Source organism: Passer montanus, unplaced genomic scaffold, assembly GCF_014805655.1.
Source record: "Passer montanus isolate IOZ18808 unplaced genomic scaffold, ASM1480565v1 scaffold68, whole genome shotgun sequence".
NCBI classification, from domain to species: Eukaryota; Metazoa; Chordata; class Aves; order Passeriformes; family Passeridae; genus Passer; species Passer montanus.
This window is the reverse complement of record NW_024371926.1, coordinates 1,018,600-1,069,154: the sequence shown is the minus strand read 5'-3', so window position 1 is coordinate 1,069,154 and position 50,555 is coordinate 1,018,600. Positions and strand designations below refer to the sequence as shown.

General features: G+C 51.7%; 3 protein-coding genes across 3 annotated transcripts; 2 read left to right on the top strand and 1 right to left on the bottom strand.

The window, feature by feature from the left end:
• Positions 1 to 385: 385 nt before the first annotated feature.
• On the top strand, positions 386 to 30,684 carry EPHA10 (EPH receptor A10). The gene is made up of 17 exons (XM_039729252.1): positions 386 to 431; positions 1,413 to 1,477; positions 2,675 to 3,344; positions 10,195 to 10,350; positions 11,468 to 11,809; positions 17,063 to 17,187; positions 19,178 to 19,340; positions 20,409 to 20,517; positions 20,608 to 20,663; positions 22,039 to 22,164; positions 23,870 to 24,055; positions 25,823 to 25,884; positions 25,971 to 26,174; positions 26,758 to 26,907; positions 27,054 to 27,262; positions 27,347 to 27,511; positions 28,163 to 30,684. Exons 3-17 carry the CDS (start codon positions 2,741 to 2,743, stop codon positions 28,275 to 28,277), a joined length of 2,772 nt encoding a protein of 923 aa, XP_039585186.1. The 5' UTR covers positions 386 to 431; positions 1,413 to 1,477; positions 2,675 to 2,740; the 3' UTR covers positions 28,278 to 30,684.
• A 9,029-nt stretch (positions 30,685 to 39,713) lies between these two features.
• Positions 39,714 to 43,586, bottom strand: CDCA8 (cell division cycle associated 8). The gene is made up of 10 exons (XM_039729172.1): positions 43,393 to 43,586; positions 43,168 to 43,296; positions 42,872 to 42,912; positions 42,307 to 42,382; positions 41,846 to 41,976; positions 41,524 to 41,597; positions 41,117 to 41,215; positions 40,836 to 40,962; positions 40,225 to 40,311; positions 39,714 to 39,906 (listed from the first exon to the last, which is right to left on the bottom strand). Exons 1-10 carry the CDS (start codon positions 43,472 to 43,474, stop codon positions 39,853 to 39,855), a joined length of 900 nt encoding a protein of 299 aa, XP_039585106.1. The 5' UTR covers positions 43,475 to 43,586; the 3' UTR covers positions 39,714 to 39,852.
• CUNH1orf109 (chromosome unknown C1orf109 homolog) lies at positions 43,553 to 45,449 on the top strand. Its single transcript, XM_039729077.1, has 4 exons — positions 43,553 to 43,684; positions 43,717 to 43,910; positions 44,146 to 44,267; positions 44,618 to 45,449. Exons 1-4 carry the CDS (start codon positions 43,553 to 43,555, stop codon positions 44,683 to 44,685), a joined length of 516 nt encoding a protein of 171 aa, XP_039585011.1. The 3' UTR covers positions 44,686 to 45,449.
• The last annotated feature ends 5,106 nt before the right edge of the window (positions 45,450 to 50,555 follow it).

The following is a 50,555-nucleotide window of genomic DNA, read 5'->3' as shown; positions in this document are numbered from 1 at the left end:
GGCAGGACAGAGGGCTCGACAAAACCGACATTCCCGGGCACGGCAACAGCCAGTGCAGGGATGAGACTGCCCCGATCTGTCCAGTGCCCTGAGGGCATGAGGGGGCAAAGCGCTGCTGACTGACAGCATCTCGCCACCAGCGAGGGCTGCCCGTGCCCTGGGCAGCAGTTCCAGCAGCACAAAGCTCAGCTCGGCCCCGCGCTCCCTCAGGAGCCCGCCCGAGCCGAGCCCGAGCCCTCAGCGGGGCCGCCCTCCCTCAGCCGGCTCCACAGTGCCCACCCCCCGCCCTTGCCACGCCCATTCCCACCCCGCCTCCGCCGCCCATTGGCCGCGCGGGCGGAGGCCGACGGCGCTGCCGCTGCCGCCGCTGCCGCTGCCGCTGCTGCTGCCGCTGCTGCTGCCGCTGCTGCCCCGCGCCGCCGCCGAGCAGGGTGAGCCGGGCGGGGCGGCCGCGCCTCCCGGTTCTTCGCCGCGCCCGACCGCGCCGTGTCCCCGGTGCTCCGTGTCCCCCGTGCCCGGTTGCCTCCGAGCGTGGTGTGGCCGCGTCGTCCCCGGCTTTGGTTGCCCGCGGCGGGTCGGGCTGCGCGTTGCGGTACCGGGCTCGGCTCGGCGGCGGGGTCGCCGGACGGGTTGTGGCGCGGATGTAGCGCCGCTCCCCGGGGCGCGGGGATCTGCCGGAGGAGCGGGAGAGGACGGACGGGTCAGCGCGGGGTGTCCCGGTCCCCGCCATCACCGGAGGCACGAGCAGCGCGCTGGCAGTCCCGTGACACGGGCACGGCTCGAGCCCTGGGGTCCGTGTTCGCGGGGACTGCGCTGCCACGGACGGAGCCCGCTGGTCCCGGAGGCGACAGGAGTGTCTCGGAGCATCCCGGAGCGGTGGTCAGGGCTGTGCCCGCCGGGGATGCGCCCTTCGCTCCCGGTTCCCGGTGTCTGAGCCCGAGGCTCAGCCTGCCGGCCGGGGCTGTGGCTGCTGGCTGGCTGTGGAAGGATCGTGAAGCTGTGAACTGAGGGAAATAGCTCTTCCTGTCAAAGACAGAATTGGCTGTTCTGTGGGAAAAGGTGTCGTTTGCCAGGGAAATCCCTCTTTCAAAGCAGCTGCTGGTACCTTTCTGTACCGGCATCCGCACGCTGTGGGCAGTGATTGCTGCCTGCGGTGTCCCTGGGGTTGCACAGTCCTCAGGGCATTGATCAGGCACCTGCGAGGTTGTTCTGGGTGTGCAGTGACAGCTTTGTGGCGCTCGGTGCTCGCACGGTGATGCCATGGCTGGGGGAGCTGCTCCCGTGCCCTGGGACATGGCACAGCCTGGCACTCATCTTCCCCATGCATGGACACCGTGGGGTTTACCAGCATATTTTTTTTTACCAGCATTTCCTGTGTCAGTGCTTTTCCTAACACGCTGCCTTCCCTGCAGTTGTCCTGCTGGACTCAAAGGAATCGCAGGCGGAGCTGGGCTGGACCTCGCACCCCTCGAACGGGGTAAGCACGGGGCTGGGGCTGTCCCTCTGTGCCTCTGGAGAGCGTGAAAGGCTCTGTCAGCTTCGTGGTGCTCAGCAGCATTGTGAGAGCTCTGCTTACACAGAGCTGGGTGGGGCTGGCAGCCACGGGACCTCCTCAAGCAAGGTCGGTGGGTAGCTTGGCATGATCAGAACCCCTGGGAGCAGAGCGAGGGGTGAGGTTCCTCCTGAAAAGGGATTTTGCACCACTAAAACAAGCCAATAAAGGCTTTGTGTTGTGGTTCCCACACCAGCATGAGCACCAAGGGTCAGTCACGCCCTTAGAATCCGAGGGCTGTGGCTGGGGGGGACACTGGGAGCTGTGCCATGTAATGTTTGTTTCATCAGCCCCTGGCTTTGCTGCTGGTGTTGGGCTAAAGGCTACTTTCAGTAGGCTTGGAGTTGTGCTCCTTGCAGCTTTGGGTTAATTTTCCCAAATGGAAACAAAGCATTCAGTGGGAAGAGTGATAGGTCCTGGAGTCATCCGCGTGGCACGGCTGTTTGTTTGCAGAAGAAACTCTGTTCTGGGTATGTTTTGACTGTTTTGCATAAATTTACCCCCAGAAAGAATTGCTTTGGGAAATTGCCAGGTCGTCATTCAGGCTGTGAGGGTTGAATCATCATTTCACCAATCAGAATCTCTGCTGATAGCTTTGGGTGAACACTGTTTCACTTGCTGTCCTGTTGTAGCTAAAACTTCTCCTGGCAGAGAAGCTGCTGCTGTTCATGAAGGCATTTGATGTCCTTGTGTGATGGTGTCACTGGTGTCACATCTCCTTAGAGATGGATTTCTTGGAAACCTTGGATTTCTCTGGGTGGCCCAACCCCATCCAGCATTACACTGTGTGGATGCACCTTCCCAGGGACAGACAATCTGAGGAGTGTGTGGGGGATGAAGGCTCTGGCTCCTCAGCAGACGATGTGTCCTGAATCAGGCTTTGTTTTACAAGACCTGCTGCCAGTGCTGCCTTTCTGGTTGCGTTTTCACAACTGCACCTCTGTAGAGAGCTCAGCTGTTGGGTGGCCCAGGAGCAGGGTTATGCAGCTGGTGGGTTTGGTGGGCTGAGGACTTCCAGTGCCTGCAGTAAATGGATGTGGTGGGGGGCTTGTGGCAGTGACATTGATGCTGGCTGGCGTGTCTCTGCCGGGCCAGCTCCCGAGCTTTGTGTTCTGTCCCCAGTGGGAAGAGATCAGCGGCGTGGATGAAACCTACAGGCCGATACGCACGTACCAGGTCTGCAACGTCATGGAGCCCAACCAGAACAACTGGCTGCAGACGGGCTGGATCGCCAGGCGCGACGGCCAGAGGATCTTCATTGAGCTGAAGTTCACCCTGCGGGACTGCAACAGCATCCCCGGCGTGACGAGCAGCTGCAAGGAGACTTTCAACCTGTACTACGTGGAGTCTGACGCCGACCTGGGCCGCAGCGTCCGTGAGGGCAAGCACACCAAGATCGACACCATCGCTGCCGACGAGAGCTTCACGCAGGGAGACCTGGGCGAGCGCAAGATGAAGCTGAACACTGAGCTCCGGGAGATTGGGCACCTGAGCAAGAGAGGCTTCCACCTGGGCTTCCAGGACGTGGGCGCCTGCGTGGCGCTGGTCTCCGTGCGGGTTTATTACAAGAAGTGTCTGAGCACCGTGCAGAACTTGGCCACGTTCCCGGACACGGTGGCAGAGACGGCCTTTGTGACGCTGGTGGAGGTTAAGGGCACTTGTGTTGCCCATGCTGAGGTGGACGTGGATAACCCCCCTCGGATGCACTGCAGCGCAGAGGGAGAGTGGCTGGTGCCCGTAGGGAAATGCATGTGCAGCCCTGGCTTTGAGGAGAAGGACGGGGCATGCAGAGGTAAACGTGGCCATTGGTGTCCTGGCAGGTTTTGTCTGTCAGTCCATGATGCATGTGCAGCCCTGGCTTTGAGGAGAAGGACGGGGCATGCAGAGGTAAACGTGGCCGTTGGTGTCCTGGCACCAATGTCTGTCAGTCCATGCTGCTGCTCTCTGCTGCCAGAGGACAGTTTGGGCAAGCAGAATTGTCTTTTGCAGCGGTATGTTTGTTTGGGTGATGGCAGGTCCCCAGTGAAGCACCAGAGGTTTGTTTGGAGGGTGGCACTTGGAGGGCATGGGGCTGCTCTGCAGCCTGGTGCTGGTTGGGCAGATGTGTCAGAGCTCTGGGTGCTGTCAGGCATTTCCCACAGCTTTATCTGTAATGTTAAAATTACTCTAGAACATTAATATCCCTATTGATACGCTTTGGACGCGGTTTAGTAATTTGGTTACTTTACAGCTCACAAGGTTATGTTTAAGGGCAGCTGCAAAAATGGATTTACCCTCTGCCTTAACAAGGCATCCCACTAATGAACCTGAGGCTGTGACCACTTCCACCTTCCTTTCAAAGGCAGGTGAGAGCCAGGTGTGGGATGCTGGCTGTCATGCTCTTCCTTGGGGTGTGGAGCCTCTGAATGGAGAGAGTTGCTGGGCTAATGCCACGCCTGGGCACCTTCTTGCCAGCTGGGACCTGGGAAAGGAGGTGAATTCTTCAGTAAAATACATCTGAAAAGACCTTTTGCTACCCATACCTGGTGTCCAGGTGATACCTTGGATGTCTCCCTTTTCACCTCAACAACAGACTGAGAGGAAAACAGCTGAATAAGTCCCAGGCAGGTGGAGTTGCCCTGCACTGGAGGCACGTGGTGCAGTAGGAGAGTGAGCTCTCTGCCCTTCAGCAGCACCTCCAGGCTTTTCACTGTGCTGATGGTGCTGCCTTCCTCCTCCAGGTGGTGGGATGCCCTTCCCACTGCTCTGGGCAGTGGCTTCTCCTTAAGAAGACCTTATTAAAGCTATCAAATTGAAATCTCAGTGCTGTTGATTGCTTCAGTGGCTGCATGGCAGCTTGCCATGCTTTCCACATCTGTTTGGAGTGGGGATTTACATAGTGAGTCCCAGAAGGCTTTTGCTAATGTTTCAGGTTTCTTGTTGAGTTTAAATAATTCATATTCTCTGAGGAAAAATATTTGAAGTAATTTAATGGACATAATTAAGTTTCTCTCCCCTCTCACAGAAAGCAGGTCATTAGTCATTCTCTGTGGAGCAGCGTCTGATGTCTGGTCAAATATCAGAAAATAGTTTTTAAGGGTTGAAAGTTTTGGGGTTGTTTGCAGCCCTGCATTAGCATAGTGCTAAGTGAATAGCTTTGAAAGATTTCTGATGAAAGCTGCCAGGGCTGTGGAAATTCTTCAATGAGGACAAAAGCCCTCGGGCTGGAGGCAGGTGGATGCTTTGGCAGTTTGGTGGCACAACACACCTGGCTCCACCACCATCATCCCATGGAGGTGGCTTTGGAGGGCTCAGAGGGTGTGGATCCTGCTGCCCACAAATCTTCCTGGCCACAGTCTCTGTTGCAGCTCTTGTGGGCCTGAGAGGTCTGGGTGTGGGCTAGGGCTGGTGGGGGCTCTGCTGGTGCCTGTGGGGTGGCATGGGAGCCAGGGGGTGCTTGAGGGTGGTGCTGGCAGCAGTGGAGGAAGCAGGAGATGAACTGGTGAAGGTATTTAACCTTGGTAGCAGAGCTGGTGTCCCTGTAACCCTGATTTAATTACTGAAAGCATCCTGTACCAAGAGAAGGTTTGTGTCCTCGCTCTGAAATTAGGAGAGATGACACAAAGGCCAATAGGACTTCTGACTCTGCTAATTCTGGCTGCAGGAAAGCTGAGTCTTTCCATGTCCATCCTCCTGTCCTGCACCACTGCTCCAGCCCTCCTGACAAGTTTGCATGTTTCTGATGCATTGTTTTGGTGTTTGGTGGAGTGCAGCCATCTCTGGGGTGGGACTGCACGACTTTAGTGTCTGTTTAACACCCACTCACAAAGAAGAGGAGAGTTTGTCACTGAAAATACACTCAGACTTGTCTTGTCTGATGTATCTCTGTAGCCAGCTGCTGCTCTGTGCTTACTCTGACCATAAAACCCATTCCCAGAAGATGCATGGCAGGCAATTGGGCAGTCCTGTGCTCTGTGGATGATTCCTTGCCCATCCCTGTTTTGTTTTCACTTGTCTTCTCAGCTTTGATGTCTTTTTGCCATTAATTTTGTCAGGTGAGAGCTGTAGCCCCTTTGTGCTGGTTGTTTTGATGTGTAGCAATAGTTTTTGTGTAAATGAAGCCGTGATGTGGGGGAACTGCCTGACATTTTCATTCAAAGTTGTCTCCTTCTGCTTCCTCTCTTCTATCCAATCCCTGGTAATATCTGCAAGGAGAATTTCAACAAAGCTCAAGGTTAATATTTACCAGCCAGATTTGCTGCAAATAAGACAACTTAAACCAGACATTGCATTAATATGATGGAGGCCAGTTACCAAAAATAGCTGCCAGCCACTCTTCTTTGACACAAACGTAAATTTGTGCTCTGGCAAAGTTTCCTCCTCAATTCATTTTCCTCCACTTCTGACAGCACTGGCAGGAGCCAGCTCTGCCTGCTGCTGTGTCCCATGCTCTGCTGCCCCTCACCAGCACCTGGAGCCCTGCTTGGCCTGGCCAGTGATGGTCTAATTAGTGTCCCTATCCCTTGTCTACATGGAAATGACGTCACTGGAAGCAGTTTTAGAGTTGAAATAGTTTCTAGTGCTTTGTCAGGATTTTTAAATGACCTTTTAAAGAGATGAGTGTTGCTCATCTCTTTAAAACCTCACACAGGAGGTGGCTTCAGTGACAGCCTTGTCCACAGGTGCTGTTTGAAATGGGGAATAACAGAAATTCCTCTTCCTTGTCTGCATCACTGGGTGGATTTTTGAGCAGCATGTTGAATTCAGCCTGCTATGGACAAGACACAAGGAAGATTTATTTGTATCTCTCTTAGGGAGAAAGCAGAGGTTTAGGGTGGGAGTGGGATGGGGGGTGAGTCAGATGCTTTTCTGTCCATTGGATATGTCCCACCACAGCACTGTGTCACTTCAGTGTCCTTAGGTGGAAAAGAAATAGTTCAATTGAAAGTTAGAGAAATTTAAAATAATAAATGACAATATTTTGTCATTTACTGCAAAGATACCTCCCGAAGCCTGAGGTCTGCTTTTCTGTTTAAATAGAAAAAAGATGGATCCAAATGTACAGCACTTGGAGCTTTTGATTTGTTTCATCTTTTATACATTAGCTTACAAACCTGTAAGTGCTCCTGGAGTGTACTTTGTCTGCTGACTGATGCTGGAGGATTATGCATACGTTTATTTTTCCTCCTGGGGCTCTGCAAGTTGCACAAAGCACCAGGTTTTGCTTTCATCACGGATGCAGCCACAGGCATCCCAGAGTCAGGCCCTGTGCTTGCTTCTGTGTGGAACTGGAGGAAATTCCAGAGGAATTCTGGAGCTGGGCACATTGAGGGGTGTTGTGAGGTGGGATCAGCTGGGTGTTGTTTGCTCCCACACATGGAGCAGCCATGTAAAATCTCTCTGCAGTAATGGCCAGGCTTGGAGGTATTCATCACTTGGGATTGCACATTGTTGCACTGCTGCTCACAGTGTGTCTGAAATAATTATGGCTTTGGAAGTGGTGACAGATCCAGACACAAATCGCTCCGTGACATTTCATTTCAGAGCAAGCTACTCTGACAATTACAAGCATCACAAGTTGTTTGCAGAATTCCTGCGAGGTTGAGGTCATGGATATCTGGCTGCTGGGTGAACGTGTTGGATGGGCTGTTGAAATCCAGCTGAGGGGGTTTGTGTGAGCTGAAGTGCTCAGCAGGGCACTGGAGAGGCTGCTCAGCCAGTCCTTCACCAGGGACTGTGGGGTGGGTGCATTAGGGAGCTGAGAGAGACAGCAGTGAATTGCACTTGGCTCAGCAGATGTGCCTGCTTCAGTGTGTCCTTGAGGAACATTCTGGCATAAATAGCAAGGAGGTTCTGTCAGCCCTGGCTGGATTCATCCAATGCACTCTGTTAGGTATTTCAAGACTGTCTTTGTTCTGGGCTAAATCACTAAATTTAATTTCGGCTGTTAAGAGTTCGTTGTTGGGGATGCACAAGGATCTTGCCCTTGGACACAGGTTTTCATTTTAGTACTCCACAAATTATTTAACAAGGACAAAAATTACAGAGTAGCATTGTCTAGAGGTGTCAGAATTGCTGGCAATGTGTTGGACCACAGGCTGCTTGTTGAAAAACAGTTGTTAAAAACCTCCAAACTGTGTGGAAGGCAAGGTGCTTTTGGATTCTCTGGGGTGGTACAGCCCAACATTCCCATCCTGGCAGACATGGAACCGAGGTGAGAAGAGCCTGACTCAGTGCTTGCATTGATTGCCCCTCGTGCTGGCTTTGTCCCTCTCACACTGGCACAGAGATTGGACACGAGTGCTGTCCCTGCTCTCTGCCTGCAGTATTGATCACAGCTGGTGCAGCAAGGCAAGGTGAGATCTCAGACTCGGCGTGGAGAGGGCAGGAGCCTCTCTGCTACCCGAGGATGTTTTTCAGCAAGGCTCTTTGGCCACCTCAGTGCATCGCTGAAGCTCTGTCCTGTCAGTGATTTACACAGGGTGCCCTGTCTGGTTTGGGCAGCCTGTCCTTGTCCATGGGCACTGGCTGGCAGCGTCTGTCCCTCCTTGGGGCTGCTGCTCCCTCCTTCCCACTGTGCTGGCCTGAGGCACTTTGCCTCTGAAGCACTGCTGAAATGTTTGGAACATGATAAACAGTGACTTGACAATGGGATTTAGATGGATGGAGCAGGGCTGTGCCAGCCTGGTCCAGGGAGGGGTCAGCAGGAGCAAGAGCTCCTGTGAGAGATGCACTGTGAACACCGGGGATGACAGTGGTGAGACTGCAGGTTTGAGTGCTGCTCCAAGGGCTGGATGCAAGCCTGAGAGCTGGAGGGGCCCAGTGCTCCCAGTCTGCCCTTTACTGGGATTGTCAGGCTGCTGGGGTGCCTCAGCCTGTGCTGCTGTCCTGGTTCTTGCTGTGGCACCCCCAGTGCTGGCTGCCTGTCTCCCCAGCTGTGGCTTTCCTAAAGAGCATTTTTATGAATGCCTGCTTCAACAGAGAAAATTAACACGCATTAAAGCAGATGAACTTTGTCAGATACAATTCCATGACCAAAACTGGAAAGGAATTGATTTTGGAAGACAACGGAGTTGTAGTGTTAATTATAAATGCCTGTATAGGCATTTTGAGTGAGGCTGCAGCTGTTATTAATTCATGCTGGCACACTCAGTGCTGCTGCTGGTAGGACTTCACTGGGAAGGGAAATGGAAAGCTGTCCTGTGCCACTGGAGTAGGAAACCACGCATTTTCCAGATCTGCATCCTCAGTCACCCCTGCTTTCCCTGTGGCTTAGACTGGCAATGAGAGAGGACGTTGCTCTCTCCAAAAACACTGGCTCCTGCCTGAGGAGCTGTGTCAGGTGAGGGGCTGAGAGGAGCCTTTCCCAAGGTTACTTCATGCTGGGTTATCAGCCAGGCTGCCTCCCAGATGAGTGCAGCTCGCTGTGCTGCTGGTTTGGCAGGGTGCAGACAGTGTTACACAGAGGGGGGAATGTGCTCTCTCTGCCAGTGACAGAGACCAGGCTGCTTGAGGAGCTTCTGTGGTCAGTGGTGGAGCTGGAGAGAGGCATTTGATCCATCTGACCCATCTGACTGCTTCTCTTTGGCTCTGGGACAATGAATTATTGAATTTTATTGTTTAATAATTTACTTGTGGTAGCACCAGAGGACCAGGAACAGGATAGAAAGCAGCTTACAAAAAAAGAGAATTTCATTCTATAAATTGATGACCTGATCCCCCAAGAGCTGTCACATACCCACTGCAGAAATAAGCACTGTGAAACGACAGGGACACCTAAACCAGCTGGAGACCAAGAAAAACACTCGTAGGATGAGGTGGAAGAGGGTGGGAGTTTGTCTGAAAAAAGAAACAGAGACACACATATGATGCATCACGTGTGCTGGGCACTTTTGTTCTTCTCAAGGGCAAGTTTTGGACAGCCAAGGAAAAAAAAAAAATTAACAAGTAAAGCCCATGGCTCCTCGTGGGACACACTCACATGGGGTTGTGGTGCCTGCTCCTAGGACATGCAAACTGGGGCATTTTGTGCCATTATTAATGACAGACACTTCTGTAAACTTACTTCTGGCTGTTAGAAAACAGGGTGGACTATTCTGAAAGACACTTCTAATTGGAAATGTTCAGTTTCCTGCGATGAGATGTCAGGTTTGTGTGACAGGCACGTCTGAGGGATGGGGTCTGGGTTTAGTGCTTGGATCCCATCATGTTTGTAAACAGCATTGATTTTCCTGTCGTGTCTGATGCAGTGATGTTTCTGCCCTGTGTGGTGGTCAGTGCTGCCTAACTAAAGGAAAAAAGCACAATCTGTCTCCATTCTATGAATACACTACCAGTTCTGATTTGGTTTCTCAATTCTAAAGAGGGAACTGGAAGTTTCAGGAGTAATTTTAACATTTGCTATTTTTTCCTGGTTTATCTAGCACCCTAGATAGGGAATGACATTTACTATGAAAGTCAGTGCAGAGCTACAGAACCCAAATGGGTAAAACCAAGGGACATCCTTCTTGGTGCCAGGATCATGCAGGTGCTCAGGGAAAGCAGCTTAGAGGGTGGTGTCTGCTGGCCAGGGCAGCAAAGGAGGCTCCAGGGAAATGCAGTCACCAGACATGTCCCAATTTATCCTGTGCTGCTCTCCCCTTAACAGCCTCTCTCTCTTTCAGCTTGCCTTCCAGGGTTTTACAAGCCCTCCCTCCGTCTCCCTCTCTGTTCTCCATGCCCTGAGCACAGCTTCACACATGAGGAAGCCTCCACGTTCTGTTTGTGCCAGACAAATTACTCCAGGTCTCCTTCAGACCCACCATCTGCCTCCTGCACACGTAGGTCTCTGTCTGTCCAGCTCTCTGTCTGTCTGTCCAGCACTCTGTCTGTCCTGCCGTGCCCAGGGCTGTGCCTGCCTGCTCTGTGTGCTCCCCTCGGGGTCTGTGCAGTGAGGGGGGATGGAGGGGCTGTCCCTACAACCCAGACTGATCAGACAGACACATCAGGCAGACGTGCAGTCAGGCTCACAGACTCCCTGATAAACTGGGGCACAGTCATTTAGTGACTATAATTCACAGGTTTTAATTAAATGGCCTCCAGTTAATTGGACTGGACTCCAGCTGCTCTGGTGATGGATGCTGTCCAGCTGCCAGCACAGGGATGAGGAACCCTCTGTCTCTGCAGAGCATGGCTGGGCAGTGCCTGACCAGGAGTGGGCTCCAGGGGCCAGAGCTGCTCAGGGCTCCAGCCAGGGGCTCCTCATGCACACTGTGAGCTGTGGCTGGTGGTACACACACATCCCTGCAGCTGGGAGCCTCTGTCCCACTGTGTTGCACACACCAGTGCCTCTGTGTCCCCTCGTGCCATCCCTGGCTGTGGCTGTCCAGGACCTCCGTGTCCCCTTGTGCCACCCCTGTGGTTGTCCAGGACTGTGCCCTTGTGCTCTACCCCCAGCGCCTGCTCTGCTGCTCCCAGAGAGGATCTTTAAGTTTGTGATGTGTTGCTCTTTGAGCCAGGTCTTATGAGCTCTCAGAGAAACCCATCACACCTGAGATAGCTCAGCAACCCCAAACGACATAAAATTAGCAGGATGGTTTCTGAGGTAGTGTTGGAAACGTAAAGAGGTTTAATAAAAGGCAAGATAACAAAGCTCTTACAGAGAAAAACCGAGCCAGGTTTTGCAGGGGCAAAAGGTTCTTGCTCCTGCTAGAACACCCCACAAAAGTGATTATTTCCTTTGTTCTTTTCCTTTTTTAGTGAATTACGTAGGTGGGACCTCTTGGTCAGACAGCCACAGGTCTGAGGTGAAGTCCCAAAGGTCCTATGAGGTGTAGGGAGACAAACTGGCAGAGAAACTTGTATGCTTTTTCCCTTTTTAAACAAAGAATAATTTAATCACTCCGCCAACAGGAAGCACATCCCTACACCTGTGCACTGACGCTCTGTTCCTTCCAGGCCCACCCTCTGCCCCGAGGAACCTGGTGTACAGCCTGCGCCAGTCCTCCCTGGTGCTGGAGTGGAGCGCCCCGGCCGACGCGGGCGGCCGCAGCGACCTCACCTACAGCCTGTGGTGTGGCCGGTGCCCCGCGGCGCCAGCGGGGCGCTGCCAGCAGTGCGGCAGCAGCGTGGGCTTCGTGCCGCAGCAGACGGGGCTGGTGGGCCGCACGGTCACCCTGGTGAACCTGCTGCCTCACGCCAACTACACCATCCGCGTGCTGGCCCTCAACGGCGTCTCGGCCGTCAGCCCGCTGGCCGGCCAGCAGTACGCCGAGGTCAACGTGTCCACGGGCCCTGCAGGTACGTGGCACGCACGGGGACAGCTTGTTGTTTTCCCCGCCTGGGGCTGGTTTGCTCTGGTGGGTCAGCTTTGGGGTGTGGGGGTCACAATCCGCCAGGGCGAGTGGAGTTGTGGTGGTTCGTTTGCCGATCGCGAAAGTGCAAAAGACAAACAGCAGGGGTCTGTTGGTTTAATCGCAGAAAATGCGCCTTTATTGAGGGCCAACAGCAAATGCGATAGGGGGATCTAAAAGGAAATTGAGAGGAAATCAAAAAGGAAATAAAAGTTAGAAAGAAAAAGGGGGGAAGGGGAATGTAGCTACCAACGAGACGGAATCGTCATGATTCGTTTGCCGATCGCGAAAGTGCAAACGACAAACAGCAGGGGACTGTCTGTTTAATTGCAGCAAATGTGCATTTATTGAGGGCCAACAGCAAATGTGATAGGGGGATCTAAAAGGAAATTGAGAGGAAATCGAGAAGGAAAGAAAGAAAAAGAAGGAAGGATAGAAGGATAGAAAGAAAAAGGGGGGAAGGGGAATGTAACTACCAGTGAGACGGAATCCTCATGGTCCAGCCACAGAGATTTGCTGTCGTCTGCGGGGGTTCACCAAAGTGATCTCAAAAGTTACAGTTTATACAGTCTCAATCCAAAGTGAGTAGCATCTGGCCAAAAGGTTGGGAAGATTCATGGGCAATTGTGTTGAGACCCCTTGGTCTGTGAGGCAGAGCGAGCGTGCAAGGACAAGCCACTGCTTGTCAGAACTTGTGGGGCAGGTGCAGGCATGGAAGGACAAGCCACCATTTGTCAGAACCTGTTCAAAGCAGTGTTCTGTAAAGGCACAGCAAACAATCACTTGGCATGACATTCAGAAAACATCCACCTCAGCCAGGCCAGAGCTCCTGTCAGGGGTCTTCAGGACCCCCTCAAACCTTTGAACATAGTTTCTCATGGTTCTTCTTGTGATTAAACAATAATTATATCTAATTATTAAGTAATCTCCACATCTAACAATCATATCATTTATCATACACTGGTTACACAGGTGTAGTTTCACATGATCTAGCAAACTCAAGGCCTAACATTTCCCAGGGCCTACCTTTAACATTTTCCCAGGACCTACTAAGTCTAACTTTCTTTCTAACTCCCCAAATTTTCTATGATTTTAAAATCTTTTACTATCACCCCATTCCTGCTCGGTTTGTCCTGGGGGCACAGGCATATTTGTCCTGGGTGCTTTGCTGTGGCAGAGGGGCAGATGAAGGCTGGCCCATGGCACTCTCAGAGGGTTCCAGTTGATGCCTCTGGGATGCAAGGAGTGAGCGTGGTGACAGCCTGAGCTGTGAAGGGACAAGTCTGCTCTGTGATTTGGCTGCAGTTTGAATTTATAAATCATAGAACCCCCTTTGATGAAGCAGCACTTCCAGCCCATTCATCAAAAACCCCTCCTTAAAACAGATAATTCAAATGTTGGCTATCCTTCAGAAACAAAAAAAATTGATTTCCACTTTCTATCCTGTGCTGGTCTGTGACACAATTCTTACTGTAATTTTCCCCCTCCATTTCCAGTTTGGCATTTCCCTCAGGTAAGGAAGAGAGTGCCCATGCCTGTGGGCAGGTCCCTGACCAGAGGGGCTGGCTGAGGAGTCCCTCCTCAGCTGTTGTCTGTGCCAAAGGACAGTCAGGTCCCTCCTGTGCTGTTGGCTCTGCTGAAGGACAGTCGGCTCTGGCTTGTCGTGTCCTTGTCCATTCCTCTGCAGTTCCATTATTAATCTGTATGAAAACCCTTTCCCAAGCCACAGTTAATGGAGACAGATGATCCTCAGGTACCTCTTGGCAGGAAGTGGCCAACAATTTCATCTGAAGAGATTAAACTTTGATCTTGTTATAAATAATTTTCCCACCACTTGATCAAATGGTTTTTGTGCACGTTGCTGCTTTCTCTCCCCTCATTCCACAATCCCTGTGGCTCCACGGGGGGATGCTGGGCTGCAGACTGTTCCTCAGCAGAGGTGTCATTTCTCGTTAGGATCTTTGCTCTTCAAGGATGGATTTAGCTCTGGGAAGGTCTTCTGCCTCCTGAGCTCAGGCCAGGGGGACAGAGAACAGGCTGGGGTGTGGTGAGCTAAGAGAAGTCTGATAAAAAGCCATTCCTCCAGCCTGATGCAGGCAGAGGGACCGGTGCCATGGAGCTCCCACCTTGCCTGAGCCCCCAGGTCTGAGCTGGGCACAAGCTCAGGTGTGGGCAGTGAGTGCCCCGTTCTCTTAGGGAGCAAAGCAGCAAGTCAGTGATGCCAGCCCATGCCTTGGCTGCTAAGAGCAGCTTTTCCCCTGGGGAAGGGGAAATCTCAGCCCCTTGCTCGATACCGTGTGCTCCTGGGGGAACTGAAATGCATGTCAAGAATGTGGATAATTAATGCTGTAATCTGTTCAAAATCAATGTCTCTTGTTGAGCTGTCAAGTCTCCAGATGCAGATGGTGGCTGGGAATTACCCAGGCAGCTGAGGCTCAGGAGTTCCTTGGAACACTGACAGGTTTTATTGCTGAGGGTGTCCCCTCCTGGGCAGTGCCAGGCCAGGGCTGCCCTGTCAGCTGTGCCCTGCTTCCTCTTGCCTTTGCACCGTTGGCAAGGGGTGGCAGTGATGGTTAACCCGTGCCTGTCAGGAAAGAGGGGGAGAAGCTGGGGAGAAAGTTGTGTCCTGAGTTTAAGACCCCACTGTGAGGAGGGGACCCAGCGTGGGCAGGACACGGAGCCACAGCTGGCAGGGACAGCCTGGGGAGCAGCTCCTCAGGTTTCTTAGTCCTGACTCTGCAGTCCCTTGTCACTAGAGCCCACCACAGAAGTGCTGGATGGGACCAGAGGTCGGGAGGAGGGAGACTCCAGGGATGCCTGGGCAGTGCTGCCTTCCATGGTGGCTGTCGTGCTGCGGTCTCGGAAGTCACAGGGGAGCCCTGTCTGCTGATAAGCAGGTTCAGAGGAAAAATTAAACAAGAAACAAGACCTTATTTAGCTGTCAGATCCTGCTCCTCTAATCCAGCTCTGAGTGCAGCTCCGTGCTGTCCTTCCCCTCCAGCAGTCACCAGAGGGAATTGTCCATCGTTCCTTGTAATTGCAGAGAAAAGAGGAGATGCAATTTAGTCTGCAGGTGGCAAAATTAATACTGTGTTTTTTCTAATCTGTCCCCAGCATGGGACTAAATGAAAGTGTTTGAGGAGTGAGGGGAACTGTTTGCCTGCAGGAGTGGAGCTGCATTAGCCATGTAAATGTGCACTCCAGGCCACTGTCATTTGTATTCCCGGCAGGAATACAAGGCTCCTGCCTTAAAGAGCTTTTAAATCTGCTGCTGATTAATAATGCAACCAGTGCCAGAATGCATCCTCCTTCCTGAGGCTGGAGAAGGGGGTTGAGCTGGATTTGGTCCTCCAAAGTAGATTTGCCTGTGTATGCCCAGGGCTGATTCAGTCACCCTGGGGCAGTGGGGCTGCAGGATGAGCCAGCTCTGGGGCAAATGTCTGAGCTCTTGGGGTCTTTGCCCTGAAAGGGCTACCTGCAGACTGGCGAGGCAGCTTCTCTGCTTTGGAACGGAGATCTCTGAGGCGTGTTCTGTGTTGGGATGTTAGTGACTGGTGAGGGAGGGGAGAGGTGGCTCTATCTGGCACAAGCAGGTGCCCAAGTGCAGCTGCTGGGTGCAGCGAGTTGTTCTGGGGAAGGACACGCTGCCACATGTAGTTTTATGCCTGTTCTGCTGCTACGCTGGTTAATCAACAGGAGAAAACCCACGTAGAGGGGAATGGAGTTTATAAAATCAGGCAGAGTGGTGAATAATTTAATGTTTGCTTTTCCGAATAGAGGCAATGATAGGAGAGCTTAAAATATTGATGGGAAACACATTTTTTTTTTCACAGTGTGAAATGCTTTATAGTCTGTGTGATTTTCTTTAATGTTTTTTAAACATGTTTGAGGCTGGCACCTACTTTTCTGTCATGTACCATGGGCTCTGCTCTGTGAGTGAGTGAGGATTTTTCCTGCTGACTTTGTTAACAGTCAGGACCACGCAGTCAGGTCTCTCCAGTCCATTTCCAGGATTCAGAGACGCAGGAGGGCAGCTGTGTGATATTTTATTGATGGGGATCATGCAACACAGTAAGGAACACTTAGCTTATCTTACAGGAGCAGGACCCAAGGCAAGTGCTGGGGGATAATGTTGGGCTCTGTCCCACACCCTGGGGTTGGTCACAGCAGAGGGAGCCATGTGTGAGCCATGGCAGCTGCACAGAAGCCCCTCTGACCCCTCTCACAGGAAGACAAAGTGACTTGGAATCAAGGAGCAAATCACCATGAATAAAACATCATGAGGGCTTTTTATTTCAGCAAAGATTAATGAGCTAAGTAATAAATACGAAATTTCACAGACACTTAAGTTTTCTTTCTAAGGACTTGTTCCTCTCCATGGGAGCCTTGGTGGGACAGAGATGGATCCAGAGAATGTCCTGATTTGATGGGAAGTAGGACAAGCTGGGAACAGTCACTGTCCCCGTGCAGCTTTTGCTGTGCCTGAGGCTGTGAGCTGCTGCCTGCCTAGTTTGGAGACTTGTTTGGAGCCAAACCTGGTTAAAATGGGAATATTGGCAAGTGCATCTTGCAGTGGATGAGCTAAATGGATGCGTGCATGTCGGGGAGGGAGTTTGTGCTGACCAGAAATACACAGGCAGCTCCTGAGCCACAGCCTGCTCTCAGAGCAGGGGTCATACCCTCAGCAGTCCAGCTGCAGGGGATGGATCTGGTGTGAGGTGGTTCAGGAGGCCTTGGTGTGTCCCACCAGCCCTCCTGATCAAAGATTATGTTTTGCCTTTCCCAGACATCCTCAGCAGGGGTTCAGAGCCAGGACACCAGCCCATCCTCAGCCCCCTCAGCAGCGTGTCCCACCAGCCCTCCTGATCAAAGATTATGTTTTGCCTTTCCCAGACATCCTCAGCAGGGGTTCAGAGCCAGGACACCAGCCCATCCTCAGCATGACTAAGGGTGGAGGGTGCTGTCAGGATTTTTGCCAGTTTTCCACTGCAGTGTTCCAGGCTGCCCATGGATTACAAAGCTGTTGTGTTTTACCGCTATCTTGTCCCATTGGATGGCCACCAGCTCAGAGCTATTCCAGTCCTGATTCAGAGAGAGGGGACTGGTGTCTGCAGGAGCCACACACTCTGCAGCTGTTTGAGTGAAAGGTTTTACTGGAGCAGCCCCTCAGTCACTGCCCTTTTCCTCTCTGCATTTTCAGTGCCAACTCCTGTCACTGACATCCGCACAGACAAAGTGGAGCAGAAGAGTGTCTCCCTGTCCTGGCAGGAGCCAGGCTTCCTGGCTGCCAATGGCACCGAGTACGAGGTCAAGTACTTTGAGAAGGTAGGCTCTGGGTGTGGGAATGCTTAACATCAGAGGGTTTTGGGAAAGCTGCAAAAGGCAGGCCTCAGAGACAGAGAACTGTGATTGGAGCTAAGCAGTAGCCATAAGATTGGTCAGCAGGAAAATTATGTAAGAAGTAGAAAAATAAGGACAAATGGAAAAATGGTCTGTGTATTAACACTTGTCTAGAATACCTCCTTAAGCTGCAGAAAAGTATATCTGGTGAGTTCTGACCTTAATAATGGAGCTCTGTGTGTTGTGTTTTAAGGCTTACAAGTAGATATTTTATCCAAAATAAGCAAGCATTATTTTAACCAAAGGTACATGTTCTTATAATGCTTGGATGGAACTACTGTCAATATGCTTTTGCTTTGTGTGATTGGTCAAAAAACTTTTAAAGTGAGTTGTAAGATTAAGTTCGTTGTCTGCTGCCTGGGATGTGAGCTGCTGGCATCTTCCCATTGTCACAACCATGTAATGAGAGTGATGCTGGAAAACAAAACAGCTTGAGATGCCTTCCCCAGCAGTCCCATCCCATTTGTTATCTGTACAGACCCCTGGCTGGTGACACTGGGCACTGCCATGGGCTCTGCTTGTGCCCCCTGGCTCCATGTCCTTCCCTTGCCCCCCTCAGGAGGAGGGGTGCAGTGTGTGCCCATCCATCTGTGCCTGCAGCTAGGCAGGGACTGACACCACAGTGGGTTCCTACGTCCTGGAGGAGATGCTCTCTGTATTCCCAGCCTACTCTCCAGGAGAGTGTTGGACCTTGTGGTCTGCACTGGTTTAGGACTGAGAGCCACAAACCTGTGACTGTGGGTGGCCCTTCTGCATGGGAGGGCACCCAGAAAATATTTTTATGACAGTTTCTTGATTTTAAAAATTGCTGCTGTTTGACAGGTGCTGTAGGTTGGGAATTTCTGGAGAAATACCAGTGGGCAGAGCAGGGATGAGGCTCTGAATCCAAATGAATGCAGTTTATGACACAATTCTGCAAATTACCTTATCTGCGTGTGCTCGGGCTCGTTATGGAGCTGACGGCGTGTCAGGCACACTGTGCAGGTGACATGTCAGCATTCTGTATTTAGAAACAACCTACCGTGAAGCTGATTCATATTAATGTGATTTTCAGCATCTGATAGATTTGAGAGGAGGGATCTGTGGAGGAGGGCAAATGCTGGAGCCCAAGACATTAATTCCTGTGCAAATGGGCTGCAGCAACATGATACTTGGGGTATGAAATGAGGAACCTTCCTCCTTAAGTAGAGAATTTAAATTCAGTTTATCTGTTATTCACTGAAATGAGGCTCTTGATGCTGACATGGATATCAACCTAGTTCCTAATTCTGCTTTTAAAGCTTTTGTTTTTACTGTGAAGATTCAAAGGGGAAAATGTGTATCAAATGGAAACACATTTGGTGGTGGTGTGAGCAGTGCAGTGAGTGGCTGCTGCTTGTGCCCATGCCAGACTGTGGGGCTGGGACACTGCCTGTGCTGGATTGTGGGGCTGGGACTCTGCCTGTGCTGGATTGTGGGGCTGGGACTCTGCCTGTGCCACACTCTGGGGCTGGGGTGCCCCTTGGGGCTCCACCTGCCATTTTCCAATCCACACAGGTTTGCTCCAGTACTGCTATTCTGTTCTATATCTCAAGCCACAAAAAAATGCAGCAGGGGAGCAGGGAAGGGCTGGCTGGTGCCACAGCTGAGCCTGGCACAGGGGGAAGTTGCCATGAGGGGTGGCACAGCTGCTCCCCACCACCCCATCTTCTTCCTTCATGTCTTCATAGCACCATCCACCTCCATCTGCCATTTCCTGTGACCTTCCCATGTAATTTTTGCTGATCAGACATCCAGGGAATGTACTGTTTCTTTTGGAGGCTCTTTGGACAGGCTGTCCTCATGGGACCCGGAGCTGAGGACACGACTGTGCCATGCTGGCTCTGTGGCACACCTGTCACTCCAGCTCCATCTCAGGTATCTCATTATTTCACAGGATCAGAGAGATCAAAGTTACTCAACTGTGAAAACCACATCAACAGCTGTGACAGTCAATAACCTGAAGCCTGGAACCCTCTACATTTTCCAAATCAGAACATCTTCCTCTCCAGACTACGGGAACTTCAACCCTGGCATTGAAGTGGAGACATTGGCAGAGTGTAAGTGCAGCAGGGCTCAGGTCCCTGCCAGGGCTCTGAGCTGAGCCCTGGGGATGCTGTGCTTGCAGCTTGTGCCCCAGCTGCTCCTGGTTTCATGGAGCAGCACTTGTTCCTCTGGCTCTGCTGCTCCCAGGTCTAAGGGCCACTGCTGTCCAGGAATTTGCTTCTCCTTGCATTTTCCCATTAGATTTTGATGAGGCTGGTCCTGCTGCCCTGCCTGTCCTGGGGGAGCCTGTCCTGTCTCTTCTTAGTGAAGAGTCAATGAGGGCAGTTGCTCTCTGGCTCCTTTCTCACAAGGAGGCTGGGACAGGCTCTGCTCTTTGGCTGAGATTGCCCAAAAACAGGCGTAGCTCATGCCTGCTCCCTGCCTCCTGCTGCTGTCCTGGCTCAGGAGGCACTTGGCTTGACTATTCCTTGGCTGGCTCAGGGCAGCCAGCATCAGTGTTATCTGCTGAGACTTCTCCTTTTAAATTCCCATTCATAACTGTGGTCCAAAAGCATCTTATTTCACTAGGAGAGGGCTGGAGGGATGTTGGGCTTCGGCACAATCCCCCACGCTGGCTGGAAGAGCAAGGCTGAGCTGGCTGGCTCAGAACAGCTCCCACAGATTGTGTTTAACAGGGCTTTAAATTGCCTTCATTTGCCATACAGAAGACATTTCAGAATTAATTGAAGCCAATAAAAATTTTATAGAGAATGTAGCTATCTAATACCCCTGTTTGCAAAAGCAGGAGGAAAAGGGATTAATGTGATGAAAGAAAACTATTTGTAAGGCCATAAATTTTGATATGCTCCTCTGATAAACAGGATTCTTCTTCAGCTCTGATTACCAGCGCCAGGAGCTGGGCTGCCCTGTCTGTGCTGCCTGCATGTTGGACTGATCCCACCAGCCTGGTCTCCTAAAGCTGAGCCAGAACCTGAATTGTTGTGAGGGTGGCAAAAAGCAGCCAAACTCCCACAGCTCTTCTGGAGGACACAGGCTGGCCATGGGAGCAGTGACCAGGGCAGCTCCTCTCCTCACACCTGCCCCAGAGCACGTTGATGAGTGGCTCTGCTTCCCTCCTGCAGTGACAGTGGCCTCCAGTGAGCAGAGCCCCGTGCTCATCATCGCCGTGGTGGCCATCGTGGGGCTGACGGTGCTGCTGTCCCTGGGGGTCGGTGTGATGGTCTGGAGGAGGTGAGCAGGGCCAGGCGTGCTCCAGGGGGGTTCACCTGGGGTGAGGAGCTACTGCCCAGGTGCTGGTGTGCATCTTCATTCTCTTTGCAGGCAGTGTGGGTACAGCAAAGCCAGCCAGGATGGGGACGAGGAGCTCTACTTCCACTGTAAGTGCTGCCCGGCTGTCACGGCCGGTGTGACTGTGGGGATCCCTGTGTATTGGAATTTACCAATACTGCTGAATGGAACATGCCTTGGCTTGTCTGGCTGTGCTGCTGAGCCAAATAGTGGCAAATGTGGTGTTTGCACCCAGAGACACTCTGGCTAGCTGTGGGCACAATGGGGCAAGCCCAGGCACACCCGAGCTCCGATGCTTGTGGGCTGGGGCTTACTCTTTTAGGGGGTCACTCCTCAGGCCTCCCTGTGCTGGAGAAGCTTTAAGGCCGTGCTGAAGGAAGAAGACACTTCTGATGGAGGGTTTTAATCCAGAGCTTTTATTCTGGGCCACATGGCCCCTGAATCCTGCAACAGCTTCACCAGAACTCCCGAGCGTGTGGTCTCCTTACCTTCTACTCAGGGGAGAGGGGAAGGGGAGGAATCTAAGGACCACCAACCAGGTACAGGGGAGGAGATCTCAGGGGCAAAAAGGACACCTGGATGCACCAATGGCCCCCAGGGATGGAGAGCATCTTTTGAATCTGCCCAATCACTCGATGGCCCTCTGGAATTCCTGAGCTGATAGACAGTGCCCAGCAGGATTCGGGGTGGGGGAAAGGAGAGGTGATTGACACACCTGGGGAAGGACCAGGGTAACTGAGGCAAGCCATGACACCACAGCACCTGTATTTATCATTGTTAATAACCCACCAAAGCAGCCCTGAGCCTCACTCTTGAAGTGCTGTCAGCCTGTGCTATCCCAGAGCAGGGGCCAGCACAGCAAGGCTCTCTGAGCACCGTGGGCTTGACAGCTCCATGTGCCAGTGTCTGTCCTTGCTGCATGGGGGTCACTGCCTGCCAGAGGAAATGGGGATACTTGCAGCTTCCGTGGGGTGTAGAAATTATTGTCAGCTTCTCATGAACACAAGCAAACAGCCTTGTTTTCTGGGGCTGCTCTGGATTATTGAGCAGCAATAATTTTATGGACAGCAATTATCGTAGGGAATTCAGATGTCTGGACTGATGAGTTTATTGGATTCCTGGCACAAGCCCATGGAGTGCACACATGCTTTTCTGTTCCCCAAAGCACCTCAGAAGTAGAAGAGCCTGCCTTGACCATTTCAGTTAGCTTTGGAGGGTGGGAGCTTCACTGGAGCAAAGGGGCTGCTCTCCTTTACCCAGCGGAGAGAGCAGTTGGATTCACTCAATCCTAAAAAAAAAATCTTAGAAACCTTAGAACTGAATCTTTTCTTTGGTTATAGAAAGGTGGCACGTTGGTTCTGCCCACAGACCAGGAGGTGGATGAGCTGGGATAGTGTTTCCCAGGATGGGTGGGTGGAAGTGCTGCTGAGCCCCTCTGACCTGCCCTTTCTGCCTTTCCTGCAGTTAAAATACCAACCAGGAGGACATACATTGACCCCAGCACCTGCGAAGACCCCATGCAGGCTGTGCACCTCTTTGCCAAGGAGCTGGACAGTGCCAGCATCAAAATTGAGAGGATTATCAGGACAGGCAAGTCCCAGGGGGTGGTGGCTGTGCTGGTGTGCTCCCCTTTCACTGGGCCACGGCAGAGCCATGGCATTGCTCCAGTCCTGGGGACCTGCCTGCAGCAGAGGGTGGGAGTGGGTCTGGGAGGGTTTTATCCAGAGGCTTTGTTCCACATTCCTGGTGTTTTCCTGAGGCACTGAGCACAGCCAGGCAAATGCCACGCAGACCAGAAAGCATCAGCAATTATCTGCATCTGGGCACTTTGACAGCAGCATGAAAACTATTTATAAATACGTGAACCTAATGATTTATCGATTTTCATCAACTTCACTGCCTAAAACTTAAAAGCAAATTAAAATCCCCTGACTGGACCCTAGAGCCTTAATGGCTACTGTGTGCCAGAATGTGGGAAACGTGATCATTCTTTGTCATTGGTTTTCCTAAAGATAAATTCAGCTGTAGCAGCAGCAGAGGTGGAAGAAGGGAGGAGGGAGGGCTTTGCCTGCAGCTGAAGGACAGTGTTGAAGGGGAGAGGACACTGAAAAGGGGATGAGGTTGCCTCTGAACTGCAGTGTGGAGCAGCTCAGAGGAGCCCCATGTACCTTTCATGAGCAAACTGGTGTTTGAAAAATCAAGAAATTAGTAAGGAAGACATTTAAATCTAAGAAAATTGGGAGTGTGTTTGTCTCAGTGCTGACCTAACAATAACCTGATTTCCAAATCAATAAAGCTGTTCATAGCTACACGCTTTTTGCTGTAAAGCCAATATTGGTTTTTTATGTTGGGAATTCCGTAGCTCCTGTTGTGGAGCACATGGCTGTGCAGTGGGATGCTCTTCCTCGAGGATTGCAGGAGCCCTGCCTCACAGCCCTGCTGTGTCCAGCTCTGTGGGAAGCAGACCAGGAGGCAGAACCAGCCAGGCTGAGTGTGACCTCAGTGACAGGGGTTACTCCTCCTCTCATGGGATAAAACACAATATGCACTGGAGCAGAGCATGGAGAGAGCACTGAGAGGCTCTGAGGGTCAGCACAGTGCTCAGGGTGGCCTGGTGTGAGAGGCAGCAGTCCAGCCAGGGATCTGTTTAATATTGGACTATGACCAGTATTGCAGATGGGGCATGCCTTGGCTTGTCTGGCTGCTGCTGAACCAAACAGTGGCAACTGTGGTGTTTCACCCCAGAGACACTTTTGGCTAGCTGGGACAAGTCCAGGCGTGCCGGGGCTCCGGTGGCAGCGGGATGGAGCTGCCTCTGTGGAGGGTCACTCCTCAGGTTTCCCTCTGCTGGAGAAGCTGTAAGGCCGTGGTGAAGGAAAGGAATTGGTTCTGATGGAGGGTTTGAATCCAGAGCTTTTATTGTGTCCCGCAGGCCTCTGAATCCAGCAACAGCTCCAACAGAACTCTGGACTGTGTGCTCTGCTCCCCTTTTACCCGGGGGAGAAGGTGCAGGGACAGGGTAGGAAGCCACCAAGCAGGTACAGGAGAGGAGGTCTCAGGGGACAAGGGACACCTGGATGGAGCAATGCCCCCCAGGGGTGGAGGGCATCCTTTGGATCTGCCAATCACTCAGTGCCCTTCTGGAATTCCAGGACTGACAGACAGTGCTCGCCAGGGCTCAGGGTGGGGAAAGGAAGGATGGGCACACACCTGGGCAAGGAAACTTCAGTGGAGGGACCTGAGGTAAACCCTGAAATCACGCTGCAACCGTCCCACCCCTTTCTCTGCTGTGCAGGAGAGTTTGGGGAGACGTGCCGGGGGTGCCTGAAGCTGCCCAGCAAGCGCGAGCTGCCGGTGGCCGTGCGGACGCTGCGGGCCGGCTGCTCCGAGAAGCAGCAGCGCTCCTTCCTGGCCCAGGCCTGCACCATGGGCCAGTTTGACCACTCCAACGTCATCCGCCTCGAGGGGGTCATCACCAGAGGTACGTGGCTCCCAGGAGGCTCCTGAGCAGGAATGTGTGTTTGCTGGGTCCCCAGGATGAAGGAGGAATTGATGAGTCCGACTCTGTGTTCTTAGAAAGTTAATGTATTGTTTTATGATATGATATTATATTAAAGAATGTGCCCTGGATTAGGGCAAATTTGGGAGAAAACTTCCAAAAGTGGGTCCCCCTGAAAGCAAACCCACACAGCCCCTCCCCACAACCGGTTCAGGAAGGATTCCTCAGAGAGAAGTGGAAAGAACCTGTTTATTTAACAGGCAAAACCCCCCCAGCACACAAAATTAACAATACCGGATGACAACACTCTTTCACTGCTCTGAAGAGGATGACAAATTCAGAAAGTCTCTCCTGGGGGTGGTCACTCTGTTATCAGTCCCTCTGGTGCTGGGGATAGCTGCAGCAGCCACAAGATGCAAACTCTCGGTGTTTCCCAGGTCCCAGTCCGGAGCAGGTTTGAGTGGTTCCAAAAAAGGGAAAGGAAAAACAGTCCAGGGAAAAATTCAGACTGCTTAGCTAAACTAACTAACGAGCAAAAGCAAAAAGCAAAAGCAAAGCGGGAGCACAGCAGAAGCAAGAGCAAAGCAAAAAGCCAAGAAAAAGCAAAAGCTGCACTAGGTACTACCCTGTCTCTCTGTCCCGCCAGCCGTGGGGGAGCAGGCTGATGACAAAAACCAAAACAAAACATTCGCTCTTCAGAGCCAGTCTTGAAGGCACAGAACATAATATCCAGCATTAACAGAGCACACGGTTGGGGATACAAGCATCATAACGTCACCCTAGGACAGAATGCTGTACTAAAACTATGCTAAAGAGTAGAGAAAGGATACAGACAGAAGGCTTAACAAGAATGATAATGAAAACTCATGACTGATGCCTCAGAGTCTGACACAGCTGATGGTGATTGGTCATTAAGTAAAAACAATTCACATGAAAGCAATCAAACAATGGCCAGTTGGTAAACAATCTCCAGACCACATTCCAAAGCAGCAAACACAGGAGGAGCAATCAGATAATTATTGTTTTAATTTCTCTCTGAGGCTTCTCAGGAGAAGAATCCTGGGCAAAGAGGATTTTTCAGAAAATATGACAGTGATAGGAGTGGGTTTAAGCTGCTGCATTGGAGAGGTTACTTGGTGCTAGAGGTGCAGTTGGCCACCTGGAGAGCAGCTGTTCCCACATGCATCAGCTGGGTTTGCCTGCTGGTGATTAATAAAAATCTTGCAGCTAGATTAATAAATGCAGGTAGTGGGACAGGCTTAGCAGCCAAGCACGTGTGCTCTTAATAAAAGTCAATTGAAGTGAGATTCTGTCAGTAAAACAGATGAGACTGACTGCTGCAGCTCTCTCCCGTGAGCTTGTGTGCAGAAGCAGGCCGTGGATGCAATAGCTAAATGGATATTCTTGTAAATCCAAAGAAACCAGAGCATGTGGGCTGATTCTAACTAGGCTTTTTATTATGAAAGGAAGTATTCTGGCTGAGCTGGTTGCTTTTGCTTTCACTGGGCTGTGCTGTCCTTTGTGATGTGCTCCAGAGTCCAGATGAAAGGAGCTTCTGATACTGGGATCTGTTCCTAGCTGGGAATGGCAGGGAAGCCTTGGCCCTAGTGCTCATTATAACCTGGCTGACAAAGTGTCCTTATCTCCCCCAAAAGCCAGGCAGTGCAGGGGTTGGCACCTGGATTTGTAACCCCTGCAGAGTCTGAGTGATGGCAGCACTGACACCGTGCTGCTTGTCTGTCTGCGCAGGGAGCACCATGATGATAGTGATGGAGTACATGGGGAACGGCCTGCTGGACTCCTTCCTCAGAGTGAGTACTGGGTGCCTGCCCAGCTTGGGCTCTGCTGGCCGTGTTGCCATGGCTGCCCTTTGGCTTTTCCTCCTCTGCTTTCACAGAAACATGAGGGGCAGCTGACAGGCACGCAGCTCGTCTGCATGCTGCAGGGCATCGCCTCTGGCATGGCGTACTTGGCAGAGATGGGCTACGTGCACAAAAGCCTTGCTGCCCACAAGGTCCTGGTGAGCAGCAGCCTGGCATGCAAGATCACAGGGTTCAGACAGCCACAGGAAGACAAGATGGAAACCATCTTCTCCACCATGGTGAGCTGCATTTCCACATTCTGTTGTCGACACTTTTCCTAGGCTCCCATTTCCTTCTTCAAGTACAAAGAGGGACTCTGCACCTTGGACTTCTTTCTTGGGTAGAAATCCAATGTGTTTGGTCAGGGGCCTGCATAGCACCACACCTGCTCCAGCCACAGCCCCGCTGCACAATTCAGGGCAGAGGGACTTGTGTTTGTCCAGCTGTGAGGTGGTTTTCCTTAAATATCAGTGTACAGAATGCCATCAGCTCTTCCTGGGGACATTTTCCTCTCCCATTAATATTTCAGGACTCACACGCCACTATAGCATACAGTTGCAGTGACATTTTAAACAAATGGAGGAAAAAGTTTTCTCTTAGTACTAAATGTGACATTTTAAACAAATTGAGGAAAAAGTTTTCTCATAGTACTAAATGTGCTCATGGCCCATGGGTTTGCTCGGGTTTGTGCTCATGGCACATGGGTTTGGTGTCCACCCTGTGATGCCAGGCAGGGCACGATGAGCAGTGAGTGGCTACCTGGGAATTGCCAGCATTGGCCACATTGTGCTGGGCAAGTAAATCATTCCTGCCCTACTGCAGCGTGGGAAGAGCCTGGTGCTGTGGTCAGCCCCTGAAGCCGTCCAGTATCACCACTTCAGTCCTGCCAGCGACGTGTGGAGCTTCGGGATCGTCATGTGGGAAGTGATGTCCTACGGAGAGAGACCCTACTGGGACATGTCCCACCAGGATGTGAGTGCCCTGCAGCTGCACGGTGCTGCTGAAGGAGTGGCTCTCTCTGCCCAGTGTGAGGAGGGAGGCTTGCCCCAGGGGTTTGCCCCAGGGTTTGCCTCTGGTTTTCATCACAGCACCTGACCCCAGCCCCTCTTGTCCTGCAGGTGATGAAGGCTGTGGAGGATGGGTTCCGCCTGCCTGCCCCAGCCAACTGCCAGCCTCCCCTCCACCAGCTGATGCTCAACTGCTGGCAGAAGGACCGCAGCCAGAGGCCCAAGTTCTCACAGATCCACAATGCCTTGAGCAAGCTGGTGCAGAGCCTGGAGCCCCCAAAGTGCCCCAGCTCCATGTGTCCCAACTCTACGTGCCCCAGGTGACCACCCTCTTGCCACAGCTGCCTGTCCCCACTCTGCCCTGCTGTGCCCCACTCCCTCTTCACCACCCTCTCTGTTGGCAGGTCCCATGGCACGTCCATCCCCCTCTCCAAGAGAACCTTCTCAGCCTTCCCATCCTTCAGCTCCGTGGGTGAGTGGCTGGAAGCTATAGAAATGGGCAGATACAAGGACAACTTCACTGCTGCAGGCTACTGCTACCTGGAGTCAGTGGCCAGGATGACAGCCCAGTAAGTGACCCCTTCTCCTGGCTGTAAGCCTGTGTGAGAGACAGAGCCACATCCAGTGTGATTTACTGCTAACCTCCTGTGCTGAGCACAGGGTGGTGGGCTCAGAGCTGTCCCACACCTGCTGCAGGCTCCTGTTAGCCCAGAATGCCTGGTCAGTGTCAGTGCTGCTTTGGCTGGGGCTAAAGGTTGGGGATTTCTTACTTGTGCACGTCTGGAAGCAGTCAGTGTTGGGGCACACAGTGGTCACAGTGATGTGAAATGCACATCAAGAAAGTGGATAATTAATGCTGTAATCTGTTCAAAATCAATGTCTCTTGTTGAGCTGTCAGGTCTCCAGATGCAGATGGTGGCTGGGAATTACCCAGGCAGCCGAGGCTCGGGAGTTCCTTGGAACACTGACAGTTTTTATGGCTGAGGGTGTCCCCTCCTGGGCAGTGCCAGGCCAGGGCTGCCCTGTCAGCTGTGCCCTGCTTCCTCTTGCCTTTGCACCGTTGGCAAGGGGTGGCAGTGATGGTTAACCCGTGCCTGTCAGGGAAGAGGGGGAGAAGCTGGGGAGAAGGCTGTGCCCCGGGGGAGCGGCTGCAAGCTGAGTGTGTCTGTCAGACCCCACTGGGGTTGTGTGTCGTGGCTGATGTGGGGCTCACTTTGCAGAGACATCCTCAGCCTGGGCATCACGCTGGCAGAGCACCAGAAGACCATCCTGAGTGGGATCCAGAGCCTGCGGGCCCAGGTGATCCGGATGCACGGCCGAGGCGTGCAGGTGTGACGCCGTGTCTGCAGAGGAGCTCCTGGGCAGGAGAGGCCTGCTGGCCCCAGGCAGCCCCACCTCTGAAACCTGGGGGTCTCAGGTGGGCTGTGGGAGCCTCTGGGTGCTGCCTACACGTGGCAAGAGAGCAGGGGCAGCCCAGGATTGCTGGGGCCATGCGGCGTGCCTGGGTGCACGTGGCTCTCCCCAGCACAGTTCTGTAAGATGAGTCAAAGTGTGTTGATGCCATTTCATGTGGTAGTTGAGTTCACAGGGTGGGATGGACCTTTTTGCACTGTCTTAATCCAGAGCCAACACTTCTGTATCTAGTATCCTGCTGGTGAATCCATGGGGGCTTTTATACAACCTGACAGATCACAGCAACCCCACAAGGAGTTTTTATTGCTTTTATATTTAGAGAGCAGCTCTCACCCAATGCCCAACTCCTGGAAGGTGACTTTCCCCATCTGTGCTGAAGGAAACTCTTTCCCAGTTGCATCCCTTCTGCTCTATGAGCTACTTCACTGAGTTTTGACACCTCAGTTGGTGAACAAAACCAAATATTCTCCAGTAAAGCACAGAGGAAATAGTGCTGGCTGCATCCATGACATTGTTTTGTGAGCATGGTGCTACCTGCCTGGCAAGCTGGCAGCTCCCAGAGCTGCAGCCTGATCCCTGAGAAGACATAAATAGCATCTTAATAATACAACTTTCCTTGAAGTTAGTTAATTAAATGGGTATTTGCAGCTCTGTATGGAGTTTTGTAAGGCTTTATTGTGATCTGTAAATGTCTCAAGTGAATTATTAGTGCTGAAAGGCAAAGATTTACACGGGGGATGAAGGCTGTGGGAGATGCTCAGAGTCTGGCTGGAAATCTGCTCCAGTCAGCCCCTCCTGTTAGCTGCTCTGAGAGGATGAGGATGTGAATGAGGATTGAGTGAAGGGCCCTTGGGGCTGGCAGGGTGACCACTCTGCCCAGGAGGTGCTGCATGTGCTCTGATGGGAGTTTGTTGCTCTCTGAGGAAAACAAGATCTCTCCTTCCTGCCCCCTCTGCAGCTCAAACCATGCTCCCTCCCCAGTCTCTTGGTTAGTGCTTTTAACAGAAGTCATTTCTCTAAGTCTGGCCCATTCCAGTCAGGTTGGTCACTTGCCATCCCGCTGTTTCCCAGCCTGAAGAGCAATAGCAGTGAACCAAGCCCTGCATTTAGTGAAACGCCTGATCCCAAGGATCAAGTGCAATTTGTGTGCTCTCTGTGTTTACATTTTATCTCTAGAGCAAGTATATTACAGGTCTCTAGGCAGGGCGTTGAACCAGCTTGACTCTGGATCTTCTCTCCCCTCCCTGTGCTCGTGCTGTCTGTTGGGATGGAGGAGCCATGCTGGGAAGCTGCTGCTGGAGGAGCTGGCTCCAGGCTGCTTCACCTGCTCTCAGGAGGTCTGGAGACATCGAGGGCTTGGTGATGGGCTGGCAGCGTGCCTCAGTGTGGAGCAGGCAGCACCGTGTTCCCTCGAGTCCCCCAGAACAGACCCTGCCTCCAGAATGAGGAACGTGAGAGGGGCCAGCTCTGGGTGCCACTGTGGCCACTGGAATCTGCTTTTCTGTCCCTCTGGATGCTGCCCAGCTGGAAAGGGATACAGCTCAGCACAGTTATCTGTGGCCATGGCTGTTTCCCTGGGCTGCAGTGGCCAGGGCTGGGAGGGGTCCCACAGGAGCTGAGCTCTGGGGTGGGCTCTGACCCAACAGAAACAGGAGTCACCAGCTTTCCTGGCCTCTCCTACAAGGAAGGAAAGGAAAGCCCCCCATGGAAGCAGCCTTCTAGCCCAGCTTTTTGCAAGAATAAACACTTTTAATTGAGCTCCTCACCAACCCAAGATAACAAAATTCGTAGATTAAGCTATTAAATTGTTGTTATGATATTAAAATTAACTTGCATCCTCTCAGCTTCTCTCCTTGGGGAAGTAGTATAATTAAATTAATCAGCAATGCTGCTTTGCAGCTGCAAGGGAAATGCCTCAGAATGACCCTGATCTCTCCCATCCAGCCCCTGGCAGGTCCTGAGGCTCTTGCCTTCTCCATGGGCTGGGGGAGCCCCAGCCCTGTTGGAGCAGCATCTGCAACGCTCCCCTCCCCAGAAACCAAATGGGAATCAAGTTGGTTCATCTCCAGATGCTTTTATATTCATTAGCCACATCTTAAGTACTGTAAATACACACTTGAGAAGTCAATATATATTTTTATAAGCTTGAGACAAATGTAATATAATATTATAAGGGACTCTGTGTGCATCTCATGTTTGAACTATAGTCAGACATCTCCAGGGAATCTCAGTTGGTTTAAAATATTTATTAATAATGATAATAATAATAGTTATTATAAATGTTAATAAAAATCTATTGACATTTTTTTAAATTTTGTATTTATTGAACCATGGTTGAAGCTGGCAATAAAGAGATATCTAAATACCTGAGTAAAACCAGCCAGTAATCCTGCTCTGGTTTGTCTGTGTGGGTCATTTCAGTGTTCTGGGGGAAAATACCACTTTATCAAAGGTGGTATGTGGTGAGTAAGGGGCAGTTTTAGTAGCATCAGGGTGTGAAGTGATGCCTTGTTTTGTTAAATGACATCTGTGCTAAGGTGGGCTGACATCTGTAGAGGAGCTGGAGGGGTGGTTTCTTGCTACTGACACTTTGTGGGGAGGAAAAAGCTCCTGCTTTGCTTTGCTGGTGCATGTTGTGTGGTCAGAAAGGTGCAGGGCCAGGAGCTGTTCAGGCAGGTGGGAATCCCTCCCTGGGAGCAGAGAGCCTTGGGCAGGCTGGCAGCGTGGAGCTGGCAGTGCAGTGTGACACCAGGAGTGTCAGTGTGACACCAGGAGTGTCAGTCTGACACAGGGGCTGGCTGTGGGTGTGGGGATGCTGCTGAGCAGAGGGAAACTGCTGCAGAGCTCCTGCACTCAAGGCATATAATTAATTGTTTTGTTGTACTGGCTGGCCAAGGGGTGCTGTGGTGAGACAGATGTGGGGAGCTGAGGCACAGCTGGATGACCCTGGGCCAGTGCTGTGTGACACTGGAGCAGGGCTGGGTGACGCTGGAGCAGGGCTGGGTGACACTGGCACAGGGCTGGGTGACATTGGCACAGGGCTGGGTGACACTGGAGCAGGGCTGGGAAAGATTGGCACAGGGCAGTGTGACACTGGCACAGGGCAGTGTGACACTGGAGCACTGCAGGGTGACACTGGCACAGGGCAGTGTGACACTGGAGCACTGCAGGGTGACACTGGCACAGGGCAGGGTGACACTGGCACAGGGCAGGGTGACACTGGCACAGGGCAGGGTGACACTGGCACAGGGCAGGGTGACACTGGAGCAGTGCAGGGTGACACTGGCACAGGGCAGGGTGCCAGCCAGCAGCACCCACCGTGGGTGACCTCAGCTGCCTCTGTACTTGTGGCTTTGTCCCTTCGAGCAGGGCCATGTGCACAGCAGCAAGAGCTGCCTGGGAGGCACAGCAGCCATTGAATTGAATTAATTACACAATTCCAAATAACCTCAGCCTTTTTATCTTCCTGGGGCTGACAAGCACCTTCAGCAGCAGACAAAGAGCAGCTGTTATCGCTGGGCACAGCAGCTCCTCCTGGGCAGCTGCCACCCCTGGAGGAGCACGGACAAAAGCAGAGGAGCTGTGCTCTGCCAGCAGGTCCAGGTGTGTCCCACAGCCACTGTCACAGCATGGTAGGAGCCCATGGAAGCCCATGGAAGCCCATGGAAGCTAGAGCTTCCTTTTTTCTGCCACCTCCAGAGCCCCAATAGCAGGAGCAAAGGAGGAGGAGGAGAGACATGAGGTTGTCCAGAGGTTTCTGGAGTTTCTGTAACAATGGAGAGCACTTACAAGCTGTTCTCCCCAGGCACCTGCTCCCACACCCCTTATTTTAAGGATAATGTCCGACTTTGAGGATGTCAGTAATTACAAAGTCATTTTAATGAGCTGTGGTTTATTGACAGACAAGTCGTGCCAGGAGGAGCATTGCACCAGTGCTCATAGAACTCTCTGGAAAGCAGTCACTTTTGGTGCACAGCCAGGGTCATCCCCCTGCCTGCTCTGTGCTGTGGCAAATCCCTGGCACCTGCAGCACGTGGGGAGCTACCCGTGCTGTGCCCTGCATGGTGGGAGCCCAGCTCACTGCTGGGTGTGCAGCCATGAACATTTCATTAACTCCCTCAGTACTGAAATTCCATAACGGGGCTGAAATAAACAGCAGCATCACCTCCCTGTGGGAGCCCTCAATCATCTGCTCCAGAGGCACCCTAGGGAAGCGTTTGGAAAAGAACTTAGAACTGGGCAATTCAGGTTTTTCTTGCAAATCCCTCCTGTATAATGAAGCCTGTTCCTGGTGGCATGTTCCCAGGGGAATGTTGTGTCTCCATTTGCTGGAAGCTTGATGCAGCCCAGGTGTGATGAAGCAGTGATGGCTCAGGTTTAGCTTTTCTGTGTTTCACATTCTGTGCTGCTTTAGTGTGCGGGTCTGAGCTTCATATTCAGGGATGGTGAGCTCTGCACAGAGCAGGGAGACAAAACAATTCCTGCTCTAGCTGGGGACCAAGGACAAATGATCCAAATCTCAGGCCCAAGAGCACAAACAACCTGGACTAAAGAGAGCAAAATAAGAAGGATGGGACTTCATAAGCTAAAGCTGTAACTAGACAATTAACTGCAATATACCAATAGAGCAGAACTTATAAAAATGAGAGACCTCGTGAGCACTCGTGCATTTTGGGACCATTTTGGTTCATCTTGGGTGCAGCCCTGGCTGGGCTCTTGTGCTGCCCAAGGTGGATCCATTGAGGCCTTTTAATAAATCCCTGCTTTATTCTTTAGCTCTGTCTGGTCTCTGCTCTAGCTCAGCCTCCCCAAGGCAGCAGCAGCAGTGGGGCAGCAGGCAGTGCTGCCAGCCCTGTCTGGCTCATAAAGCCCAGGGGTCACCCCCCATTGTCACCCACCTGCAGGGCTAGGGACTCCTGGGGTCCTGGGCAGGAGGTGGTGGGGCTGTGCCCTCAGGCAGCCCTAGGGGTGGCACTCAGCCCTGGGGGTTTATGCTATTAAATATTTTCATGTGAATTCTATTAATTAATTCTATTACTAGGAGGCAAAAAGATTAAGAGGGCAACGAAGAAGATTTTTGTGAGATTTAGGTGTTCCTGGGTGATGGCAATTCTGTGCTGGATAAATGGCTGTTTGTGACTGTAAATACAGTCTGCCAGGGTAATGGAATGTACATCAGGAGTGCTGTACATCCCTGGGGAAAAACAGGGACCTCAAAAATGATGAGAGTTTCCCTGAGCTGGTTAAAATAATTGTTAGAAGTGTTGTCCCTCCTGAGGAGAGCTGGGAGGATCTGTGGGGCACACACTGTCTCACAGCAATGCACAAATCCCTGCGTTGCCTCAGGGGACAAGGATGTGTTAGGTATCACATCACACTGCATCAAAATGAGAAGTGGCACAATGAATCGAACTGCCCAAAATAAAACTTTCTTCCAGAAATAAGCTTGTCACTGCCAATTTAAACCCTTGCCAAAGAGGTGTGATTTGAGACAAGTTCCTCTTGCCAGTGACTTACAGCAGTGGGTGTGTTTAATCACTATTTCTGATCACAAGAGTCTAAAGGGAGGTGTTTCTATTCCAAGGTCCAGCACGAAACCCAGGTCCTGAATGCAGCTCTGATACAGCACAGCTGGGAGGAGAGAGCACAGAGCACAGTGCACTCATGGCATTGAAGGAAAAAGAGCCTTTCCTCCATTTCCACTTCCCCAACACCACGGTGGTGACACAGGGGGACTCTGGGCAGGACTGCTGCCCACCCAGCCAGAGCACTGGCCCCTGCACCTCACCACCCTGAGGGGTTTTACGGGGTTACTGAGAGACAGAATAATGGAAAACTCTGCAGGGAGGGAGGGGATCCTGCCTGGTTAACAAACTGAGAAAGGCATCAGAGTGCCAGCCTGGGGAAGGGCTTTTGTCTGGAGAAAGTCCTGGTGTGCCATGCATGGGCACTAATCCCAGTGGCTCCCCCATTCCTTCACCAGGGGATGGGGTGGTGACATTCTCCTGGGCTGCTCTGCTGCAAAGACAAAGCCCTGCCATGCCCCCAGTGCAGCTCAGGCAGGTGCCACAGCCCTGCCCAGGGAACCCACACAGGCACCAGCTTGTGGCTGTGGGACCCTTCAAGGCTGAGCCCAGCAGGGGCTCTGTCACCGCCTTGAGGAATGTTTCAAACAGATCATTTATTTTCATTACACTTGTACCAATATCTCTGTCCCGGTGTTCCTGATGCAGGTCGACAGCAGTCCTCAGGAATGCTTTAATTGTGTTTTCCTGGCTTTGCACAGCTCTTATCTAATGCCTTCTGGCTTCATTAGATTAGACACCTCTTGTCCCGAGGATGTTGTCATGTTTTCAAATGGCTTCAATCAGCACCTCCCAGGCTCTGGCTATTTCAGGATACAATAAAGCTAAACCTCATCCAGGCTGGTGAGTAATGGAGGTGCATCTCCCACCCCCATGCAGCCTGGCTTTAAATTTGCCTGGCTGACATCCTGTAGCTGCAGGCAGAACACAATTAAACCTCTTGTCTTTCAGGCACCGTCCACGCTTACACACAGCTCGGGAGGAAGAGCTCAGCAACAGCAACCGGGTTTCTAATGATCTTGTCATCCAGAACAGCAGAGAGAGATAAATGAAAGAGTGAGGAAACAGCCAAGATCAAACCCAGCTCTCCAGATGTCCAGGGCAGGGCAGGTTGCAGGCTGGCTGTGCTCATCTCCTCAGACCCACGCTGGCACAGCTCTTGGTCACAGGGACGTGTCCTCTTAGCGCCAGGGAATGAAAGGCAGAGGGACACAGCCTAAGCCCACCCAGCCCCAGGGCTGGGGGCTTCTCTCCTGAGCATCTGCAGGCTTGACTGCTCACAATCCTCCTTCTGCAGGAGCTTTCTTCCTCGTGGGGTCCCAGGATCCTTCGCCACCTTGTGTCCCCACCACCCAGCTGCAAAGTGCCCACAGGCTCAGGGAGGAAACTGAGGGGGAAAGGGACCAGCCAGACCCCAGGCTGGGGGCAGAGACCCCCAGCTGCCCTCTGGGGGAGGGCTGATGGCTCCAGGACAGTCCCTGCACTGTGTGTCCCTCCTGGAGCCCAGCACACCAGTCCCTAGCACAGCAGTCCCAGGCAAGGGCTCTCCTTCCCCACACACTCTCCCCTGGCAGAATTGCCTCAGCCCTACCTTCTTATCATGAGCCACCACAATATCAGCATCGATCCCTTTCACCCCACAGGCAGTATTTTGACTTCTGGAATTCATCTTACCTAGCAAGGGACTCTAAATATATCCCAGACAATTTCCTCTCCTCATTTTTAATAATCTCTTTCAGCCTTAAATTCATTTTTGAAGATATGTATTGGGATGATGGGCTTTTTATCACAGCTGATGGACAATATTCATCACACCTGTGGCCTACTCCTCACAACACACACACACACACACACATTCCTTACAGCAGTCCTGCATCAATTTGAACAGCACTTAATTCATTACAACCCCATCACTGCCTGTGCGTGCTCCCCTCAGCAATGTCACTGGTGATTTGTCACTTGGGTCCCTGCAGGCAGCTCTGGCAGAGCCACTGTCACTCCTTGAGCCATGGGACAGGATGGAATGGCCCCGTTCAAGCACAGCAGGTGTAAGGGGTGCTTCACTGTCTCCACCCTGGAAACCTCCAGAAGGTGGCAGGTGGGAGAGTAGCAGCAAAAATTCCTTTTCTGCCCAGGATCTCTTGGCTCGCTGGGCACAGCAAGGCTGAGGCAATGAGCTGGGGCTGCTGGCACATCCCCCCAGCCCTGAGCCCTGGTGAGACCAGAGGGGAGCCATGGGGACAGAACCACGGTGCCTCTCTGGGCCCCCAGCTCAGTCAGGGTCCCCAGGACAGCAGCTCCTTTAGAAAAACTTCAGCTAATTCCCATTTTGCTAGAAATTGGGCAGGACCAATGGTGCATCTCTGGGCCCCCATCTCAGTCAGGGTCCCCAGGACAGCAGCTCCTTTAGAAAAACTTCTCCCATTTTGCTAGACACTGCTACCAGGCCCTCACCCAGACCCTGTTTGGGTGCTGGGCATCCAGGTGCAAGGGAATTGGGCACTCAAGCACAAACTAATGCAGTGCTCAGGGCTGAGCTGCAGCTCCTGATCACTGCTCAGCTCTCCAACCTCCCCTCACCTGCCCCAGGGCTGAATGTGCACCAGCCTGGAGGTTCCCATTGCGCCAAGGCACAGAAAGGCACAGAAAGGTCAGGATTCCCTGGCAGTTGTGACAAGGTTTCTGAGTGCTTCCATGTGCTCTTGTCTCTGCACCATGGGCTTTAACGTGCTCCAGATCCCTGCCCTGCTCTGGCACATTTTGATCTGCAGGGGCTGCTTGGCCAGACAGAACTCAGTGCTGGCAGCTCTTGGCAGGGTTTCTTTGTCCAGCAGATTCCCGTGGAGATGCATTCTGTCCCCTTCCTGAGCACTAATGAAGGAACAGAAAGACAAAGCAGGAGTGTCTGAGTGGCCTGAGCTGCTGGCTCGGTGCTGCCCTGGCTGGGTCCCCTCTGCCCCCACTCCACACAGAGGCTTTTCCAACTCCACCTTCACCTGGCATCGATTGCTGCCCTGGAATGGATGTAATCACATTCCTGTGCCTTCATTTGCAGTCAGCAGAGGTTGCAGTCAGCTGCTGAGAGAGAAGGACTCCTCAGATCCCATCAATCAATTCCATCAGGATCCAGCTTCCTGGGCTCACGGGCCACAAGGTCACCTCTGTGGAGATCAGCTTTCCAGCTGAAGCAGAGCCCTGCTCCTGCTCCTGTCCCACCACAGCCCCAGCTCTGCTGCAGGGAGAGGCACTGACCCTTCCCTCTGCGTCAGGGCTCTCCAACTATTTCAAGGATAAGTGGGAAGAAAAATCACAACCTTTTTATTTTGGGAAAGAGTGAAATACACAGGAACATCTGACAGCATCAGAGGCAGAGCTTTCCCCCAGAGCACTGTTCAGTTTGGCACTGGAATCAGGTGCCAGTTCTGCTCAGGACTCAGCAGCAGCAGCTGAGACCTTATTGACATCTCCAGCTACTACCCCCACAGCAAAGGAATTAAATTCAAATTGTGTCTGAAGCCTGTGGGCTGCCCTGCTCAGCACAGCTCTGAACTCTGCACCATCAGCAGGGTTTGTACTTTATAGGGACAATTGACCCAGAATTATTGATCTTTCCCTGGAAAGCTGCTCTGGGCTGGTGTGACCCTGACCTGGCACAGAGCAGAGCACAGGAGCCCTGACAGGAACTACAGCTTCAGAATCTTCCTCTGGAGATTTAAGGGGGGGTGTCGGCGTTTTGGTGTCTGTGTGCAATGCTAAAATTAGCAATTCTGTCTAATCCTGCTTTTTGGTGTAATAATGCTTCTGGCTGAGGGGAGTGTAAAGGTCAGTGGCTTGTGGGCAGTAATTTTAGGAGATGGACAATTTATTCCCTGCTCTCACCAGAGACAAGGCTGAAATCACTCTGAAGCTGCACCCTGTAGGTTTTGCTTCTTCCCACTGGATTTTAAGGACATTTCTGCTTTCTCCAGCTCTGGTGACAGCCAAGCAGTGTCCCCTCCCCAGCTCCACAGCCAGCCCCAGCCACAAGAGTTTCCCTATTATCTCACTGCAAACAAAATTCACAGCCAACATGGATTAGAAGTGCAGCTCAGCTGAGACAGAAATCCAGCCTTTAGCAAGCTCCCATCTGTGAATAAATTGGATACAGTGCTTTTGGTCTCCTGAGAGGCTCAAACCTTTAGCTGTGAGGCTGTGAAAGCCAGGAGCCATCCTGCCACCCAGACTCAAGGAATCCTTGACATACACCTGGGAGGTGTGGAGGCACCTTCCAGAGATGCATTTCATCTCCCCTCTGAAGGTACAGCTCCCCAGTCACTGATTTAGAAAAGGGAGAAGTCTCATGAATTCAGTGATGCTAAGGAATATTTTCCTCCTTATGCTTTCAAGCTAACCCAGGAAACAGATTTTTGGTGGAATTATACAGGTCAGGGGAGAGAGCTGCATGTGCTGTCCTGCACTTTCAAATCAAGAACTCCTGCATGAAAAATTTGCCTGGAGATGGCTCTAATTTGTTCTAAACCATCATCCCTTCTGCCAGCAAGCAGGGAATTGTTATCTATTTGTGTCTTACACTGCCATTGAATCAATGGCCACCTGGAAGATGTTGAGGATGACAAACCTGGCAGTGCATCTCTGCTGGGAGCTGCTGGGCAGCAGCTCAGAGCCAGCACAGCCCAGCACAGGAGCTTCACTGCCTCATTATTTCTCCAGATCAATAGCTTCACATCTCCATTAATAATTTGGGCAGAAATGTGGAGCTCTCACAGCACAGCTCAGCACACACCGAGCCCCCCAGGCCACAGGAAGCCCTGCCTGAAGCAGGGCTGAGCTCTGGCACAGCAGCAATGCTTTTTCCCTGCCAGGCTGCAGCTACCCAGCCCTGGGGAAACAGCCACATGCTTGTTCCCTGTGCTGCTGGCAGCTCTCCCTCTGCAGCCTGCTCTTTACTAAAGGAAATCTCTTTTGGAAGAGCTTTGGTTCAGAGCAGGGGCTCTGATCTTAAAGATTACAGCTAGAGCTTTTAAATCAGCGTTGATTTAAAAGAATTCTCTAGGTAGGCTAAAATTTCTAGTTAATTTTGTTTTCCTGGTAACGGCGTAGTTAAAGCAGAATCTCAACTTACACATCCATAAGCACATCAATTTTTTATTAACAGCTCAACTAATTGATGCCTTTAATTAATTAATATGTGCACAGCAGAGCAAGGCAGGTGTATGTGTAGCTGAGTGGGATATGTTATTGCCACCTGCAGTTAGGACTTAGAATCTGCTAAAACCTCTCAAAGAGTTTTCCAAATCCATGGTATATACATGAGGCCTTCCATACAATAAAATGTTTGCTCTCCAAAGGAAATTCATGAACAAAGGCTGTTCTAGAAGCTTTCTCCCATGCTACACCCTGCACCAAAGAGCTCTGATTACAGTTTGTCTCCCTTTTAGCCATGCTGCAGGCCTGGTTTTGCCAAAAGCAGAACTTTTCAAATACAGAAAAGGTTTCAAAGTCTCAACATCCTTGTTTATAGCCCTATAAAGAGGCTTAAATCAAGGACATCTTTGGAAAGGACATTGCAACAGCTTAAAGAAACAGGCTTTTTTCCAGAAAAAGAAAATTCTAGACAAAGTTAGAGAGAGAAGCAGAATTCTTTACTCTGAACATGGCTCTTAACATGCCAGTCATCAGGCTTTCTGCCCACCTGCTAATCTGCAAGCCCAAGAGAACAGACTCATGGTTTCAACCTTAAAGGAAATAAAAATAAGCAATGTTTTTTCTCTCCAACTTAATTTTATTTCTCTCCAAAGTTCAATTTATTTTGATCCCATTACATATCATAGGTAGAATAACTAGTTTTTCATTCTGTAGATCAATAAAAGGAATATACAAATTAAAACAAGAACTACAGAGGGATGTCTTGCTCACTGACTTCCCTGTGGCATTTTTGCCTCGTTGCAAGCCTGTGTGAGACAAACCTGAAAGGAAAGAGAAATCCATCAGTACTCAGAGACACTGGTACAGCCCACAGCCACCTGCAGCTCCCACCTAAAGCACAACTTGTTTTTCAGAGCAGTGACAACAGCTCTTTTCCCCACTGTGTATTGAGGCAGATGTGATGCGACGCTCCTGCTTCTCCCTTCCCTGCTCTGTGCTGCTTCTTCATCTCTGATATCACCCAAAATTCAAGCCAAGGGGCAATAAGGAGTTTCTATTGCAGCTCAACAATCCCCTGACTGGTGACAGAGGGACAGCACTGCCTTATAGCTATGGCTGACAAAAACACCCAGACTTACTGACAGCTTCTGCATGAGCCCTTGGGCCTTGGGGTTCAGCTGAAGAAAATTCTTCTTGGTCAGATCCTTTTCTGTCAAACGTATGCTCTGTGGAAACAAACCCAAATCTCAGGTTTTCTGTCTGGCCAGCGGCAGACAGTAAAAAAGTTAAATAAAATAAAAGAGATTAAGATTGAAGTATAGACAGGCAGAGAACTACATTCAGCTGCAACAGCTGCTCATCTCACACCTTTCCTGCAGTGCATTAATGCATTACTGGCTGTGGTGGTTTTAAATAGCTTGGTTTGTGGTGAGGGGGGATAAAGCCAGTGAATCAATGATTTTCTTTGTGGGTGCACTGGCATTCAGCCAGCATCAAACCCACTACATTGACACTATTGCTGATTTAAGTGCTTTAAAGTGAATGCACAGTGAAACATCCTCTTGTTCTGTTCCAACCAGCTTGAGCAGGCCTCACTTCTGGCTAAGTCTCAAGGTTTGTTTTCAGCTCAATCAACCCCTCAGGCAAACTACAGTGGCACAGCTAAAGAGACAAGAGCGGGTGAAACAAAGCAGGTGAGGCACCAAGCGGTGCCCGTGCACCCCTGAGCAGGGGAAGGGTCAGGATTTACCTCTCCCCCGCCGAGGGGCACGGTGAGGATGACGTCCTCGGGCTCGGCCAGGGGGCTGCCCTTGGCAGAGAAGGTGTAAACACGCTCGTTGAGGGCGGGCGTGCGCAGCCCCGGCGTCTTGAACACCCTGCAAGAGCAGCCATCAGTGAGTGACACCTGCTCCTCCACTCCAAGTCTTTCATTTCGGGTCCAAACAACCTCTACAGGCTGTGTTGTAAAGGTGTAAAGCAGACTGGATCAGAGATGGAAGGGAAATGTATTTATTTTCTCTGTTAACAAACCTGGGATCAAATCTGGGTGTAACCATGGAGGTGCTTCCCCGAAGACACATGTCAACCATTCTGCCAGTAGCTGGAGTGATGAAGCTGTTTTTGCTTGATCTGTTAAAGGGAAATAAACATCTGCACATAACATCACCTTTAACAAGTGTACAGGCACTTGTCAAAGGCTTGAAGAAGGTGACCACTGCTAAACCCAGGGTTACAACTAACCAGTGACCCCAAAACTGGGGACAGCTTGTTGTCACAGGACAGGCAGCTGTCCATCTTTCATTCATCAATTTTCCCCTGTCGTGTGGCACAACTCCCGCCCTCCACCATTGAAACAAAGCCCATCCCACCAAAGAGATAACTCATATTTGCACTCTGACTCTCCATTTCTAGAGAGGAGACAGAGACATCCCCCTTACCTCTTGCCCTTGCCCTTCACTGTCGCTGAGGGGGGTCTTCTGGCCATGGGTGGCTTTTTGGTGGATGCCTTCACCTGAAGCACACATCACTCACAGATCAGTTACTGCCCTCTGGGACAGCTGAGCCCACACTAACAGAGGCTCCCACACAAAATGCTCAGTCCCTTTCCATGGCACAAGAGCCCAGAACAAACAGCACTGAAGCCTTTGGGACCCTCCCCTGTGGCTAGACTGTGTGTAGTCTCCTTAGAGCATCCTGGACAGCCCATCAGCTCAGTCAGGAATTCCCATCCTAATGTCACCCCAGAGAACAGCTGCTCACCTTGGCAGTCCTTGCATCCCCACTCTCAGCCTCTGAAGGGCACTGGCTGGCAAGTCGAGATCTCTTCTGCAGTGGAAGCAATGGAGGCTCTGCCTCCTCATCAGCTTCAACACTCCTTTTGATCTTACTCACTAGAAAGAGAAAGTGTTACCTAAGTAAATAATAACTTTAAATTATTATGTAGTAGGGAAAAAAGACAGCTATAAGCAATTTTGGCAGCAATTTGCTTCAGAAATCCAAATTCCAATGCAATCCTAATGGCTGCCAGAGTACTACTTTGGATTATTTTGAATGTTTTAATGAAATTAGTTAGATGTACTGCAGGTACTAGGGATAAAAGTAGAATTATTTTCCTGGTTTAAACATACTGAGGGATGTGAGCAAGAACTGAATTATTATTCACCTAAAGTAACCACAACATGCTTCCACCTCACCAATGATGCCACAATGCTTAAACTCACCTTTCTCAGCAACATCCAGCAGGGGATCGATGACTTCTGCGCTTAGCCTGCGGATCTTTGTTATCTCCATGTCTGCCTAAAATTAAAAACACTTGTGGCACCAGTGGGATTGTTGACAGCCCAGTGTTTATGTAAAAGTTGTAGGGCAAACCCCCAATAGTTTTACAGCCAGGTGAGCTCCACATTTGCTGTTGTGCTCACACTGGGCCTTTCAAGCATCTCTGCCTCCCTCAGCACTCAGTGCCTGGTTGGCAGCTGCAGGTGTAGCTCTCCTACACCCTGCTGCTCCACCAGCTTGGAAGTGCTCTCCTTCACTGCCAAATGCATGTGCTCTCAGGGATTTCGGAGTGCTGGCTAGCAGATAAGGAAAGATCAACAGGGAGGAGCAGCACCAGGTAAATCCCACCTCTGATACAACATGCCTCTCTTATTGTTGAATTTTAAAGAAATATTTGTGAAAATATTGATGTAACTGTTTCTCTTGTAATGCTCCAGCACTGAATTCCAGTGTGAGGAGCAGAGTGTGATGGCTGCAGAGAGCTTTATGTTTGTGCTGGAAACCTACCTTAGCCACATCCTCCGGCGCGTTTTCACTTCTTGCTAGAGCTAGAAAGAAAACAGATCAGATATATCAGAAATATGAGGGACACTCACACAGGACAGCAGGGCTGTCACCACGGGGGTGCAAAACCCAGCACAAACCAGCCCTAGAGAACAGAAGGAGCCCGTGGGATCGTTCCCTGGGGATTGCGGGGAGGGTAGATCCCAGCTCCTAAGGGCTTTATTATTAGTAGTAGTATTGTTATTATTATCCAAGGGGGAAGGGTCCCTGAGCCCAGCGCCCCCGGCCCCGCTCCGCACCGAAGAACTCCAGCCAGTTCATCTCGCGGATCTCGGGCGGCAGCCGCAGGATGGCCATGTCGTACATGTGCTCCACTTCTTGCACCATGCGCTCCCCGTCCGCCTCGATCCGCTTCAGCCGCCGCTGCACTGCGGGGAGACGCGCCGTCAGCCCTGCCCGCGCCCCGGGCCTCTCCTTTCCCTTCCCCTCCCCGTTCCGCGACCCCCTCCTTCCCCGTGCCCCACCTTCCCTGTCGAAGTCCTGCAGGAACGCCTCCATTTTGCGGCGGCGGGCGCTGCCGCTGCCCTTTTTCCTGCCGGGGGCCATGGCGGGCTCGGCGCAGCTCCCGCCCGGGCGCGCTCCGAGCGCTCGCTCCTTCAAACGCAACCGCCGCCGCAGCGCCCAATGGCGGCGCGGCGCCGGGCGATGACGGTCACGATGACGGTGATGATGATGATGACGGTGACGGTGATGGCGATGATGGCGGCGCCCGTGGCCGCGCTCCGGGCCTGGGCGGAGGCGGCGGCGCGGGCGGAGGCNNGGGGGGCCGAGGGCCCGGCTGACGCCGCTGTGCCGGCAGGGAGGAGCTGCGGGCCGTGCGGGACGCCGTGGGGGCCGCGGGCAGCGCTGTGCTGCGGCTCCTGGAGGAGCCGGGCCCGGCCGAGCTGGGGCTGGCCCTGCTTCTGCGGCGTGGGCCGCGCTGCCCCTCGCTGGCCGACGTGCTGGAGGGGCTGCAGGACGTGGAACGCTACTACCGGCACCTGTATCCTGCTGGGGGTGTCAGGGAAGCGGTCTCTGGGCAGGGCTGGGGGTGTCAGGGCAGGGCTGGGGGTGTCAGGACAGGGCTGGGGGTGTCAGGGAAGCGGTCTCCAGGTAGGGCTGGGGGTCTCTGGGCAGGGCTGGGGGTGTCAGGACAGCACAGGGGGTGTCAGGGCAGCGGTCTCCGGGCAGGGCTGGCAGGGCTGTTTTGTCCTTATTGTCCTTAACCAGGCACGCAGGTACTTGGAGAGCAAGCTGCTCCTGCAGCGCCTCAGCCTGGACAGCCTGGCAGACGTGGAGGCCCTGCCGCAGTCCTGGGAGAGGATTTTGGAGCGTTTCAAGGAAGATGATGTTGTTCAAGGTAGTTCTGTGTGTGAAGAGCCCCGGGGTGTTTCCCAGGGCTCCTGCTGATATCCCCTGGCCGTGCTGGCTCTGCTGGTCTCAGCAGCAGTGGGTGACCCTGCTCTGAGATCTTTGTGACCTGCTCTGAGATCTTGGTCAGCTTCAGGTGAAAGTACTCACCCTCACACCTGGGCACAGCTGGAAGCAGCTTCCTCCCTCACAGTGTGGCAAGGGCTCAGTGACCTATTTCACTCCTCAGTCAGTTTTACCCACACTTTTTAAAATTGCCTTTAGAAGCAAGTTTTTGGATTTCAGAATACAGGTAAAGCACATTCAGCTGACAGGGTTGTTGTTTTCTCTGTGTCTCAGATACTCTCCTGAAGGTCTCACTGTTTGTGGAGAACCATCACGAGGTGAGCTGCTCGCCTGGCTCCTGACAGGGCAGCAGGGACTGGCACTGACCAGCCTCTGGCACGTTCTGTGGTGCTGCAGAGGGGATGAGGAATCGAGGGAGATCTCCTGGTGCTTTTTGGAAGCTGAATGAGTTGGCCTCAGCATGAAATGCTTGAACTGTACCATTTTGAAGTGGGAATGGCCTTGGTCTGTGAAGAAGAAGCTGAGCCCAAAAAGCTGTGAGGATAGAAGAGAGTCACCTCCAGCTGTGGCACTTGTCCTTTCCCTCTTCTGCCTGGGCTGTTTTTGTCATGGTAAAAATGTTGATTCTTGTTTACATGAGGTGCTGCAGATGTGTGAGAATAATGAAGTCCTTCAGGCTGGTGCTGTGAAAGATATTTGGGCTCTCTCCTTACAAATAAAGAAAACATGTCAGATCAGGGTTTAGAAACAGTGCTCGCCTCATGTCTGTGAGCAGTGTGTTTGCAGTCATCCCAGCTGGGCATGGAGGAGGAAGGAAGCAAATCTGGCTTGAAAATGTCATTATGGAGGTGCACAGATGCCCAAGTTCTGACTCAAACACGGGCACATTTCAAGGGTGAGCAGTACACTGCTCTGTTTCCACTGAAATCAGATTTAAAATTTCACTCTCTGGTAGCCACTGCTGACAGCTCAGGGACACCTTTTGTTGGCCTTGGCACTGATCCTCTGAACATTCCCAGGAAGCAGGGGGGTGTTTGTCTCCCAGCTCTGTGTTTGCTAAGGAGCTGCAGCTTCTCAGAGAAAGCCAATAAAGAATTGCATGGGACATGCTGTGGGTGTGGTGTTTGTGCTCACATTTCTGTGTCTCCCCAACCCAGGGTGTCCCCGTGGCCTCCCGAGGGCACTGCATGTCCCAGGAACACTGGGGGGAGCAGATTGGGGGGTGTCAAGGGTGGGAGAGGGCTGGATCAGGGCTAGGGCTGCCAGTGCTCCCATCAGGGATAGGGGATTCCTGTATTTGTGAGGTGCCCCGTGGCAGGAAGGAAATGATGCATCTGACTCCATGTTCTTAGAAGGCTAATTTATTATTTTATGATCTATATTATATTAAAGAATGCTATGCTAAAACTATACTAAAAAATACAGGATACAGACAGAAGGCTAAAAAATATTAAAGAAAACTTGTGACTCTTTCCAGAGCCTCGACACAGCTTGGCACTGACTGGCCAATAAGTCAAAAACAATTCACATGAAACCAGTGAAACGATCACCTGTTGGATAAACAATCTCCAAACACATTCCACATGAGCACAACACAGGAGAAGCAAATGAGATAAGAATTGTTTTCCTTTTTCTCTGAGGCGTCTCAGCTTCCCAGGAGAAAAATCCTGGGCAAGGGGATTTTTCCAGAAAATATGACGGTGACAGGAGATCACGAGTTCTAGCTGCAATTTTTCACACACAGTTGTAATTGCAAAGAAAACCAGCTGCAAAGAAAAGCTGCTCCTGCCCAGGGGGGAGGTGGGGTGGGTTCTGCTCCTGGTGGGGCTCTCGTGGCTGTGCAGCCTTGTGCTCCCTACAGAGGGTTTGGAGCAGGGCTGATGGCTCAGGGTGACTCAAGGGTGTCATCCTTGCTCAGGCCTTGGTGTATCATCCTCACAAACCACTAGGTCATAGTGAGCTTGGATGCAGAATTGTCTTCGCATGTGTGCATGCTGTACAACCCTTCAACATTCCTGTCAGCCTCTCTTCAGGATAGCTGCCCAGTGAAGAAATGGATTTAAATCCTGGGAGATGTTCAGCACAGTTCAGTGGTGGCCCTTCTGCTTCTCCCAGATGTTTGGCCCCTGATGTCTGTTTGTGCTAACAACAGCCCTGCTAAAAGTGCTGAGGGAGCTTTCTGCATTGAAGGTGGCCATGCCCTGACTCTGACTGACTGAAATGGGGTCCTCAAATTAAGAGGCAGACACAGTTAGGGATAAAGGGTTTTTGTCTTGGTGTTTAATAAGGATCCTTATGGTGCAACACTTCATCAAGGTGGAGTATGCTGAAATGTACACCCAAGAGATTGTGTATACAGTTTTACAGATTTTGCAAATTAGTATATCAAATAAAGATGCTTTGATGAGAGGCTTGAATTAACAGTGTGACATTTTCTCATCTCAAAGTATTCCCTCTTGGATGGGCTTAATCTTAGTTTATAGGATGTATTTTAGATGGGACCTTGGTTTTTCAAGATAGCATAGGGCTTTCCAGTTTTCACTTACAAGGCCTTTAGGATGTTTGGTTTTCTGGCTTAGCAGAATACCAGGACTATGTTAAGTTATCAGACTTAAGGAATTAAAAGTATGTATTTTAAGAGCACTGAGAATACATAAAAGATATAGAAAATATCTATAAAAGATATATAAAAGGCAAAAATTCATCATGGCATCAAGTAGCTCCAGTCTGTGCCGTGTCTTAGTGAGGCTATGGGTAAGGCAGCACTAAGGGCTCTGAGACCAACTGGTAAAATATATGTAACCATAAAAACAAATCCAAGTACCCTTATTTTTGGAGTAGAGCTCTTAAAGTATTCTTGCACGGAGATCTGTCTTTGAGGAATGCAATAAAATGCAGTTAGCAGCTGGAGCTACCTTGTTAAAGGAAAATTGTCAGGAAACACAAAGCTCACACTTTGATTTTCAGCTTTACCTCCTGCTAACTCCATTGGAAAACAGTTATTCTTCACTTCCAGGAAAAGCACAAACTAAATTCAGTTACTGAAGTCAAATGCCCACAAACATTTATGAGGAGCATCTGACTTGTGTATGGTTGTTTTGTTTCCTCCCATAGGGGTGGGAACTGGCTTCTGGTGCAGCAGGGCCTTTGCAGTTCTGCTTAGAAATGGGGACCTGTTCTTGGTAACACTAGACTTCCAAAACAAACCCAAAAGTTTTGCTTTTGAAACAGATTTCAAAACTGAGTGTATTACAAGAGTCCACAGTTATGGAAAAGACAAAGGATTTGGCACCTGAACTGAAGTGTAAAGTGGCTCAGAGGCAGAAATATGTGATAAAAAGCTTTGTGATTAATTTAATAAACCAAGTACGGGTTTCACAAGTCCCTATGGTTATTGAGCTTATTCTTTGAGACTTTCATCTTGGCCTGAAGCAGAACTCCTTTATGACTTTGCTGAGGGGCTGCCTGAGTACTTATTTGCTCTGAAATACAGCAAACATTCTCCCCTACCTGTTAGCTGGCTTTTTTTGCCGTTCCCCAGTCTTGGCTCAGTGTTTCTCTAGTGCCTCTGACTTTGTCACAGCTTTTGCCCTGTTGAGCTCCAAGGAGGGGCAGATTCTGCTGGTCTGATGGGTGTGCAGTGAGTGGGGAATGGTTCTGTGCTGTTGGCACCCCGGGGTCCAGGAATAGGGATGTGCTGGAAGGATGAACCTGCCTTGTTGCCCTGTACTTCCACCACCTCCCCAGGTACCAGAAATATTAAGCATCTATTTAATTTCCCAACAAAGCACCCTGAGGTTCAGTTCCCCTCTGTCCCCCAGCACACCACAGCTCTCTCACTGGGGCTGACATGGGATGGCTCCCTGTTCTCCCTGGTCCTTCTCTCCACAGCCCAGACAGTCTCTAGGCTGCCTGGGGAAAGCAGAATGAAGAACATCAAGCCAGTAAGTCTCCTAACCATTCTGCTATGTGAGGAATGAATCCAAGAGCCTTTGCACACTATTAATCTTTTCCAGTTCCTAAGAAAGCAAACGATCTCCTCCCGCTCCCATAAATTCAACCTCTCTCTCCAGCTTCTCCCCTGGTGTTTGAACTGCTCACCAAGAGCTTTATTAAAACCTACAAGATGCAGTTTTGTTCCTCACTGAATCCTAAACAACTGTGCTAGATGGAGAAGAAACATTTGGTGCTGTCAGCTTTAGAGCATTTTTGTGTGTAGTCCATGGCCACTTGTCAGCCAGGGACCAGCCTCAGCCCCACACTGAGCCCAACAGAACCTTTGCTCTGCTCTCCTGAGGTTGGGAGATAAATTCAAACTGGCCAAACCTCACAGCCTCATGTCCCAAAGCTCCTGGCAATGATCCATACGGGGGCAGCAGAAGGGATGTTCCCCTGCATGCAGCGTGCTCCTGTGGCACCTTGCCCTCCTGTGCCAATATCTGCAGCTTGCCTGTGGCCCTGGGGACAAGCTGTGCCCTGGCAGCTTTCCTCCTCTCCTGCTCTGAGAGGCTTCTGCTACAAACCCTATGTCTGTCCCCTCGGCATGACCCAGCCAGTGCCACCGTGGGGGTGTGGGGCAGCAGGGGATGGTCCCCAGGTGTGGGGTGAGCAGAGAAGCTGCAGCTGGTGCTGGGCAGCTGTGGCTGTGCTGGGACAGCCAGGTGAGGCTGGCAGGTCCTGTGGGGGCAGCAAAGGTGAGCTGCACACCAGAGTCCTGCCAGCTGCCGTGCATCACACTGCTCCTTGGCACGTCATGCAATGTGTCACAGCCTTCTCCCTTTCGTTTCCTAACGTTCCCTCAGTCTGAAACTCATCAACCAGTGCTGAGAGAAAACATTCACAGATGAAGCCAAAGCAGAAGTGAGCAAAGCTGTTCCTTTGGCTGGATTCCTCCAGCTCCTTGTGTGCCACTGCTTGGTTTGAGCAAGAGCCACCCTCGCCTGCCCTGTGCACCTGAGCCATGGGGAGGGACAGCAGCCTTCAGCTGCTGTGGGGGGAGCTCTTCTTGTGGCTTTGCCTAGGAGAACTCCCTTTCATGGTACAGCTCTGGTACCTCTGCCCAAAGCCCAGGGAAGGGGGTGAGAGCAGGTTGTGTGAGAGGGGAGACAAGGCTATGGAGCATGGCTTGCACAAGGAGTGCTTTTAAACTTCATAAACCTACTTGTGAGTCAGATGGCAGGAGCAGCAGAGGGGAGAAGTGGGGGGTGAGAAAGTCAGTATAGTTGTGCCCAGAGGAGAAGCAGCCTGAAGCAGCTCTGGAGCCAAGAAGCTTGCAGCTGCTCTGCTGGAAGCAGGGGCTGGGGGCACCTCAGGCAGTGACAGAAAGTTCTGCTCATGAGGAACCTGAACAGGAGCCCCTGTGGAAGCCCCATGTGGGGAGCCCAGAGCTCACAGGGGCTGAGCCCTGGCACAGGGGGTTTGGGCAGTGCTGCCCATCCTGTGCTGCTGGGGTACCACAGCCCCTGCCTGCCGTGTGGGAAGACAGGGAAACAGGCAAGTGGAAAAGCCCCAGAGGTGAAAAATCCAGCCCAGATTTCACTGGACATGGCTCCCCCAGCTCTGAAAGGCTTTTTGGTCTGGTTTAATGAGATTAGTCTGTGAGCTCTGGAGATGTCAGCCTGCTGGCAGCTCCCTGTTCAGTAGTTCCTCGTGTGCCAGGGAATGATGTTCATTTCGTTGGCCTTGACTCCGCTGGATCAGGCTGTTGCTCTGCTTCTCAATTAGCTGCATCTGCGTGGCAGTAATGAGCTGGAGGTCACACAGCCCAGAGAGGGGTGCTGAAAAGTTCACTTGTGTGGAAGGGAGCTCTCCATACCCCCATCCAGGGTTTTGCTGGGGCTCTGCACCCAACCTGGCCCCTGTTCTCCCCGGGAGCCCCACTGGAGTCCAGCCCCGCTTATCGCTGCCGTGGTGACACTGCACAGCTTGCTCTGTGCTGGAGAGGCTGTGCTTGTGAAAGCTCCAGTCTGGGTCTGTGCTGACATTATTGAAGCTACTGGTAATAAAACATGTCACTACAGGGGCCAGGGCCACATCCGATCCTGCAAAGGGAAAGCAAGAATCCAAACAAAACCCAAAACTTCCAAAGAGCTCTAACCAAGCACATGCTGAGGGTAGGGCTGGATTTCCAGGGATGCAGACCCCACTCCTGCCAGGATGAGAGGCACCTCCTGGCCCTGCTGGGCTGGCCCTGCACAGGGGAGTCCCAGCT

Excerpts from the sequence above, each read along its gene's own strand:
- EPHA10 (XM_039729252.1), top strand. The coding sequence starts at position 2,741 with ATGGAGCCCAACCAGAACAACTGGCTGCAGACGGGCTGGATCGCCAGG. Across the intron at positions 11,810-17,062 it reads CGTGTCCACGGGCCCTGCAG|TGCCAACTCCTGTCACTGAC; the intron begins GTACGTGGCACG and ends CTGCATTTTCAG. Across the intron at positions 27,263-27,346 it reads CCCAACTCTACGTGCCCCAG|GTCCCATGGCACGTCCATCC; the intron begins GTGACCACCCTC and ends CTCTGTTGGCAG.
- CDCA8 (XM_039729172.1), bottom strand. The coding sequence starts at position 43,474 with ATGGCCCCCGGCAGGAAAAAGGGCAGCGGCAGCGCCCGCCGCCGCAAA. Across the intron at positions 43,297-43,392 it reads GCAGGACTTCGACAGGGAAG|TGCAGCGGCGGCTGAAGCGG; the intron begins GTGGGGCACGGG and ends GTCTCCCCGCAG. Across the intron at positions 40,963-41,116 it reads ACACCCAGATTTGATCCCAG|GGTGTTCAAGACGCCGGGGC; the intron begins GTTTGTTAACAG and ends CTGCTCTTGCAG.
- CUNH1orf109 (XM_039729077.1), top strand. The coding sequence starts at position 43,553 with ATGGCGGCGCGGCGCCGGGCGATGACGGTCACGATGACGGTGATGATG. Across the intron at positions 43,911-44,145 it reads GAACGCTACTACCGGCACCT|GTACTTGGAGAGCAAGCTGC; the intron begins GTATCCTGCTGG and ends CCAGGCACGCAG. Across the intron at positions 44,268-44,617 it reads GGAAGATGATGTTGTTCAAG|ATACTCTCCTGAAGGTCTCA; the intron begins GTAGTTCTGTGT and ends TCTGTGTCTCAG.